This window comes from Lichenostomus cassidix, chromosome 26, assembly GCF_008360975.1.
Source record: "Lichenostomus cassidix isolate B80296 chromosome 26, HeHo_3.0, whole genome shotgun sequence".
In the NCBI taxonomy this organism is placed as follows: Eukaryota; Metazoa; Chordata; class Aves; order Passeriformes; family Meliphagidae; genus Lichenostomus; species Lichenostomus cassidix.
This window is the reverse complement of record NC_139506.1, coordinates 1964807-2033141: the sequence shown is the minus strand read 5'-3', so window position 1 is coordinate 2033141 and position 68335 is coordinate 1964807. Positions and strand designations below refer to the sequence as shown.

Below are 68335 nucleotides of genomic sequence, written 5' to 3'. Positions count from 1 at the left end.
CAAGTGCTGCAACATGGGCAGCAGAGAAAACCCATTTTGATACAAGACATTTAGTAAGCAAACGAAAACAAAAGTGTCAGTACAAATGTGCTGGTTTTTACTTATTTATTGTATTATATAAATATAATAATTATATTAATAAGGATATACTCCTCATCCTTGGATTTTTTTTAAAGAGCCATTCTAGAGTATTTTAGGTGTGAAGAACTTCATAGAAACTACAAAGAAAAATCATGAAAAGCCAAGCTGCCAAAATTCATTGAGGAGTAAAGCCCTTGCTGCAACATCTGACAGCTCATGCAGGGTCTCACTATCATCTGGCATGGCAAGAGAGAAGTTGTAAGAGATTAAAAATAGTAGGAATGAGTGGCTTTACTTCATCATTTGGCTTGCAATCGGTGAGGAAGGACCAGCAGTGAGTGAATCAGCTGGTGAACAATCCTCCCCTCTTCCTAAACCACAGCCTAACCATCACGACTGAAAAAAAACTCCAAACAACTCATTTTTAAGGTGACAACACTCCTTTAAGTCTCCAAAAACATTCCCATGTACAATTATTCTCAGAAATATGAGCAAGCAGGAAACACGCGTACACAGGGTGTGCCTGACCTAATTCCACAGCCCTCCACTTAGAACAAGATGGATTTCTAATGGAACTGCACGTCTTTCCACAATGGCTAAAGCCTGGCTTTAATTTCTGTCCTGGTTTAACCCCAGAGGGCAACTGAGTCCCAAACAGCTGCGTGCTCACTGCTCCCTGGTGGGATGGGGAGAGAACTGGAAGAGTAACTCGTGGGTTGAGATGCAGATATTTTAATAGGTAAAGGAAAAGAGAGGAGAAGGTTGTATGGAGACCTCACAAAACCTTCCAGGATCTGAAGGGGCTCCAAGGAAGCCAGAGAGGGACTCTTCATAAGGAAATGGAGTGACAGGACATAGGGAATGGCTTCCCACTGGCAGAGGGCAGGGAGAGATGGGACATTGGGAAGGAATTCCTCCCTGTGAGGGTGGGCAGGCCCTGGCACAGGGTGCCCAGAGAAGCTGTGGCTGCCCCTGGATCCCTGCATGTGTCCAAGGCCAGGTTGGACAGGGCTTGAAGCAGCCTGGGCTGGTGGAAGGTGTCCCTGCCATGGCAGGGGGTGGCACTGGGTGCATTTTAAGGTCCCTTCAAACCCAAGCCACTCTGGGATTCTATGACTCAATAAAAGCTGTACATGCAAGTAAAGCAAAAAAGGAATTTATTCCCCACCTTCCCTGGGCAGGAAGGTGTTCAGCCATGCCCAGGAAAGCAGGGCCACATGACTTAGGAAGAAAAACACCATCACTCCCAACATTCCCCCCTCTTCCTTCTTCCCCCAGCTCTATACACTGAGCATGATGCCTTAAGGTGTGGAATATCCATCCCTGGGTCAGCTGGCATGGCTGTGCACCCCCAGCTCATGAGTGGGGAGGGGCAGAAAAGGCTCCGTGTGAGCCCTGCTCAGCAATAACCTAAACACCCCTGTGTTATCAAACCTCTTTTTCCAGCAAAAATCCAAACCACAGCTCCCCATGAGCTACTAGGAAGAAAATTAACTCTGTATCAGCCAAAAGGAGCATAAATTCTTAAAAGATCTCCTTAGAATGTGCCAGAAGTTACTCTAAACGTAAAAGCAGAGAATTAGCAATGGTTGATTTCCTACTCTGGAGAGAAAAAGGGCAATCATGAGTTTAAGATAAATAAGGAGAAGTGTTTCCTGTACATAAGGATTAGGGAATCAGCGTAAGGTATAAACCACAGCAGAGAATGCAGCATGGAGATAACAGATCTCCCCTGGGCTGGGTAAGATTGGTTAAGTAAAAAAGCAGCCATCAAACTTGATATGAAAGATTATAATATTGGCAAGTAGGCAGCAATCCAACTTCTAATTTTCCTAATAACTATTTGCTTCTGATCATCAGATAGAGGCTTTCCCAGAGAGAGAGTGAAAAAGAGAAAAAACAAACCATTCTGCCTGTCTGCTCAGTTCAGCTGCAATAAAAATTCCCCAGTTGCAGGGAGACATTCCAGAGGGCTGTGCAGAGTGACAGTAACTCACCCAGCAGAAAGAAAGATAAAAAGTGAAATGTTCTCCTCTATTAAAAATTGAGACCAGAATCGATGGCTCATTCTGTAACTATGATGGACCTTAAAGTCCACTCAGTGCCACCCCCTGCTAGGGGCAGAGACACCTCCCACTATCCCAGGTTGCTCCAAGCCCTGTCCAGCCTGGCCTTGGACACTTGCAGGGATCCAGGGGCAGCCACAGCTTCTCTGGGCACCCTGTGCCAGGGCCTGCCCACCCTCACAGGGTTTCTTCTCAATATCCCATCTCTCCCTGCCCACCAGCAGTGGGAAGCCATTCCCCCTTGTCCCGTCACTCCATCCCTTGTCCCCAGTCCCTGTCCAGCTCTCCTGGAGCGCCTTTAGGCACTGGAAGGAGCTCTAAGGTCTCCCTGAAGCCTTCTCCTGTCCAGGCTGGACACCCCCAGCTCTCCCAGCCTGGCTCCCCAGGTCTCCCACAAGCAGGGAAATCTGTTTCCAGGCTGAGCCCCAGGCAGTGCCCTGTGCACCTGAACCAAGGGAGATGCTCAGGGCAAGGCTTGGCAGCTCTGGGGTTGTCACTCCTGGCCCCTGTAGATACACCTGGACACTGGAGAACACCATGGAAGTGCATTCACCTGGATTGCAGCAGAAAGAACATTTACCTGCAGCCTTCACATGCTTCTCACAAACCTCCTACTAATCCTCATTTCATTTTCCCAACACGAACACAAGCAGACAATAAAAGCTGATTTATAGGTTGAACCAGCACAGGCACATGACAAAAAGCTTTTCCCGTGTTATGAAATAACTCTATCAATATACAGAGGATTCATTTTCCATCTGGTTTCAAATGATGGATGGAAAATAATGTCCAGCAGGCCTGATGCAATGCAGGACAGCCTGAAAATGTTGGCAAGAGACAGCAAAGGAGGCTGATGAAATGCTTGATTGTTTCTCCCATTCTGTGCATAGAGCTGCACTGTTAGCAAAGTTGACTGACTTACTCATTTACTTGAGGCTTAACAAAAATCCACTGTTTCTCCAAATGCAATTCAAAACTACAGTTGGCAATATGGGTTGAAGGGTTTAACACTGCACTTGCACACCTTGATTTAAGACCCAGGGGTCAGCAGGTCCTTCTGTCACCACCAGTGCTCAGCTGATGCACTGAAATGACCCCCAGCAGTGCCCCACATTCACAGCAACTTTTCTTTTGCCAGTTGACAATCGCCAGGACTGATACATGCAGAAAAATGATGGAGATTTATTAACCTGGTGTAACCTATTCCAGACTTTCCCAAAATAGCAAGGTCACATTGTGGCAGCCTCATCAATGGGACAGATGAAGTGCATCCAGCAATGTCCCATCAAGGGAACAAAATTCTTCACCAAGGCAACAAGTTAATGCTTTTTTAATTTCCCTTCCTCTGAGGCTCACTGTATTTGTGTTAAAGAGCAAAACCAAGCAAACTATAAAGGGCATTTCCTCACACTACTGGCATAAGGACAGTCATCTGAAAAAAATATATTTGGTCCTCATAAAGAGCTTCTTACTACTACGGCACTGGCAACTTTGCCAATACTATCTGATTAAATTCAGCAATTCAAATAAAGCTGGTCATGCCTATACAGAATACATACCTCCTTCCTTAGCAGGAGGTTACAATGTGCAGATCTGATCAGGAAAAGGGGGAAAAAAAAACTCTGACAAAAGATGAGCTGTTGTAAACATAAGCAGGATATTTTTCTCTAGAGACAGGAGGAACAAATGTTCTCTGCTAAAATAGACAATACTGAGCTAAATAAAGTTTTAAGGCAGGTGACACCTATGAGTTACACTTTCTCTCCACCTGGGTTAAATTAAGCTACAAATACTTAGGTAAAAGCTTGCAACAGGAGTTAAGTGCTGCAGACAACAGTGTGGCTGTGTTCTCTGTTCTACCATTTTCTGCAAAACTACTTATAAAGCTTTCAGAAAATCCCACACACTTCAACAAAACATAAAAGCAAGAGCTGTCTTATCCCTTCAGATTTAAAAAAGCTTTTCTTTCTCAAGCTTTGTTCTAAGGCAGTTAAATCCAACTCGTTTCCAAATTCCCACCATTTCAATTCCCGAATTTATATTATGCCAAGTCCAGTTTTCCAATTATAACCTGCAGAAAACAGCGGAAAGACAAGAGCATTTCCGAGGGAGTTCTACCACAGAATCTATCCACCTGCAGCCACGAGAAGGTCTCAGCAGCACTGATCACTGCCATTTGCCGGTGGAACTCTGCAGCAAAGCCTCAGCCGAGCACCCTCCCTTACTTACTGCCGGCTCATCCGTGCTCAGCGCTCCCTGCGAGATCCCGGAATCCTTCTGGAGCACAGGGAAGCACCGAGGCACGGCAAAGCTCCGCGGTTTAAACTCCTGGAGCAGCGATGGTCACACCCCCAAAGCCGGGGCGGCTGATTCATGTAAATATTTCAGGTTAAAAGTCCCTCCAGCTGATTCATGGAAAGTTTGAATATAATCTGTGTTGTAACAGCTTGAAGTCTCCTGTTTTCAGTAAAAGCCTCCTGAATCTCTTTCTCTGCCCAGGTTCCTCAGTCAGACAGTTATTGCTAGAATTGTGTGGTAGAAAAGGCTCAGTTTTATTAAACCCTTGATGCCATTTGGTAAAACGCTCTCCTACACACATCCCTTAGGCAGGCAGGGAGGAATTAGCCACCAGCATTTTTGGTTACGTACATAACCATGTGCACAGAGACTCCCAAGTCCTGGGACTTGGGCTCAAACAAATTTACAGTAACTGAGTGTAAAATGAGTTATTCTGATACATCAATGCATTGCTAAAGAGCCCCAATAAGAACCACCACCTTCCGTCAGTGCTCAGGTGCCATGGCCAAGGCATTACATGTTTCTGACACCCACTGGCAGCTCAAATATTTAAATCAATCGATTCTATTTCCTACTGCTTTCCCCTAAGATGCGGCTGGATTGTTCAGAGACTGCTCCAAACACAATTTCACAAAGCAACAGAGTTAAATATATCACATATCATCACTAATATTTAATTTTTAATGCAAATAGAGTCTAAACAAGCAGGAAATTATTTTCCTCCTGACTCATGCCAGTGATAAAGCTCATGTGTCCTGACAAGTCTGAAAGTGTGACTGAAAGATGATATAAGAGAACTCTTACTTAAAAATAAATGAAACATTACAACATTAAAAAAATTTCCAAATTGTCACAAATTTACTAACTTTTGGATGCAAAAACTTGGGTTTAGGGACAAGATTTTTTTCTTTAATGCCCAATTATTTCATCTGTTTAGATACAGGTGCAATGAAAGATGTGAAGCCTGGTAAAGAGATTGGTGGAATATAAAGAACAACCTCTAATCACCAAGACAAGGTGTCCCACATCAGGTGAGGCTTGTGGCCATCATTAGGAGAAAGAATAAATTTATATATTTTTATATATAATTGATATAATTTTTATAGGTGGAATTTATGAATTAGCTTTTATAATTACCCTATTTGTTTTTAGCACAGCAACTGTCCACTGTGGTCTCTTGAGATGAGCATCGGAATTTTATCAGTGTGTTTTGAAATACACCAGTTTTAATTAATTTATTTTAAAATAACATTATAAACTAAATTAAAAATTTAAAAATCAACAGAGAGAATATCCAGCCTAACCCAAAATTCCTCTCCTCCTTTACAGGGCTTTTAGCTTGAGACAAAAACTTATCTGATGTTTCACCCACGGCAAAAGGCACCAACTTCCTGACTCTTATTTTAGAAAGGCTGCGAGCAGCTCAAAACTCCACCTTCCTTCTCTGGAAGGGATCCCAACAAGTAACTGCTCACTCATTCCCATCATCTGCTACAACTCTGCCTTAACAACTCCAACTGCCATTCATTTCTAACCAATTACATGGCAGCAGCTCAGAAAACTAACAATAGATGGCACATTTTTGAAAGTCGAATGCAGTTACAGGAGCTTTCAAAATCATAACAATGCAAAAAACCAAACCAAACGCCAAGAAACAAACCTGGGAAGCTGCAATGGAATGCATTAAGTTTGCAAGGAAATATTGCCACGCTGAGAAAGAGGTTCAGACTGCAGTTTGTGTCCAGTGTGGAGGGGCAGAGCCAGGCTTGGCAAAATTCAGGTGTCCTCAGCCAGCACTGGGGATCTTTCTTTCCCTGACTCTGGGATGATCCAGGCTGCCATGGGGTCTCTGCCAGGGGAGCTGTTTGCCATCCCCACCGGGCACTGCCTATCTCACCACAACAGCAAAGGCTGCTCAGATAAAGCCACAGCTGAATTCTCCTGTGGGAGGGCAGAGATGCTCCTTAGGAGTTGAGGCACAAAGGGAAGATTATCAGTGTTGTGCTCAGAAACAAGAGAGTCCTCCAAATCAGACACATGGTTTAACTCTCATTAAGATACAGACAATAAGAAAAAGCAAAACAAACATAAGGCTCCTTTCAGAGTGCAGCTGCATTAGTAACTGCAAGTAATACTGAGTAATCCGAAACCAAAATAAACACAGGAGTTTTATTTAGCACAATTACAGCTCTTCGGAAAACACCTCCTGATTTATTTTGAGGGAGGCAAGAGCAGGGGCTATAATTTCATCGAGGTGAGGCCAACCAGTAGCACTCAGTCAATTCGTGTCAGCAGAGAACCTGATACCTTATTTTCAAGAACTGAAAAACAGTTCATGATTTCAAACCAACCAAGGTTTACAAGGGGACATTGGCAAGACACCTCTTGCTTTGTTTGCATGCCTGGATAAATATTTTACATGTCAAGCATAGTTGTAACACTTTCTAAGAATATTCCATTACATTCTTTCTTCTATGACTAATAATTCTTCCACAAAAATATTTGGCTAGTGCTGTGTTACAGCAAAATTAGCCAGGAACTGGAGCCATATTTTGTGGGAGTAAAAAAGGGAAAATACCACTAAAAATATACAAAATTGAAAAAACAGAGAAGATGCCTATTTCAACACACATAATGAGGTGTTTGTGCTGAGGGAAGGTGCCCATTTGGGCACTGGATAAGGTCAGTCTTGAAAGGGAAAAGGTCTAAAATTGAAGTGTATTCCAGAACAGTCCAGCTTGTTTTTACCTTGAAAAGCAAGAACCCAACAATATTCTAGCCAAAACTGCAGCTGGTTTCATGTCTGTCTCAAAGATAACATGCAAAAGAAATGCCAGGACTTTAAAAAAAAGTATTTATTTCAAGGAAATGGTCTTCAAAGCCTCTCCTTGTGAGGAATATTTACTCTTCTGCTGAATAATCCTAGAGGTTCTCAAATAAACTAGCATATTCCAGCAGTAGAGCTTATGCATGATTTTAATAAATCCTTAACAAGAAGATAGGTTTTCCTGCAGAGTCTGCTAATTAAAGAGCCTATTAATGTCCAAAAAGCAGCTCTCTCTAACCCAAGGATTTCAACCCAGTCCTGATCAGACATGACCAAAACTGTGACACTTTAGAGCTCTTAACAAGACTGGATGAAATGAGGTGCTTTTGTCAGTCTCAAGGCACAAGACATCCCTTCTTGCTGCTAAACCTGGAGCACCTCTGCCATGAGCAGAAGGCCCAGCAGGGGAATGTTCCCTCCAGCCTCACGTGCTGAACATGGCCTGGGCAGCACGAGGGGCTGGAATGCTCCTTGTCAGAGCTCCAGCTGCTGCAGGGACAAGTAAAGCCTTTAAGTCTCCTGCCTCTCAATCTGGTTCACAGGAGGTTTTGTTTTGAGTTGTTATTTTTACTTCAGCTGTGACAGCCTTCTAATTAAAGATAGCACTAAGAGTCTGCAGAACACAGGGTGAGAGGCTGGAGAACACTCTATTTGCTGCATTAAGAATCATTTCATCTCTCAGAAATGCAGAAATTCCACTCTGCAAGTGGTGAAGTGGCATTTCTCATAGCTGTTCATAACACCTTTAAAATGCTCTTGGAATGACACAATGACAGCACAAAGTGAAGACACGTACAAGTGCCACAGCCATGGTGTATTAACCAATTTTCTGAAAACAATTGACAGTTTCAAAACCAACTTTTAAAAGGAGAGGCCCATGATCTTAGCAAAGAACATTTTGTAATAGGGACATTAGACAGACAGCACACCATTTAAATATAGCACAGCCCTAATGCACGAAGCTCTCCAGAGCTTTATAATTATCAATAAAGAAACCCAGTTTGCCCCTTGCTCGGCCAGCACAAGGTAACAGAAATCACTAGACTGGTTTCACTTCTCTATCTTGTGCAGTGCATTCCCAGCTGACCTTCTCTAACCCAGCTGTTTATCACTCTCCTTGGGCCTGACAGCACAACTGCACGTGAGCACAGCTCCTTGCATCAAATACACGCATTTTGGTCTTTCTGAGAGCCACCCTGTTCAGCCCTGCTAGGGGATTTCCATCCCCAGGACACTGGGAGCAGTGACAGATCTGTCACAGCAACCTTCCTACCCCACTCAGCACATCTGACCATGGCTTCACCCCGAGCCTGAGACGGGAAAGGGGAAGACCTGCTCCAGCCCCATTACTGGATGTGAAACAGGACAGAATGCTGGGAATGAGAAAGCTCCTCTCCCACGTGCCCAAGAAATGCTCCTGATCAATATTGTTCTCCATTAGTGCAGCATCCAGATTGATGGTTTCGACTGCACTCCAAGGGAGGTTTGAAATGGCTGTGCAGCACAGCTCAGTCTGGAGATCAGCAGCATTTACAGGAAAAATTGAAACCTGCCTAGTCCCAAATGACTCAAACATTAGCTAATTTACACATGTTTACAACAGATGTCAGCAAAGCCTGCATATGGGCAAAACCTAGTGGCCTATAGGTGCTTTATATAAAAGCTGTACCACTTCTCAAATATACCTGAATCCTCTGATTTGCATATGACTGAGTAATCTTATCATTTTTCATATTTGTAACTTGGTCAGTCTGAAAGGAGAAAGAAAAATTAGATCCTATGGAAAAGGGCTAGATTGTGCTGATATACACGAGAGAAACTCGATGGGATTTAAGAAATGAAACTGTGACAGCAAATAAAAATCTGAAATTTTAATAATCTCTATTCAATCTCTATTCCTTAGCTGGACTCCTTTCCCAACAGAGGCAGTAAAGTAGTTTTTTCCAACATCCATATCAGTATAAAGGCCTTTGCTATGTACACATCCATCTCCTGAGGCTGTATCAGTCCCTGACACCTGACTGAAGGGCTTCTCAACCAGCATTAGACTACAGGGAAGTCTGCAAGTGCCTGCTGGAACGTTTCTGTCAATGGATTAGGGAACTCATTCATAACCACCAACTGCCACAGCAGATAACATTCCAGACAGACGGAAGCTTTTCTGTGGGTAGAGATTATCTAACACAACAATTTTTAATCCACTTGCCCAGAGGAAGACGAAATGAGCTCACTTTCACAGAGGTTAAAGCTTCCTTATTCTGTTTTTCTCCCTTGTTTGTTCCAGTTATGTTGAACTAGCAGACGATACTGAGCACGTGAACTGAGGGACTTGGAAAATCCACTCAGCTCATCTCCAGTCCACCCAGAAACTCTGCTGCTGCTGCCATCAGTTTCTCTCTTCCTGCCTTTTCCCTATTCACATCCTTTGTGGACCTCTCACTCCAATTTGTCTGAGTTACCAGAATAACCTGAGTGAGAGCTGCAGTCATTCAGTTATAAAACAGACACCACTTAGAGAAAAATAACGTGAATGGTTATTAAACTGAGCAAATCACTCAAACTGGGGCAGATGCTTAATCCTGATGGTTTACAGGCCATCCAGTGGCATCATGTGCACTCACAGATCCGTTTCAGGAAATGTGACCAGCTGCTGTCCCAGCACAGTGAGCCACAGGGCTGGACTCCAATGGACCCAGCTATGCTTTCTAGACCAGGAATTGCATTTATTGAAAACCCTTCTTTATCAAACACTGCCTTGTTATTTACATCTGCCTGATCTGTTTTGCAAAGCTACGTAGCCAAAAGTTTGCATACAAGCCATGTGGCAGCAGCAATCATTAACTGTTACACACCACTTCTCACTGCTGTCACAAGGTTCAGTTCTCCTGTTTTTATGGCTGCCAAGCTCTGTTTCCTCCTGAAAACTTCCTGATTCCATAGACTAAACTCTGACACCCAGCAGAGGTCAGGGACGTAGCACTGGTTTATGGGAGCTGGTTGGGAAGTGCATCCATTTCCCAATTCTCGGAACAGACACTGTTGCCACTGAAAGCATGACTAACTAAAACTCTAATCTAGACTATTTGTCCACAAATTGCAGAGGCAGATCTGACACAGAGCTGTGCTCTCATTCCTCTGTCTTTTCATCATTTTCATCACCCCTTTTTTATTGCCTCTTTTGGCTATTTCTGTATTGAATCTCAGGTAGATTTTTATTCTCGCAGTAAATAGCTGAGTAATTCTCGAGTCACTCTGACAGTGGGATACATATGACTTGTTACATTTTATAGTTCACAAGGGTATTTCTATATTTGTGTGCTCAGTAGCAAAGCCAAAGCAATGACTGAACACTCCTGCTCCCAGGAGCGATCCATGGATTAACACCATTTTCAATAGCTGCACATAACACATTTGAGGTTGCTCTCAGGGCAAGAAGAAAAAAAAAAAAAATCCCAAATTGCAGAAGAAATTACTGAATGTTGAGCTTCAGCGACTGCAGCCCATGTTCAATGCTGCCTCCAAGACTAACAGCCATTGATTTTCCTTCTCAGTTTCAGGCCTATGCTTATGGACCAGCTGCCCTTCAAAAGTCCTTAGTCCTCTTTTGTGCTCCAAAACGTGGATCCAAAGCCTACAGGGGCCAGTCTAAAGGCTCTGCTGAGGCTGGAGGACACATTGTGACTACAAATTAGAACTGGAGCAAGACACAGGAGGAGAAATGGCCATGAAAGCTGATGGAATAACAGAGGGAAGGCAGGTCCCAGGATTTCAGCTACTCCAGCACCTGTAATTATTACCCTGTAACACTCCCAAAACACATCCCCTCCCCATTGCTTGGATTACACTCCCAGCTGCTCTCTGTAAGGAAGGACAGGGAGGCTGTTCAGTAAACAACTCACATGGTAAGGCCATCCAAAAGCCAGACACCCAAAATTGTACCAACCTTGGCAAAGATGGTCCAGCAGCACTACCCAACTGTCATGTTGGAATTGGAGGAGACATTAGGATCAGAAACCTGAAATCAGAGGGGCTTTCATCAGCAGCCTGGTCAGGTCTTCCCAAAAAACAGATACTGCAATCACATTGTTTCTACAAAAATGTTAATGTTACTAAGTTGGTAATTTCTAAACTTTATATTAGCTCTGGTTATGCTATTTATAAATAAGGCAAAGAAAAAGATGCTGATGGCTCCCCATTCTTTTACATTTCCCCCCACAGAAAAGGTGTTTATCATGCTGCTTGTCTTGATGTGGGTTAAATGAGCTAGTAATAAACCAATCCTCTGGCTAAATTCACTTTTTATTAAGAAACTAATTTAAAAATCTGGAGATCCTTTAGACAGCTCAAGTGACCTTTATCAGCAGGCACCAACTCAGCATTTTTCTTGTAAAGAAAGAGCTCATTATCCACACACTCCTCTGGGATCTCCAGGCAGAGAGAACACAGCACTTCCAGAGTCCACCCCAAGCTGAACCTTTAGAGAGACTCATTTTGCATTTATTAGGCAGGATTTGACTTTCTAGAAGGAAGAGGAGTTCCTGACAGTGGCTTTGGCAAGCAGAGGCAGCAAAGAGAGAGCACTCAGGGGCTATTTCAGGGAGCACTGCAAGGCTCCTTTCCCAGGTTATTTGGCTGCTGAGTTGGCCTCTCATCATGCAGCGACTTTCCTAACAGACTCTGCAACACTGTGATGCAATTATTAATCCAGTCCCACTCCTTGGCCAATGTCCCTTTGTGATCACAGCTTTTGGCAAAGGGGGACAAGTGCTGTTAACGACAGCACTGCAGCCTTACGGCAAATTCATTACCAAGGGGGAAATGTTATTTACTTTACACCCAAATTTTCTACTTATGGTTTCAGGTGTTTCAGTAGAATTAGTAGCAAGAGTTTTAAACAATTTTAAACTTTGATTCTCCTGACTGCACTGCTACACTGTGAACTGAACACTTGGCTGCCTGACACGGGCACATGGAATGAGTTCAAGATAAGGCCAAGTGACAAACACATCCTGGCATGGCTCAAACTTAGGGCTGAAAGTATCACTAATAAAGAGATGATGATTCTTACTTCTCATGACCTGTGCAGACAGATTGAGTCACCACACAAAAAATGTTACAATATCCTGAACTCCAAGCAAACGGTTATGAAACCTCTTGGCTTCTGAGAAGGCAAGACTGAACATGCCAAAACATGAAGGTACCTCAAAGAGACTGAGGTAAGATCAGATTGATGATCAAATCAGCTGAAGTAAGAGGGTTTCTCAATTCTGATGGTTAAAAATACTTTGGGGATGCAAATACATATTACTGGTGTGCAGAGCTCAGGTAAGGCCACCTCTGGAGCACAGGAAGACAAAGTATAACTTTGATTTCACACTGGACACATCCAACAAACCTGGGTGGATCTTAGATGATACATTTCTGTTAGCACAACCAGTGATGACGCTTCTGGAATTACTGTCTTATCTGCCACTCCAAGAAGTGTCTCAAAGCCTTTCCAGAAAGCAAACAACCTCAAGAACACCTAGAAAAACCCCACAATCACTTTCTCTGCCTGTAGGTACATGCAATCTACATCAAACAGCTCAAATTACTTTGCTACTTGGTTCTTACCACTGTTGAGAAGGACAGAAATAATCAGTTTGGTTCTTTCATCTACAACTGCTTCCAGCTGCCCCTGCAGCTTGACTGAGCTCCCTGAACTCTGCTCCCTTATACAGAGTAACTACAAAACAGAAAGCTCCCCAAAAATAAAATGATGTAATGAACTCCTACCACAAAGATCCTTCCTTTCAAGCCCAAATCAAACACAAAACTCATCCTTTAACTCTGGCAGCAGAAGACAGCATCAAAAAATATCAAAAAGCATTTCATGTGCTGCAAATAAGTCTGTCGAAACAAACACCAATAAATCAGCAAACATCTATTTTGATGACAGCAGAACTTACTTTAACCTGTCTTTAATTGCTTTAAGATAAGCTGAAGTAAGTCTAGACACAGTCTGCATAGGCTTCATTTGCTTTACATAAACTGCTGCATTTCAGCCATAAGATCAGAACATGGATGTTATTATGCAAAATAAAGACAAGGGTTGTACAGGCTGCTTTGCAGAAGAGCATTTGTTAGTGACGTAAACACAGAGTTATGTTATAAACAGTCTTTATTTTAGTAAAAAGTGACTGCTTCCCTAAACAGAATAAATAATAATAAAGGCACATGGAAATCCAGTCTGAAGAATAGTAACTCTCACAAGCAGCTTTGTCTACACACTAACCCACAGTTCCTGACCCCAATAATTCACTATTTTGATGCTCAGATCCCTGAAAACATTTCTGCGAACTGAGATATTTATAACCCTCAAATCCAGGTGACTGTGAGCAGCCTCACAGCCCCTGCACAGGGTAATCAAGGACACACCTCACAGGGAAAGAAAGCTGAGCCTTCCTGTTGATTCCCAGACAAAATTCCCTCCAATGTCACTTTGTGACTGCTGCTAATGCCAGCAGGAAGCATTGGGACCGAGGTGAGGACAAGGCTCTCACAGGGACCACAGCTGAACTTTCTGCCTTAAAGCCATAATCTACAGCTACAACAGGATTTGGGCTGCAGCAACCCTGGCAAAGCAATTCAAAACACTCTCCCTACGGAGGTTCTCCATTTCCTGGGTTTACAGAATCCCAAAATGGTCTGAGTGGGAAGGGACCTTAAAGCTCATCCAGTCCCACCCCTGCCATGGGCAGGGACACCTTCCACTATCCCAGGTTGCTCCAAGCCCTGCCCAGCCTGGCCTTGGACACTGCCAGGGATCCAGGGGCAGCCACAGCTCCTCTGGGCACCCTGTGCCAGGGCCTGCCCACCCTCACAGGAGAGAACTTTTACCTAATATCCAATCCAAATCTACAGTCAGTGTGTCACTCCAGGCTCTTGTAAAGAGATTCTCTCAGTCTTTCTGCAGGCTCCCTTCAGCTCCTGGAAGGCTGCAATTAGGTCACTCCAAAGCTTCTCTTTTCCAGCCTAAACTATTCCAATCCTCTCAGCCTTTCCTCCCAGCAGAGCTGCTCCATCCCTCTGATCATCTTGGTGGCCTCCTCTGGACTTGCTCCAGCAGCTCCATGTCCTTCCTGTGCTGGAGGCAGCTCTGCAGGTGGGGGTCTCACCTGAGCAGGGCAGAATCCCTTCCCCTGCTGCCCACACTGGGGGGTCAGCCCAGGGCTTGGGGAGGGCGTTCTGATTCCCATGGCCAGGGGATTTTGATCTTCTCATCCCTAAGTTCTTCTCCCCAGGGCTGCTTTCTATCTGCTCATCCCCAGCATGTATTGATATCAGGTGTTGCCCTGACCCAGACGCAGCTCCTTCATTTTGGTCTTATCAAATCTCATACCCAAAACTGTTTGCACTGTTATCACCCCTTCCCTGAAAAGCCTCAGCTCACTGAGATGGCAGCAGAGAGAGAGGCAGGATCAGAGCTGACACAAAAATGTGCAGAGCTGGGCTGAGGTCTCACCTACTCACCCATTTAGGGGAAAACCCCTTAAAAACTCCTGCTCCTTTCAAAGCACAGTGGGGCCAGAAAGGAAGGTAACCTCAGGCCTAAAAACACACTTAAGAATAACACTGCACCAGAACACGGGTAGGAGGGTGGTGTGTGACCCACCAGCACCCCGAGGGGAGGCTGGCTCCATTCTGGGGGTGGTAGGCACAGCAGCAGCCTCTCCACAGGACACTGGGCACAGTCCTGGCCTCACCCACAGCCCAGGAAGAGGTGAGCATGGCAGGGTCACAGGGATGCAGTGCTAACCCAGGGGTAACAGTCCCAGTCCCCTCCCAAACACAGAGTGCAGGAAGCACCCCAAGACCCCCTTTCCAAGTAAACCCTAAAAGGGTGGCAGCATCCCCATCCCCACAAATCCCCCCCTTAGTGCACACAAGGTGCTGTCCCCAAACACCCTCGGAGCAGCCCCCAAAGCTCGCCAGGCCCCTCCAAAGCACATTCACAACAACAGAGTCCCCTATGACCTCCCAGACACCCCTCAGCCCCCTCCAGCATATCCCCTGTGATCCCCAAACACCCCCTCAGCCCCACAGCCCCTGTGATCCCCAGACACCCCCAGCTCCACATCCATGTCCACTGACACCCTCTTCCAAGCCCCCTGTGACCCCCAAATACCCCTGGAGCTCCCTTCCAAAGCCCATTCACAAGAACGGAGCCCCCTGTGGCCCCCAGAGAGCCTCTCAGCCCCACAGCCCCCTCCTCCCCGTTCCCTGTGACCCCCGAGCCCTCCTCGGCCCCCACCCTCCTCTATACCCGCGGGGCTGGGAAGGCCCCCCCCATTCGACCCCTTTCCGGGACACACAGCGCACCGCGGGCGCCCCCAGGCCCACAACCACTCTCAAAGCATAGAGCGGGCTAAGAAGAGCCCTAGAAGCTCAGAGGTGACAGGCAAGAAGCCCCCAAAGCCCCGCAGGGTCCCCAGCCGCCCCCCCGCCCTCCGAGGCCTCACTCACCGCGTCCCCGCCGCGGCCGCTCCCTCAGGCGGGCGGTGGGCGGGGCCCCGCCGCCGAGCCCCGCCCACCGCCCACGCAGCCACGCGATTGGATACGTTCAGTGATTGGCTTCGGAAATTGGCCAATGACAAACGAGGGAGCGCGAGGGGGCGGAGCGCGCGGGGCTGGTGCCCTTCGGGGCGCGGAGCCCGCCCAGTGCAGCGCCGTGCCCTGCCGGTGCGCCCGAGAGAGCCTTTGGTCCCCAAAAGTGCCTCCCGGTCACCTCCCAGTCCAGCCCCGCATATCCCAGTCTACCCCAGGGTCCCCAGTGCTTCTCAGTGCCCTCCCAGTGCCCTCCCAGTGCCCTCCCAGTGCCCATTTTGTTCCTAAAAGTGCTCTTTCTGTCCCTCCCACTCCCACCCAATCCTGTCCTAGCGCCTCCCAGTCCATCCCAGTGCCCTAACAGTCCACTCCCAGTGCCCTTTTTGTCCGTGGAAGTGCCTCCCAGTCCTATCCAGCCCCTCCCAAATCCCATTCAGTCCCAAGTCTATTCCAGTCACTCCCAGCTCATCCCAGTCTCTCCCAGTGTATTCCAAGTCTATCCCACTTACTCCCAGTCCATCCCAGTGCCCCCCAGCAGTTCCCAGTCCCCTGCCAGTGTCCCTGTTGTTCCTAAAAGTGTCGGTTTTGTCCCTCCTAGTCCCTTCAAAGCCCATCCAATCCCCTCCCAGCCCCTTCCAGTCCATCCCAGTGCCTCCCAGTCCCTCCCAGTTACCGGCAGACCCCCGCGATGGGTGTGTTTCCACATCCCAAGGTGTGCGGGCGGCAGACGGGCACCCCACGGCTGTGCGCCCACCTCCCGCTGCTCCCGGTGCGCAGCCTCCCCCCTTGCCCCCGCTGCCCCGGCCCCGCCTGGTGGACAAAAAGGATCAATCCCGATATTGGAGCCGCTCCCGGCGTGTCCCGGGATCCCTCCGTCCTCCAGCCGCCGGGGCAGCGCTCAGCCCGCGGCGGGACGGGAGAAGAGGGGTTCGGTGCTGTGCCGGTACCGGGCGGAGCGGGACATCCCGGGAGGAGCGGGATAGCCTGGGTGGATCGGGATACCCCGGGAGAAGCAGGATAGCCTGGGTGGATCGGGATCCCTCGGGAGGACAGGGATCCCCCGGGCGGATCGAGATTCCCCGGGCGGAGCGGGACGAGCCGCGGGGTCACAGCCCCGGCAGGGGAGGGGAGGGGGGAACGGCGCTGCCCCGGGCGCTGCCCCCGAACCTCCGGCCTCCCGGGGCTCCGGCTCGTTTCGATTTCGTTTCTCGCAAGGATCGCTCCGCAGCGGCCGCGGGGACAGCACCGGAGCGCTCCGGACAGCGCGGCAGCGCCGGGCTCCGGCTACCAGCGGGGCGGGGAGCGGCTGCCTGCGGCCACCGGGAATGCAGGTAGGAGCCGCCCTGCCTCCCTCCCTTGTCCCCCCTCCCTTGTCATCCCTCCCTGCCTCCCTCCCTTGTCCTCCCTCCTCCCCCTTCCCCCGGGATTTGTCCCCCTCAATTAGGGCTGGAAATTCATGCCCTCGGGGGATGACCCCCCATCCCACCTCCAAACAGCCTCGCAAAGCCCGGAGCAGCTTTCTGCTCCCCCCGTTTGGTTCTGAGCAAAAAGATGCTCTCACACATCTGGGGGTTCCTATTCACCCCCACTTTTCTAATGCTCCCACTCAAACCCTGCCAAGGACAATATTTCCTCTTGAAGCAAAGAAAAGCCATCTCAGAAATGTCTGAAAGCAGCTCAGCAGGGATAAAAGCAAGAACATAAAATCAGTATAAAGTAATAAAAATTCTGAATGTATCTCAAGGCCTAGAAATCTTTAGGAGCAGGAAAAATACCAGATTTGTTCTGGTTTTACTGTAAATATCATTTGTGAGAGAGTCACACCAATGGGAAAAATTAAAGTAGCTTTTAGATAGTTCTAGACAAAATACACTGCTAATTTCTTTCACTTTTATTTTCCCCATAGCTTATTGCTTAGAGTGAATCTGAAAGACAGTTTGCATTGCTGCCAGGCCTGCTCAGAGTTTATTCTGGAGTCTCTCTGGTCTCATGCAGTGTCATGTAGCTGCCTGCTTTGCTAAATCCAACCCACAGACAGCCAGAGACCACCAAATTGTCCTTCTGCTGGAGAACCCCCTCCCCAGCCTGCTGCCTCCCTCCTGCTGTAACTCCCAGGGAAGCATTTTTCCCTGGAGTGATGCAGTGTATTGCTCCTGTTCTCCTGATTTTGGGAGCTTCAGCTTTGCATTTAAGTTTTGTCCAACTCCCATCTCCTCACCCCTGATTTTCAGAGGGCTTGGCTCCTCTGCCCCTGCCACAGTCGAGGGGTGGCTGCTCTAAATCACCTCCAAAAGCCTGCCTGAGCCTGAAGTGCTTGCAATGGGTAACTGCTTCAGAAAATGCCATTTGACAGCAAAATTGTTAATTTTCCAGTGAGTGAAGCTGAGAAATTGCTGGGATTCACATTAATAGACTTTTAAGGGGAAACATTATCTGCTTGGCTGCCAGTAATATTTCAAGACCTAGATGGAGCTGGAAGGATCTGAGCTCCCATCTGGCTCACATAGCCTGGCTAAGGGGGAAAAGTAATTCTTGAGGGGCTGGAAATCCATGGCCAGTGAGCAAGAGGAGTGGACATCTCCCTAAACTATGGTATGACCATTTCCATTTATGCCCAAATGATCACTGGGGATCAAGTGAGAGATACCTCTCTCTTCACGAGGTATTTTTAAAACAAGATCAAAGCACTGCAGCCAGCTTTATTTTCACAGCCCTAAAGAGCTGAAGTGCTCTCCTAAAACCTTGAGCATCCAACGAGGATCTGAGGATCCTGCAGGTACAGGGAGCCAGCTCAGGCACTCCAGGCTCTGCCAGTCTTGCCTCCTTCTTCTACTTCCCTGCATCCCATGGGGAGTGGGGATGGATAACCCCCATTCAGAGGCTGGATGACAGCAGGTTCCTCTGCTAAAGAGCTGGAGAAAGAGGGGAATCTCTGGCTGCTAATGCTGACTTGGGCAAGCAGAGACTCATCCTGGGGCTGGGATGAGGAAAAGTGTGAGGAAGATGTACGGAAGAGCTGCAGACATCACACTGCTATGAGGAACCGGTTAGGAAATACTGGAGCAGGTGGAGGAATCTCCAAAGCAAAGGCAGGACCAGAGCTGGGAATTTCCCCCCACTGATGTGTCTGATCTCTTCCCCAGGGCAAAGTGGCCATCAGTTCTTCCAGCCCCGCGGTGGCAGTGTTGTTACCTTCCCCATCCCAGACCAGCCACTCACCCATCAGCACTGAGGAGATCTTCAAGCTTCCAGGGAGGCTCAGTGAGTAGAGGTGGAGCAAATCAATGCTGCTCAAAAAGGAGGGATGGGATGTGGTGGGTACAGCCATGGTGTCCCAGCCAGGAGCCATTTCCTGCTGGCAGAGGGACAAGGTACATCACAGTTCGTTTTTACTCTTTGTGGTGTTTTTGACCTGTGAGTGCTTAATATAGAGGGAAAGTTTGGTGATGGAGAAGAAGCCCCATCATGCCTCTCAGCAGTTTTGAGGATGGAGACAGAGTTGTTTCAGAGGCTGCTCCTGGTTTCAGGAATCCAGCCCTCACTGTGGAGCAAGGATGATGTGATCCACTGGCTGAGATGGGCTGAGCAGGAATATTCCCTGCGGCCAACCGACGAGAGCAAGTTTGAGATGAACGGCAAAGCCCTGTGCATCCTCACCAAGGAGGACTTCAGACACCGAGCTCCGAGCTCAGGTGAGGCCTGGGGCAAGGGCTTTGTGAGCTTCATCCCAGCACAAGCTGTGCTCTGCTGGGAGAGGATCGATGGTCCCAGCAGACCAGGCTTTGTGCTGGAGATGAGGACAACTCCTCCTTCCCTTAGTCCATCTGGACTGCGAATATTTTGGGATGGGGAATAACCCCATACTCTGTAGTTCAGAGTCTCAGCGATGTCACCTGAGAGGGACTATTACCAAAGTCCCCTGAGCAGTTTTCTTCCCTGCAGGGGATGTGCTTTACGAAATACTCCAGTTCATTAAGACTCAGAGAAGAGCTCTGGTGTGCAGCCCCTTGCTGAGCTCACCCTTCAGGAAAGCCAGGAGCACAGAGGAAGGTATGATGGGAGAAAATGATCCTGGGAGAACCTGCCCACAGCTCCTGGGGGTTACACACACCTGGGGCTAGGAGCTCAGCCTGCTGAACACCACCTGAGAGAAGCAACCAGGCCTAACAAAGTCCAGGTCATCTGGGAAGTTTGTAGTCATGCAGCAGGTCTGAAGCAGTCCTGGGCAGCACCAGCGAGCCCATGGCAACCTGGCAAGGCTGTGACTTCCCTAAGAAGTCTATCTGCAGATTGAGATGTGGATCAGAGAGGGTGATCAGCCAGGCAGAGGTACAGGAGATTAGTCCTGCAACATAGCTGGGAAAGGGCTGAGGAGCTGGGGCTGAGCTCACACAGATCTTCTGGGCCAGTGGGTGGGGTGGAGAGAGGCCCCAGGTGAGGCTGGTGGGGGCCAGTGAGGCTTCTTGGTGCCCTCGGGGGGCCCAGGTAGGAGTTAGGGTGGGGTTGGGTTGGTGTCAGAGGCTGGATGTGCTTGGAGGTAGATCTGTGAGTGCCTTGCTGGGCTTTTCTGCTGGTTCATGTGTAAGTTAATTAACATATTAAGTCCCCACAGCAATTTCCCAGGGGATGCCTGTGCTCTGGGGCATTTTCCTGTTCCAGTTTTTCCTCTGCATCTGACCCTTACCCTACTTGGCATCTCCTCTAACCCTCCCAGACTTTCTGCTGCTCCTGCGTTAGGAAAACCCAGGCTTTCCTCAGCACCCTCCTCCTCTGCCTGGGCTGATCACCACCCTGGGCTGTCCCACCCCTCCTGCTCAGGGCTTTGCAAGGTCTGAGACCTTCCCTAATGTGCCAGAGGGTGTTTATTTGGGTTTTTTTGCAGGTACAGAGTGCAGTGCTGAGGCTGCCCCCTTTGTTTCCCCATTGCTGGGCTGTGCAGAACAGCCTCTGTTCCACAGTCACACACAGCCACTGAACCTCTCCCACCCCAGCTCCGAGAGTAGCTGCAGGCCAGGTGCCATCTGCTCTTTTCCTGCAACCCTGTCAGCCCCAGTGGATGGGAAAATTGCAGGTAATTATGAATTTATAGCCTTGCTCCTTGGGGAAATGGGATGGGGCTTTGTCCTGCCTGCCCATCTGTCTCCTTTCCCTTCATTCCATGTTTTTCCACCTCAGTTTCCCCACCTGAAAAACAAGATCTCGCAGTCAAAGTGCTGTGCCTGAGCTCTGGGCTCTTCTCACACTTACTGTCACTGCTAAATGTGCAATCCTGCTGCTCCCCCACCCTCACTGGGGCACCCTGGGGGCTCTGTGACCATGAATTCCCCCGTGTCAGACTGCAGGTTGCTGTGGGAATATGTGTACCAACTGCTGTCTGACAGCCGCTACCAGCCCTACATCAGGTGGGAGGACAAGGAAGCCAAAGTCTTCAGGGTTGTCAACCCAAATGGCCTTGCCCAGCTCTGGGGCAACCACAAGGTAAATGCAGTTGAGAGCAAATTTGTCATCCCTGAGAAGGAATTTGTCATCCCTGAGCTTCTGCATGTCCCCTTCATGACCTGTTCCCCAGAGCTGATGGCCCAGGGACCGGGAAGGGGGACAAGGTGGGTGCAGGGTTAGTGAGAGATGCCAGCCTGGGGGTTAAAGAGAGATTTTCTCACCCTGCAGAAAGCAAACCACGATGGCTGTGATGCCAGTCTGGGTTAGAGACCCACACTGCAGCCACCAATGTCCCCAGTGTGGCCCTGCTGCACACAGACCCCAAGCAGGGCTTGTCACTTGCTGTCACTCAACACCCCACACTGCTTTTCTCCTCCCAGAACCGCATGAACATGACCTATGAGAAGATGTCACGAGCGCTCAGACACTACTACAAACTCAACATCATCAAAAAGGAGCCAGGGCAGAAGCTGCTGTTCAGGTGAGGTGAAGCAGAACAGAGCAATGAGCTGCCTGGGACAGTATGGATGGGGCTTGGGAAGGTGATGAGCTCCAGATGTTTGCAGCTGCTTCATCCAGCAACATCCTTAAAACATTACAAAACCATTTTGCAGGTTTTTGAAGATTCCTGGGGAGGTTGTCCATGAGAAATCCAGCAAACTGGAGCAGCTGGAGAACGAGGACCATGAAGATTTGAAGGAAGACCCACTGGAGGTTTCACCATAGTAAATCTTTGGAGGTCTCACTTCAGTGCATCACAGAGAGACTTGTGCTCTGCTGGGAAGTGCTGGTGTCTCTTGCTTCTCCTGGACAAAAGGCCACAGAGCTGGCCTGGATTCCAAACCCTGCTGTGAGCCAAAGCTGGGACATCTCTGGTGCTTCATCAGCAAAACACACCCAGAAGTTGTCCCCCAGCCCCAAAGCATGGGTGAACGTGTGGGTTGGTCTTCTGCTGGTTTCTCCCCTGCCCTTAGGGAGGGAATGGGATATTTTTGCTCTGAAATTTTTGATGCTTGTCTTGAAGGTTCAAACCTGTGGGAAAGATCACTCTGTACAGTGAGATGTGCTGAGCAGAGCAGAGCATGAGCTCCAGGCTGAGCATCTGCTGCACTGATCTGGCAGCAAGGTCTGTCCCCAAGTGTGGATGTGCTGCCCTGAATCTGAGCCACTGCCCTGCCTTGAGCACAAACTGGAACTGCAGACATGCTGGAGTCTCCCTGTGATGTTGCTCCTGGGATTAGGGTTAGGAGTTGCTGAAATACCTGTCTGGATCAGGCCTGCCTGAAGCTCCAGGCTCCATGGCTGCCCTAAGCTGATGCTCACTTTAACTCCTTTCCCTCTAGGTAATGACTTTTGTAATTAGCTGATTAAATAATGTGAAAAGAAACAAAGCCAGTAATGAATGTGACCTCACTCATGGTTAGATATGTGGTTATTTGCTTTGAGTTTGAAGCAGGAATACCTGGAGTGAACAGAGTGTCTGTGTGTGTGTGAAAACAGAAAATACTCACTACTATTTTCACTTTGCTTTCCACAGAGGAAATAAAATTCTGTGACTGTGTAAGGCTGCACATCTCACTTCTTGCTGTTTGAAGGTCTGAAATTGGGAAAAATCCAAGTTTTCCTCATTTAAAACCAGCTCCTGTGAGCACCCAGATCTTGTCCCCAGGACCTTTTGGCAGCTCCTAAGCCAGAGGTCACCAGTCTGAGCTGCTCAGCAGCTGATGGGTGAGCACAGCACAGACTCATGCTTGCACCATGAGGTTTCCACCAAAATTGGTTAGTGCCAGCCTGAAACTACAGTTCCTTTGGCTGCAACTGGTCTTGCTCCTCCAAAAGTACTTTACAACTGCAGCCTGGAGATGCTGGTGGGCTGCAGCCACACCAGATGGTGGTGGGAGGGGTGGTGGCTAGCTGGCAAAGCTTCAGCAGTAAAACAGCTCCAGAAAACTGGCTGAGGAGAGTCACTTCCAGCAAAAATCACCAGCTCGTTGGCAAAACAGAGGTGCTTGAAAATTTGAGTGGTGGAGGAGAAGGAAATGAGAAGCTCTCGTGGGGCTAATGAGTGTAAGGTCAGAGCCTGGGGCACATCCTGGCCAGGAAGGGAGGCCACAGTCCCTGCTAGGGGAGGCTGGAGGTCACCCAGCACCCACCCCACACAAGGAAGGTGCAGTGAAGCACCCAGACCTTGTCCTTCCCTCCAAAGAGGGTACATTTTGTCCCAGGCAAGAGTCTAACAAGATAATTCCTGGGGTGAAATCTATCAAAATAAGTGCAAGTCCTGCCCAGCCCTGAGGAACAGCTTTGGTGGGACAGCAGATATCCTTCCTTGGCCACTGTCCCAGCCTGCTACTGCACTGGGATATGAGCCATGGGTGCATTTTGCCTGATCTCCTCTTTCCACTCCACTTTCTTGCTGTGGAGACAGCCTTGATGGCTCCTGAGGATCCCACTGCTCCTTCCACCCGTGTTTGTTTTGCTGGAGCTGGTGCCAGTTGGTGGCCCTGGTTCCTGTGCCGTGCTCAGGAGCACGCAAGGTGACCTCTCTTTACCTGCTTTTACTGGGATGACTAAAGATCACTCTGGGCTTGGCTGGGGATTTCCTCTCCTGCCTGGGCAGCTGCCAAAAGCCCTCAGCCCTATTTTGTGCCACCCTGAGCAGCTCCGGAGGGGTCTTGGAGGGTGACAATCCAAGGGCACCTTTGCAAGGATGGGCTGGATTGAGGAGCTTTTTCCATGCTCCTAGGAGCTTTGCTGTTCCTCCTGGAGCAGCAGGTTTCTTTCCCTGCAATAAACAGAGCAGGAGAGCTGTAAACCTGCTGTTTTCCCAGAACAGGGACCCATCCCTGTCAGTAAACAACAGAGAAACTGCCACCTGTGCTGGGGACTTTGGTGTGGGGCTGTGGGCAGGGACAGCCCAGGGCTGGCTTGTGGCATGGCTAGAGTTCAGGGGCTGGGAAACACAGGCAGGTGCCTCATGTGGGCTTTCCCAAAGCTTTCCAGGTGTTTCATTCCCTGGAGAACATCAGCCACCCTTCAGCAGCCCCACATCCAGTGGTGTTTGGGGCACATTGTTCATCCGCTGGGGAAAGTAGTTAAACCACATCAGGGCTGGAGGAAAAGAGGGTTTGCTTTGGGGGCTGCTGGCCACCACTCTCTTGGATCTGAGGATCTGCACAACTGGGCTGAGAGGTTTCCACCAAGGCCCTGTGTTGGCTGTGCCTCATCCCAGCTGGGGCTGGTGCAGGGAGCAGTGGCTGCCCTCAACACCCCTGTCATGGTTTAAATTCTCCCCTCAACTCCCCTGTCATGGTTTAAATTCTCCCCTCCTCACCCCTGACATGGTTCAGGGTCTCTCCTCCTCACCCCTGTCATGGTTCAGGCTCTCCCCTCAACACCCCCACCACGGATCAGATCTGGAACTGCTGTATTTCTGTGCCCAGGTTATTGGCTCGTAGCTGGTTGTTGCCTCGAAGAGACCTTTGAGGTCCACATAAAACACAGTGACCTCCTACACCAGGCCGTGTTGGCTGTGGCTTTGGCTGGCCAAGCCCAGAAGATCTCCAAGGGCAGTGATTCCCAATCCCTCTAGACACCCACCTGACATTGTCCCACCTTCCTGCAGAGGAGAGTTTTCCTGATGTCCAATTCTCACCCCAGAAATTTGGGTGCTTTCACCCCTGCTTTCTTCTGAGCCCGTTGTCACCCTCTGCACCTAGAGCTCCATGTGGGGAATGCCTCTCCCTTGGGTTGTTTTCCATCTTCTGAAGCAATTTCCTGCACTGAAGCTGGTTATCCCCTGCTGTGTCCCCACGGGTTTAGTTCTGCTTTTCCCTCCCGTATCACTGGCCTGAAGACACCACCCCCAGCCTTGTGTGCTCCCTCCCCACGACCACATTTCCTGCCAGCTTCCTCATTCTCTCCCAACACTGATAAGAAAAGTGGATGAAAACATTGGATCCAGATCTCTGATAATGGGCTGTTGGTCATCTCAGTCTCTTGCATCTTTTTCTTGTGCCTGTCTCCCATTAGGTTTGAATATGTCCCAAATCCCAGGAGGGATCTGAGCTTTCAGGTCAAGATTTTCCCTGGAATTTGGCTCTCCCATCTGCAGGCTATGTCTGGAAATGCTGCTGCAAAGAGGCCAAACACCAGTGCTGATTCCCAGCTCATCATGAGGAGCTCTGTGAGCAGGGATGGGGTTTGGACTCAGCCTTGGGGAATCACCAGCAGCAAGATCTCCAACCTGGAGATGGCCAAACTGACCCCCATGGCCTGATTGGATGTGGCTTTTCACTTAATCGATGTTGCAGAGGAAAAAAACAACAAAATCGATTGTGAAACTCCTCCTCAGCCCCTGGAATCGACTTGCTTATGGAAGGATGTGGACGAGAGCTGGGGAGCAGCCTGGAGCTCCTCTCTGAGGGTTTAGTTATTGATCAGTAGATGGGGATGCTGAAAAACGAGCCAGGTAATTCCTGATCAATACCAGACTCTGATTCAGCCATGTGGGCTCAGGAGAAATGCAGGGATGTGGTCTGGATCTCTCCCAGTCATAGGAAATTGCGGCACAGAGAGTTTATAGAAACAGAAATAAAACAATCCTGCAGCGTTCTGATAGCAAGCTGAACTCTGCATCAGGAAAAGACCATTTTTATCCAGGAGACACCTTGGCTGCACATCACCCCAGCTGCACACAGACTATGCGGCGCTGCCGGGGTGGAAATCTTCCCGAGGGGTTTTCCAAAAGGGGATTTTCCAAAGCCTGCGTGGCTGCAGCTGCCGCCCGGCAAAAGCATCGGCGGCCAGCTCCATCCCTGCGAGCTGCAGTGCGGAATTCTGCCATCAGATGGCAAAGCGGAGATGGGGAATAGCGGGAAGCACCTGCCGGAGGATGCCACAGCAGCGGGAGGGGCACGGGGTGGCCTAACGGAGCTTTGGGGTCACATTTGCTCTGCCCGGGGGTGGTTTGTAGGCGTTGGTCTGCCTGGTGGGAGGTTGTCCATCCCTGGGTGAGGCTGAGTGGGAATCCTTCAGAATCCACGGGGGTGGGAAGGATTCAGGGTGTGAGTTCATGTGTTAAGGTGGGAGCTGTCTGAAGCTCCCCAGGCTGTCTGAAGGACCCCAGGGTGGATTTCAAGGGTGTTTCAGCCGCAGTGCCCTGTCCCAGAGTGTCTGTAGTCCCACAATAGCCGCCGGGGAGCTCCCAGGATGTGAGCAGAGCACTCTGCTTCCTGCACCGAAACCCCGCTCGTCCCACAAAACTGTGACTTCCCCTCACAAAAACAACCCAGATGAGCCCAGCTAGGGCATCACACCCAGCAAAAAACAACAAACCGAGCCAAACCCAAAGCCAAACAGCTGCAGGAGATAGCTGGTCTCAAAGGGCAGTGCTTACACCGGGTGACAGGTGATTCCAGGTTGTTTTGCTGCTACTTGTCATAAGGAAGTCGTTTTCTCCTCCAGTGAAACTCACGCCCGCTGCTCTCCACCACGAGGGCGGTGATAGCGAGGATCCCAGGCGGAAGTGTTGGCTGCTCTCCCACCTGAATGGCTGCTAAAAATAGGACTGAACTCAGCCACCAGCTTGGGTATAAAAAGGCACCTCCCAGGAGAGCCTGAGATCCCACAGCGCCCACGGCCAAGGAGCTGGTCTTGATCTGTGTCCAAAGGAGAAGAAATACTGATGGAAAGGTAAAAAACAAACCAGCAAATGAATAATGTGGTGGAATCAATCGAAGTAGGATGGGGTCATGGCTTCGCCGGGATGAAATTTAGTGGAATTATTGATTATTGAGTGGTTGGCGGGCTTTGGTGTTGGCTTGGATGAAGGAAACTTGCCTTTCTCATCCCAAAAGCAGGGTGGGTGTGCTGTGTTTTGGGGTGATGCTCTTGGAGCCTGAACAGAGGGTGATTCCCAACTCCAGGGTGCTCTGTACAAGTTGTGCGGCCCAGATTTTGCTGCTGGTTCCCCATGTGCTGTTCACTGGAGGAGAAAGCCTGGTTTGGGTATAGTTCTCTGAAGGGTGAAATTGGTTTCAGAGGTAAAACCAGAACAAGGCACCATCAAGACTCTGGTTTCCCGATAGCAGAGTCTTTGGTTGAATTTTGCTCATAAAGGTAGAGAAAAAGGGTGATGGGAAAGGCAAGGATTGGTGCTCTGAGCTCCACTCTCAGCCCTGTGCTGGCAGGAGATCATGAAAAGGCTGTATCATTGTGAGGTGATCGAGGGTTTTTCCAAGAGCCCACATTCCCTGGCCTCTCCAGGGGCTGGGATGACTTATAGCAGCCAATACTTTAAGGAAATACCCTAAATTCTGCATTGTGTGGCTCACTGGGTGCTCCTGGGGTGTTGTTTTCCATCAGAGTGTAGGACCATATAGCCATGGGGTGGTGGGATGGTGTCTGGGTGATGTCCTTCCTGATCCAACCCCCTGGCTGATGGCCAGGCTCCCCTCTGGGACATTCCCAGCCCATCTCTCCCCTCCCCACGGTTTCGGTTCCTTTATCAAAGACTCTGTGGCTGTAAAACCCCACGTGGACTGTCTGCATCAGGAGCGCTCAGATAACAACCATAAAACCAACAGATCATTAACCAGGAACACAAACAGCCACAGCACCCCTGGGTGCCAGAATGGGAGAGGTTTCCATCAGGCCCAACCTGAAAGTGCAGTGACCTGGAGAAGGCAAAAACCAGGCTGAAAATACTGTTTTTTTCCACAGCAACACCCAGGCTCTGGCTGGGGAAATGCCTCGGTGGGATGTGGGGAGGCAGCCCTCGGGCAAGATCCTCTCACTGGACAGGCGAGAGGCGAAGAAAGTGCTGGAGATTTATGTCAAGCGCTCTCTGAGCTGCCATGAAAACTCACTGGCGGCCAAAAAACACCTCCAGGAGAAAAATGGAAGGCGAGGGAGGAAAACAGATGGGCTACAGCGGTCAGAAAGTGATTTCTGCACATACTCAGGTGCCAAAACCAGCCCCAGGAAGGAGCAGGAGGAGAGACTCAAAGCACCAGACCTGGAAGAGGCTTTGGATGATGACAGCAAAGCTTCCCAGGAGGTGCCTAAAGAGGAGATGAAGCCCAAGAGGAAAAGCACAAAAAACTCTTCCCAGGGCAAAACACAACACTCGGGTTCAAAACCAACCTGGCTGAAAAGCTTCTTGAATCTCTTCTTCAAGAAGAGCCCTGAGGAGCAGAAGGAAAACGCAGGGCAAAAAGCAAAGGAGAAAGATTGCAAAGCTCCTCAGGGCTCCAAACCAGAAGGAGCCAAAAAACACAGAGTAGACTCCAGCACGTCCCCACCGTCGGGCAGAGCCCTGAAGAAGAAACCCAGCCTCAAGAAGGTTTTCTCGCTGAAGAAGCACGGCGAGGAGGAGCGCGGAGAGCCGGGATCAGGGGCGAGGAGCAAGCGCCCCAGCTGCCTTCCCCTGCGGCATGTCCTGACCCCAGCCCAGCCAGGTGGGACCCAACACCCCACCCCAACCCTGACCCACCTCTGCTGGCCTTCTCTGGGGAGAGCCATCATGTTTAGGGTTGGTTTCTAACCCCTCCCAGGGCTTCCTGGCGCTTGGGATAGGTTTTGGAGAATCCAATCCCAACCTGCTGCCCCAGGAAGGGCTGTCCTCCCCGTGCTTGGAGCACAGCCACCCCAAGCCAGCTGTTGGCAGAATCACCCAAGCACAAGGTTTTCCTCCTCTGGCAACCAAGGGTCACGGTGGTTTAGTCTAAACCTGCATCTGAGACCTGCGATTAGATCCTAAGCCACTCTAGGGCCATCGCTAAGCTGCTTGAGGTTTGCCGTGGGGACAGGTGAGGGCAGCTGGCGTGGCAGAGCCCGCGGGTGACCAGCCCGGCCCTTCCCGTGACAAAACACTGCCGAGGGCATTGCCGACGAGCTTTGGAGGATTTGGGGCAGGTTAGGGAGCGCAGCTGCTTCCTTCACCCTCGGAATGCGCTAATCCGGGCAGGGCGCTGGCACTGCATGCGGTGACAGCTCTGCGCTGCGGGTCGGTCTGGCAGCAGCCATCCTCACCCCGGATGTGTGCTGTGTCCCGGCAGGGGCGGAGCGGCCGGAGGGATACTACGCTGAGGTGTCGGAGGAGATCGGGCTGATCGTGCAGGGCAGCGAGAGCCGCGGGGACAGAGCAGGAGAGCGTGGGGAATCCCCACAGCCCCCCGGCACTGATGGCGTTGGTGAGTGTTGGCCTTGGGAACAAATCTGTGCAGGAACCAGCCCTGCTCAGCCCTGATCTACAGGGTGTTGGGAACCCAACAGTTGGGCGAAGACTTCGAGATTTTCACCACCAGGGTTTGAAATTCAGAGAACCCCAGAATGGGTTTGGATTGGAAAAGACTTTAAAGAACATCTCATTCCAGCCCCCCTGCTATGGGCAAGGACACCTTCCACTAGACCACACAAAAGACAAAATTCAGAGGCAGATTCAAAGGCATTCAAAATTTTTGCTGGCTGAGGGTAACGAGGGTAACAAGGCATTTGGCAATAGGCTGAAATGGGTTTTGGAAGGATGGAGGTGGATAAACATTGCTCAGGGAATTTTTCCTGGGGGCTAAGCAGAGCATCTGGGTGTGTGAGGCTCGGACAATGGGCTGGAGATAACGTGGTGTCTCTCTCTCCAGATGAAGCCATTAGGAGAATCGTTGCCTTGCTCCGGAGTGCAGGAGATGAGCTGGACAGGCAGGTGAGAGCTGTGGGCAGCTGCACGGGCTGAGGGAATCTGGGCCAAGCTCTGCACTGCTGTCAAATAAATACAACAACATCATTTCCCCGGGGCAGGAAAACACTCCATAAAATCAAGGAAATGGCAACTTTTAATTCCTTTCCTGGGTGTGATCATGGCTGTCTGTCTGTCCTCCCCCAGCTACAGTCCTGGTGTGGAGTGAATGCATCACCACGAGGGTGACACACAGAATCACTCCCTCACAACAAATATTATACACAAGTATTATATCCAACAAGCATTATACTCAACAAGTATTCTCTTGTCTCCCACCAGGTGAGGGAGGATGCTCGGCTGCAGCTCTTCTTCAGGGACATGTCCTACAGCTCCTTCAAGAGCCTGGCAGATGCCTATGTGCAGGGGGAGCTGACGGCCAGCAGGGCTGATGTCAACCCCCAGGAGATCCAGTTTGCCTACACAGTCCATCTGACAGCCACGGTGGCAGGGATCTGCAGCCAGGCGGTGAACAGGATCATGGGCTTCGGCACGCGCTACCTGGACGATTCCTTTGCACCCTACGGCAAAATTCTGCAGGTGAGGAGCAGGATGAGCCTGGGCCTGAGCTCCCAGTGAGTTTGGGCAAGTGGCCAGGGAAGCTGTGGCTGCCCCAGCCCTGGAAGTGTTCCAGGTTGGACAGGGCTTGGAGCAACCTGGGGTGGTGGAAGGTGCTCCTGCACACAGCATGGGGTGGAACTGGAGGAGCTTGAAAGGTTCCTTCCAATCCCAAGCATTCTGTGATTCTAAGAATGTTTTGTTTTGTCTCAGCAGAAGAGAGAAAAGCTCATGACAGACCACTGTGACAGCCCAGACTGACATCAGCTGCTCTGCAGGGCCTCTGGTCCCTGGGAAGCCAAGGAGGAAGATTTAGCGGTGGGAGGAGAATCTCTGATGGTGACCTGGATGTGGGGTTAACATCTGAGCTGTAGATGGAAAATCTTTTAAGGAAAACCCCCACGAGAGTGCCAGCAGTGTGAAATGCTTAAACCCCACCTGGCTGGGGGCGAAGAGTCTGTAAATCAATCAGAGCCCAAATTTCAACCTGAATTTGTATTTACCTCCAGCCAAGTGCTTGTGTTGAACCTCAGGGGTTGTTGCTTTTTGTGTACATGTATTTATTTACCTGCTTTTCTAATTTTCTATTTGTGAATGTAAAGCATAATTTTTCTAGTTTCTGCTACCAGCCAAGAATCCAGGGAACAAACCCTAAAACTCAAATAAATCGGTGCCTAAATGCCAGCCAGGCTTGTCTGCTGGGTGTTGTGTTGTAGATGGAATAATGTTTGCTTCGCTCCAGCTGCTGTGGGATGCTCCTTTTCCAGCCAAATTCCAAGGGAATGGCACAAAGGACTCTCAGAGCAGATCCACGGTGCTGTCCTGCCATTTTTACAATTTATAGGCATTCCCTTTCCAGCAGAAGGAGATTTACTGTCCAGAGCAGCTTGATCTCACACCAAGAACAGAGTAAAGCTCATTCCTGAGCAGTGCAGGCTCTGTAACTCCCTCGAGGACTGAGGAGATTTACAGCTGCTGGGGTCTCACCTAGGAGCTCTAAGAAGATGTGAAATGTCAAAGCGATTTAAACCCTAATCACTGGGAATGGTTCCAGCTAATCTTCGCCCAGACCCCTAAGTAGGGCCATGGATTAAGGCAGCTCGGGGCTGGTGGGTGGGGCTGCCAGGGCTCGGTGTGGTGACACCAGCAGGAGCACCTCCCCTGCAAGGTTGGACCTGGCCTGGGGTGAAGGAGATGCAGTTTTGGGGTTTGCAGTGTGCAGGAGGGATGTCCTGGTGGGTTGGAGGTGATGGTGGTGGCAAACAAATGTGTGGGTCTGTGTCAGTGCCATGGGGGGTGACAGTCCCCTGTGGGCCACTGGTGACAGTGCCAGTCTGCCCAGCACCTCCTCTCTGGGAGGATCTGACCTGCTCGGTCCTTGTAAAACCCTAACTAAAAGAAGAGGGGGAAGCAGAGCCCTCACAGGACAGAAGCAGCCCTTCCCCACCCAGATCCATGTCCCCAAAGCCTTCAGGGACTCGTTTGACAGACACAGGGTTGAGCCCCTGGCTGCTGAGGGAGGGGGGATACCTTGCAGGGTCTCCATCTCATTTAGCCCGGGCTAATTAGGAGCGTGAAAAGCATCAAATCCCACTCCTGGCTCCTGCCAACAACAAGTGCAGCGTCAGCACCACGATTCTTTTTGGCTGGGAACCAACCTGGGAAGCTTTGTGGGAGAAACTGAAACCGCCCTGGTGCGTTTGCAACAGTCCCGACATTCCCGTTCCCTGCCTGGAGCCAGAGGGACTGAGCTGGGCTGGGAGCAGGGCAGGGAGAGCTGGAGCTGGGGATGTGCTGGGGATGTGCTGGGATGTGCTGGGATGTGCTAGGATGTGCTGGGATGTTTTGGGGATGTGTTGGGATGTGCTGGGATGTGCTGGGATGTGTTGGGATGTGCTGAGGATGTGCTGGGATGTTCTGGGGATGTGCTGGGATGTTCTGGGGATGTGCTGGGATGTACTGGAGATGTGTTGGGATGTGCTGAGGATGTGCTGGGATGTGCTGGGATATGCTGGGATGTGTTGGGATGTGTTGGGATGTGTTGGGATGTGCTAGGATGTACTGGGGATGTACTGGGATGTACTGGGGATGTGCTGGGATGTGTTGGGATGTGCTGGGATGTGCTGGGATGTGCTGGGATGTGCTGGGATGTGCTGGGATGTGTTGGGATGTGTTGGGATGTGTTGGGATGTGCTGGGATGTGCTGGGATGTGCTGGGATGTGTTGGGGATGTGTTGGGATGTGCTGGGATGTGCTGGGATGTGCTGGGATGTGCTGGGATGTGTTGGGATGGACTGGGATGTGCTGGGATGTGTTGGGATGTGTTGGGATGTGCTGGGATGTGCTGGGATGTGCTGGGATGTGCTGGGATGTGCTGGGATGTGCTGGGATGGACTGGGATGTGCTGGGATGTGTTGGGATGTGCTGGGGGTGTGCTGGGATGTGCTGGGATATGCTGGGATGTGCTGGGGATGTGTTGGGATGTGTTGGGATGTGCTGGGATGTGCTGGGATGTGGCCAGAGGATCACAGGATGCCCCAGCTTGTTTTGCATCTGAGCTCCTGCGGCGCCAGGGATGGGTTGGGATTTGCATGGAGCACAAAAGGGCTCTGTCTCCTCACTGGCTGCCCAGAGGGAAGTCAGATAACCTCTATCCCAGAGGATATCATCTCCCATCAGCACGTGGGATGCACCTGCCAGGTGAAACACCGGAGAGGAAAACTGGTGACTCCCATTCCCTTCTCCTGTGCTATTCCAACAGCTGAACCCAGTACTTTTCTCCTCCTCCTCCTCCTCCCTTTTCCCAGCCATTGGGGCAGCAGTGCTGGGGGAAAAAGAAGTCAAACCTGCCCAGCTCCTTCTCCCAAAAAACCCAACCCAGAGCAGGAGCCTCTTGTGCAGGGGAGCTGCCCCAGCTGGGTGCTGTGGGATGATGTTGGGAGAAGCCACAGCTGCCTCTGTTTTTAGCAGTTTTTAGCACCATCCCAGGGCTGGTGGCCTCTGGAGCCCAGGTCCCTTCCAGGGAGTGATTCCAGCACCTTGCATTAATCTCCAGGTTATAAAATTGGGACCTGATTGCCTGTGGCCACTGAAGATATTAAGAAGGTTTTAAAGAAGGCCGAGTTATTAGTCCTGGGGGTTTGAGCCATTTCCAGCTCTGGGCATTACCTTCATCCTTCCCTAAACACCCTGTTGTGGCTTCCCACGGCGAAGACAATCGCCTCGCACGACAATCCCTGGCTCACAGACACTGCCATCTGGGCTCTGCTCTGCCCGGGCAAAACACAGCCCTGCACAGCCCCCAGCCCACCCAGGGCTCCGTGTTTGCCTGGGGCTTCCTCCCCACACCATCCCAGGCTGCTGCCAGGATCCTGCCTCTCCAAAGTCGTCACTAATCCTGCTTTGGAGAGCCTGGGGGGGGGGGGAGGGCAGCTTAGCAAATCAGCCCGCCACTTAATGAGCCAATTAATGCAAAATTTGCTGTCGCTAAGAGGATGATGACAGGGTTTCATCTCACGGGAGCATGGAGCTGAGCCAGGCAGGATGATGCCTCCTGGATGCTGTCCCAGGCCGTGGCGTTGGCAGCAGGTGAGGCTGCAGGGGGATGTGACACCTCAGCCCTCCTGGAGAAGCCCCTGTGGGACACTGCAGCACAGAGCTGTGTGTGGACAGAGGAGAGCTCCCCTGGCCTGGGGTGAAGGAGATGCAGTTCTGGGGTTTGCAGTGTGCAGAGGGATGTCCTGGTGGGTTGGAGGTGATGGTGGTGGCAAACAAATGTATGGGTCTGTGTCAGTGCCATGGGGGTGACAGTCCCCTGTGGGCCACTGGTGACAGCCCTGGTCTGCCCAGCACATCCTCTCTGGGAGGACCTGACCTTCTCAGTCCTTGTAAAACCCTAAGTAAAAGAAAATGGGGAAGCAGAGTCCTCACAGGACAGAAGCAGCCCTTCCCTGCCCAGATCCATGTCCCCAAAGCCTTGGGATCCCACAGACCATTCATTCCTTTCCCAAACCTCAGCAGTCAGGTCTGGGCACAGCTGAGGAGGTGCAAGGGCTGAGTGAAGCAGGAGCATCCTACACTGATTTATGCAGAGCCTGCTGGGCTCTCCGGGGCCTGAGGTGAACAATAGGAACAATTAATGCACAGGGAATAAGGCAACAGCTTGTTCCAGCCTGCAAACCCTCGTGCACTTCTGATTCTTTTGCATGTCTGGACCAGTCACAGCAAGAGGTGATCCTTTTGTCCTTCATGAACTTGCCAGTGCTGGAGAAAAGTCCTTCCAATGGAGGGATTTTCTTTCCCAGGGGCTGGAGGAGCTAATGGCATGAATCACTGATCAGAGCTCTGATCTCTCCAGGTGACTGGGGGAGAGCTGGCATGTGTGGGAGACTCACCCAGCGAGGAGATAATGTGAAACATCAGACACTGGAAAGACAAGAAGTTAGAGGCTCCAGTAAGGCTGTGGATCTAAAAGCCCTAACTCAGGCAGTTGCTCACCTCCAGGATAATCCCAATAATTATTCAATATATCTTGGAGCTGGCCACTTGCCCCTGTGTGTCCTGATGTCCAGGGAGCACCAGAGACCACCCCTGGCCGTGCTGTGACATTTCCCTGGGGGGTTCCAGGCAGCTCCTGGTGACACTTCACCCCAGGGACATTTTGCACATCAGCATGGGGGACTTTGCTCCCAGGACATAATTCCTGTCAGGGGGACACAGCGATGGCTGGAGAAAGCAGGGAAAAAAGTGTGAAAATTTGGGGTGAAAGAGCATTGCAAAGGTGGTGTAGGATGCTGGGACCATCCTGTGTTTCCCTGCAGTGTCCTGGCCAGGCTGGTGCATGGGACAGGGAAGGACAGCCTGTTCCTCACCCACATGCCCACATTGTGGGATATATCAGCCCAAATCCTAACCCACAGAATGTTTCCTCTCAGCATGCAGCTCTAGGGATTTGGACAACAGAAACGACACAATATTTACCAGTATTTAATAAATACATCTGTTAAAATGGCAATTTTTATTCTGCATTTTGGCAGCAGCATTAGATCATTAAGGCTGAAAAGACAAGAAATCCACTGCATTTCTCCCTGGTTTTTTAACTATGCCCCAGGCAATGCAGACAGTCCAAAAGCAGTTTGATTTTGGTTCAATAACCACAGTTTTGGGGAACATGGTGCTGCTGTAGGGCCTTACTGAGGGGGGAGAGAGAAACAAATCCAACTCTTTGGTTTTTTCACCTGCAAACAACATCCAACAGTCACTCGAGGGCAAAACCCTTTCAACAGGGAGCAAAAATAGGGAATATTTCCAAACCTAACCCAGCGAAACGCCCTGCATCCACCCCTTGTGTAACACCCTCTGGCTTTAAGTGTCTTATACAAGCCTTTACTCACTCAGTACTGAGCTGTGCCTAAGCTGGGATTGATGGAGAATCCTATTTAGGAAAACACCCTTTGATGAAGAAAGCACGAAGCAAAGAGGAATTTTTGCACGGATGTTTCCAAGTGTGACAGGCACAGTGACACCAGGACCATCTCCAGGAGGGCACCTGGGGCACTGCAGACACCTTGGCATGAGAGGGGAGCCCTGATTCAGCCCTGAGCATCCGAGCTGGCTGTGGTTGAGGATTATGTGAGCTGCTTCGATCAGGGGAAAATTTCTGTTTTTAGCACAGGCGGCAATTAAAATAGCTCGCGAATCTCAACGCCTCGGGGAGCTGTCATAAAAGGAGGCAGAAAATCCATCTTCTGGACTCCTCTGCAGCCAGAGATGAGCCTGGAGGGAGCAGAGGAGAGCAGAGCCTGAGCTTCAACTGGTGGAAAAGGACAACCAGAGACCTCAAGCCGGATACAGTGCTTTGGTCCCGAGATGGCTGTGGAGGATCTCCGGGCTTCCAGCACCCCCTTCTCTCTCTCCTTCTCGGGCAGTGGCTTCCTGGCCCTGTACCAGGTTGGGGTGGTGCAGTCCCTGCTGGAATTGGCTCCTGATCTCCTCAAGTCTGCCTGCAAGGTCTATGGCTCCTCGGCTGGCTCGCTCATCGCCGCTGCCGTCGTGTGCGGCGTCGGCCTCGGTAAGAAAACCACAGCCTCGAGTCCTTACAGCAGAATTTTCTTCCATAAAACCAGGGGCTTTTGCTCCATAGACAAGGGGGTTTTGCTCCAGAAAGCCAGGGTGATGCCTTGGGGAGCTGCTGGGGCCGTGGGGCTGGTCTGGTGGAGCTCTCCTCGCTCACTACAGACAGCCCAGGTGTTGGCAGGTTTGCAGCCGTTGCGGTGCAGTTTTGGGTGGTGTAAGCTGAAAAAGCCGGTTCTTACAGCCTGAGTGTTCCCTGGCTAGGCTGGTGGGCAGATCCTGCAGGGGAAAATCTGGGTTTACCTGTATTCTGCTGGCTCCTTTCCCTGCTGCTGCTGGAGGAACAGACCTGCTGCCCTGGTGCTCTGAGGTCAGGGGGTGCTGAGGTGGCTGTGCAGCTGTTGGGTTGGATTTGCCCATGTAAAGCCTCCTTTTCCCTATGGATCAGGTTCCTTGGGATCCTGAGCTAGGAGTGGCTGTCACACAGGTGTCTGTAGAGCTGACAGCCTTGTTTGCATGTCACTTTGGGTTATCCCACTCACCCTTCCCAGAGCAAGGGAAGATGTGGATTCCCATTCCAGCTGCACCTTTCCCTGTGGCCAAAGCTTCTCAGCAGGTCATTCCTGCAGGAACAGCAGTCCTGCTCCAACCCTGGGCTGGGATTTCTCTGGCTCCTGCTAAAGAGGTTTTCCTCTGACCCTCTTTCAACAACAGTGTGGGAACAGGCCCCTCCAGCAAGAAGATCCTCCATGTGTAGAATTAATTCAGAGCAGTTAATCCACTTTTAATAATCACATCCTCCCATATTTCTAATTAGTGCCAATGTGTAAACAAGTGTACACAAGACTTAAGGCTCTGAAGGCTGATCCAAGTTGTGCTCCAAGCAATGGGGACATTTAGGAGGAGCAGAGGGTTTTAGGGACCAAATAATGATGGAGGAAGCCGGGAGGGAACACACAGTTCCTGAACCTCTGGTGGATGCTGGAACTGTTCTGCTGCAGCTAAAAATAATTCAAAACATTGGCAAATATGTTTAGACAAGGCAGAAAGGAACATTCCTGCCCACGTGGGGATGAACTCCTCCACAAATAAGCAAGGGCCCCAAAATTTTTGATTCCTCCTGTTGCTGTGCTGGGTGGAGCTGGGGCTGTTCAGAAGTAAAAATAGATTTGGTAACTGCTTGTGCTGTGGCCACCAGTCCTGACCTGGGCATCTGCTTCCCTGGGTGAAGGCACCATCCATTTAGAGGTGCTGAGATGATCTTGTGCCCAAAGTATCTTCCCCAGAGGAAGAAAAGACATTTTGGATAGCGATGACTCGGGCTGGGTTTCTAACAAGGAAAATGCAAGTGGCACAAACTCTGTCATATCCATGCTGGGGATGATTGGGGTGAAAAGAAGGTGAGCAATGTGTTTGGGGTGGCTGCAGGCAGATTCTCATCCCCTGCCCCGGGCTGGGTGAGGAGCCCTGAGCTCCTCAGAACTCAGAAGTGACCTCTGAGGTGACCTGACCCCCCCGGTCAGCTGGTGGGGACATGCTTGTCACCAAGCTGGCACAGGCAGGGACAGTGCCATTGCTGCTCATCCCTCCCTCTCAAAGCCACGTCCAGAGCTAGGCTCGGCTCTCACCTCCTACCCGGCAGCTTGGGGACAGTTTTTCCATGTCTCCCCCATTTCCAGGACCCAGAGCAGCCAGACAGTGCCCTGGGCTGCCCCACCTCCCCGGGACATGTCCTGCTCTCTCAGCATCCCCGCAGAGCCCGAGTCACCCCGGGCGGCGTTAATCTTCGCCCTGCACGGCCTCACCATCCGTTCAAACACTCCTAACCCCTCCTAATGCCCGAGGTGCCTCGGGACACAGCGCCTAATCCGTCTGTCTGTCCGCACGATGCCGTGAGATGGCACGGAAACCTCTGCCCTGCAGAGCCTTGGTGCTGAGCCAGCCTCTGCAGGGCCGTGCCAGGGTCCCAGCGAGCCCAGGGGTGCAGGGAGAGCTCTTGGCAGCCCTGCAGAAGCTTTTCCCCCCTTGGAAAAGCTTTCACTGCAAGAATTTAGCCCCCCAGGAGGGACATTCCCCGAGGCGAGCTCCCCATGGCAGCAAAGGGACAAATTCCCTCCATGGGATCAGGCTGCCCAAGTGGCTTGCTGCACTCCTCTTCCTCCTCATCACCTTTAAAACCAGGAGTGTCCTGAGCCCACAGCCGGGGCTCTGCTCCTTTAATCCAGCTCCTGGGATGTGCAGACACATGCCATGGCTAACAGCAGCCCCGGAGGTGGCCAGGGGAGCTCAGGCGAGCCGGGAATCCCAGCAATGTGGAGCCAGGACACGCGGCCAGCAGGAAAGCCCTGAGCAGAGGAGGTGCTCCTTGTCCTCCCTGGGAAGCTTGGGGCTGCCCACGTGGAGAACCTGAGGTGGAGGGCAGGAATGTGATGTGCAGGTCACATTGTCATGGATAGCTCAGCGTCTGTCCCCTTTCCTGGGTCTCTCTGGAGCCTTTCCCTAATCCCTACCAGGAACACCCTAAGGACTTACCAGTGGTGCAGACAGGGATTTCTCCAGTGGGGTCACACTGCCATACGATGTCCTTTGAGGACATTATAGGGGTGATGTCCCCCCTTCTGCCCTGCCAAAATGTCCCCTCTGTAGCAGCAGTGTCACCCTGGGGTCACACAGAGGCGCTGCAAGCAGCCTTATTTGTGAGGAGTGTTAAAAACAGGATTAAAAATATAACCATTAGAGCAGCAGGGATATTGATATTCTCTCCATCTGCCTCTGTTCCAGACGACCTAAAGGAGTTTTTCTTTGCACTGGCAACAGAAGTCAGGAAAACCATCCTGGGCCCTCTGTCTCCCAAGTGCAGCTTGCTGGCCAAACTCAAGACTGTCCTGCAGAGGATGCTGCCAGAGGATTCCTACCTGCTGGCCTCGGGCAGGCTGCACATCTCACTCACCAGGGTGGTTGATGGCCAGAACGTCATGGCCTCGGAGTTCAGCTCCAAGGAGGAGCTCATTCAGGTACAGAGACCTTCCCCTGGTGCTGTAGGAAGGTCACTGACAGCCTGGGGTGGAGGTACCTAAGTGTTGGTGGTTTTAACTGCACTTTGCTACCCAAGGTGGGGAGAGTGTCAGGAGGCTCTGTGTGGTCCCACCACAATGGGCTCCACGAGCTTGGAGGGAGGGAGGAACATGCGAGCTCCAGGGTCAGATGGAAGAAAAAATACTAAAATAGCAGCAGGTTTGTTTCCAGCCTCATCCAGCTGATGCTGGGGCTCTAATAATGACTCTTTGCAAAGAGCCCTGTCAGTGCTGATGTCACCTCTCAGTCCCTCTGGCAGTGATTTTCCTCGTTGCCTTAGCACTTTCCCAGGAAGAAAGAGCAGGACAAAGCTGCTGCCAAACAACAAGCAGCTCATTAACCAATAAATTATCTGCTGGGGGGAGAATCGCTAACAGAGCTGACTGGGTCTCTTGTCCCAGGCAGACAGGAGAGGATGGCAACTCCATGGAATGTTGGAGTTCACCCCATGGTGTCTCCTCTAGGCAATCCAGGAGCTTGGGGTGTTTGTTCATTGCCAGCTGGTAAGATTGGTGGGAAAAGGTTGCAAATGCCCCAGTGGCTTTACCTCTGACAAATCCCAGCAGGGTGAGGATGCCTTGTGAGGGTGTCTTGGTTTTGTCCAAAACCCCACAAAGATGGAAATTGGCCCCAAAGCTTCACCAAAGGGCAGTGCCAGACAGTGATGTGTAGATTTACAACTATGAATTCTGGCAGCTATAAAATTACAAAATGCAGTGTGGTGCCCTGCTCCAGAGAAGAGTTTTCCACTTTAATGAAATGAGATGTTGTCCTGTTGCTGAAGCCTTTCTTGCCACAGTCTCCAGCAAAGCCCACATGGCACTGACAGCCTGGCTCCAGACTTGGCCAAGGCTGAATTTTCAGGTGCCAAGTCCACAGCTTTTGTCCAGAAGAACTTTGACAGGAATATTGACTTCTGCAATACCTCTCCTCCCCAGGCTCTCCTCTGCAGCTGCTTTCTTCCTATTTACTGTGGATTCATCCCTCCATCCTACCGAGGAGTGGTGAGTGACATTTTCACTAAAACACATTCTCCCAGCAGGGTTTGAACTTCACACACCCCCAGGCAGGGAGGGATGGGTGTATCCAGGCTTTTTCTTTAGTTGATGGAGGATGACAAAGCCCTGCAACTTGTTCTTCACCCCATCCTAAGATGACAGCTGGGTGGAATTGCCATCTGGAGAGTCCTCTCCTGCTTTGCCCATGGACAGAGAGTGGGTGAGCAGATCCTGCAGATGTCTGAGTGACACCCACAGTGGGACCTTGAGACACAACCCAGTTATCCCGGGCAGGGCCTGTCTGCAGTGCAGGTTCATCCCTCAGCTCAGGTGCTGACTTGCACGGCTCAGATACTGAGAGCTCGTGGGAGGATCCTCCCCCAGCCCTGTGCATTTCTGTGCTCTGGGCTTGTCTGAGGGAAGGAGGAGCTCAGCAGTGTTCTCCAGTGCATTCACTTCCAGGACTGGGGCAGCCCCAGCTTCTCTGGGCTCCCTGTGCCAGAGCCTCCCCACCCTCATGGGGAGGGATTTATTCCCAATATCCCATCTCTCCCTGCCCTCTGGTGGTGGGAAGCCATTCCCCCTTGTCCTGTCACTCCATCCCTTTTCCAAAGTCCCTCTCCAGGTCTCCTGTAGCCCCTTTAGGCACTGGAAGGAGCTCTAAGGTCCCTGGAAGTGTCCAAGGCCAGGTTGGATGGGGTTTGGAGCAGCCTGAGATAGTGGAAGGTGTCCCTGCCATGGCAGGGGGTGGCATTGGATAAGCTTTAGTGTTCCTTCCCCCCCAACCCATCCCGGAGTCTGTGATTGCTGTGAGGTCCCTCTGCACTGTTACTCCATGAACATTTAATTCCACCAAATGCAATGTCTAATTCCACTGGGTGGTAAATCCAGATTCCTTTTGGAATACAGCAATTGACATTTTCCTTGCCCAGTGAGCAATCCCTCAGGGATCTGCAGGGAATTAGTAAACGTTGGGGGCTCACTGCTCAAGCTCAAGACTTGAAAGTTGTACAACACTGTGCATTTAGTGATGTCTGAATTGGCTCTTGACTGCCAAAAATTGTTGTACAAAGCTTTGTGAATGAAAATAATCATATTTCCAGTTTCGTAACTGCTGTGGATTACAGCATCTGGTCGAGGAGCAGGCAGGGCAGGGGAAGGAGCAGGCAAAGGCATACAGAGCATGGGTGGGAAGAGATGCTGTTGGAGGTGGGAAGGGAGGACAAAGTGGCAGGAGTGTCACCAGGAGTGTTCCCAGCTCAGGGACACTGCCAAGGTCCCCAGAGCAAACCCTCCCTGTGCTCTCCCGCAGCGCTACGTGGACGGAGGTTTCACTGGGCTGCAGCCCGTGTCCAGCCTGGAGGAGCCCGTGATCACCGTGTCCCCGTTCACCGGAGAGCTGGACATCTGTCCCCGCGACTGCCCTGCCATCTTCTTCTGCTTCCAGATCTTCAACGGCAGCATCCAGATCTCCATAGAGAACCTGTGCAGGATCAGCTATGCTCTCTTCCCGCCCAGCACCATGGTGAGCCCACCAGGGCTTCTCCCAGCTTGCTTTTGGTTAAAATATTCATGCTGCTCCTGCCTTCTCAAGATTTAAGGTTCTCAATCAATCTCCACCATTAATTAATGGGATTTCAAAGGGTGGGGACATCACCCACTGCTTTTGCAGTATGTTTTTTGGGGGGACATGGCTGATGGGTGGCCATGTCTGGGTGGAGATGCTGGTGGCCATGGCCTGGGCTGGGGTCCACAACCTGCAAGGGACCAGATGAAACCAGATGGTCCCTAAGGTCCCTTCCAACCCAAACCACTCTGGGTTTCTCTGACCAGTGCTTTGGTTGGAAACCACCCAGGGCTTGCTGCCTTCCCAAATGGGCCATCCTAACCCTCCACAGTCAAACAGCTTAGGGTAAATCCTGCAGTGCTGGGATTTGGGCTCTTTAGTGACCTCAGGTGTTTTTCCTTGCAGGTCTTGAATGACATTTTCTCCCAGGGCTACCAGGACACTGCCCTTTTCCTGTACAGGAACAGTAAGTGTCACCCCAGGACCCCAGGGACACCTCCAGGTGTGACACACACACACATCCTCCCTTTCTCTCTGTGTCTCCCAGATGCCTTTGGCTTTAACTACTTCGATGGCAATTTCCGCTTCGGCAGCACCTGCGGGAAGAACGACTCTGGGCAGTCCAACGGGACACACCCTGGGCTGTACAGGAGGGTCCCTCAGTGCCTGAGCCCTTACTTCCTGCCAGGTGAGAATCTTGGGGTGATCAGCTTGGGTTCAGGGCTGCTGCAGCCTTCAAGAGGAGCAGTGTTATGTTTAAGACATTATTGAGTTATTTGTTACAGTAAATATTTCTGTCAGGAGGAGATTTTGTAGGAGTGGCTCAAGCTGGAGTCTGGCCTGGGTTTTGGTATCTACCTGAGCTGGACAAGAGGAATTATTGCATTTATTGCATTGTTTCTAATTCCTGATCTTTCTTTCCTGCTGTGCTGTCGTTCTGGGGTGCAGGCCTGTGGAAGAAGGAGCAGGTGAATGGACTGCAGGACCCTCTGGCAAAGGTGCTGCTGCAGCCCTACAGGCTCCCAGCTTTGTTCAGGAAAGGGTAAGAACATCCCAACAGAGGCACCAGGGAACGACACACAAAGCAGGTGTTGTGCCCTCAGCAGTGGTGGGGCAGCTGAAGGGAAACACAGAGGGATTTGGTGTTCCCTGAAGGCAAAATCCAAGGGAGGCTGGGAATGGGAACACCAGAGGATCACCTGGTTATGGAAAAGAGAATTACAATGAGCATTTACCATGAACACTCTCCCCTCCTGGTGCCTTTATCCATCATTAAACTCAGCCTGTTTGCTTTTGCAGGGTGAAGAAGGTGTGGGGAATGCTGGAAGGTGTCAGCTCCCTGGTCCATCGATTCCACAAGCTCCTCCAAACCTTGGCACCTGGTCTGCCTAAGAAAGCTGTGGACAGGAGGTGAGGGGCTGGGGGATGCTGACCCTGGGTGGAGGGAGAACAGGGAAATCTCACCTGTGGGTCACTGATGCTGAGTGTGGCCAAAAGCTCCGGATCTGGAGGAGCTCACATTAAAAGCAGCTATTTTCCCCCATTAATGATTTGATATCCCAAAGGGGCTACAAGCCAGCTCAGTGCCAGTCTTCCCTACTGCAATACATTCGTGTTCCAGATATTTATCTGCCGGGCTCTGTCCTGGCAGGACACCAGGCACATCCACCAAGATCCTGAGAGGTGCTCTGGCACTGAGCTCTCAAGGATTTAAGGCACTGAACTTGTCACACCAACAGTTTTTAATCCATATCTCCCCAAAACCTGCTTGTGAGCCCCTGCCTGTGCAGCTGCCCAAGAGATCACAGTGATTTCACCCTGCAAACTCCTCAGCTGGGAGAAAACCCTTTGGGGTCAAACATTCCTGGGGCAGCTTGTCCCTGTCAGTCCATCGACCCTGACTCAGCTGTCACCTTGTCCCCACAGGTAACAAGGATTGTCCTGGATGGGCCCTGGGGGTCTCCAGCACCACCTCAGGATGCAGTGGGCACCACCAGCACACACCAGCACGGCTGCTGGCTCTCGAGAGAATTTTTGGGGAGTGTTTTTTTCTTCAGTACACAGCTGGTTCTGTCTCCAGTGCTGCCACTGCAGTGCCCCTGCTCAGGCTGGACCTGCTTTTCCATGATGGCCAAGGCAAGGAAAGCTCCAGTGCTGCTCCTGGGACTCACCCAGGCTGCTGCAGGGGCCACTGGGCAGCTTCACCTGCAGCTCTCACAGCCCAGCACTTCCCCTGCCCACTCCACCTCCTCCCCACCAGCAGCATCCCTTCCCTGCTTTAATGCAGATCACAGGGTGGGCATTTGCCAGGAAATGCCACATTTAAAGTGTTTTTCTCATGTTCAAAAACTTTCAGAGAGATTCCTCAAAGACAGAGGGAGAAGGAGAGAGAGAGAGAATCACTTAGGGAGCATCACAATGGGCAGGAACCAATTTTTGTCCAGTTCCCTGAAGTGTTTTTACCCATTATCAATTCTTGAGCTTCACACCCCACCCCATAGCCCTGCTTCTCCTGCCTGTGGAGGTGGGAGTGCATTTGGATCCCCCTGGAACTTGCAGCTGTGGAGAAGGATGGAAAACCCTAAAGATTAACTTCCCCCTACCTCAGAGTCCTGCAGGCTGCATCTCCTGACATTTCCCAAATAAATGAGTTCTCCTGCAATTGTCTGTCAGTCAGGGCCACACACAGAGCCCAACCCAGGCAAACACACCCTGTGTCACTGCTCTGTACATGGAATTAACTGGCAGCACTCTTAATTTCCCCAAATCCATGCTGCACATCAGAGGCTGAAGGATTGGCTTTGCCCCAGCTGTGTCTCGCTGGTTCCCGACAGGCAACAAATGGATCCCAACAGCTCCAGCTGTTTATTGGAGTAAATAGCCTGTTTAATTGCACAGAGGGAAATGGAACAGAGGGAAGCTTCATCCAAAGGGCCCTGGAGACTGCAGGGATGGATGTGGGGAGTAGCTGAAGGCAGCTTTGATGTAGCCAGACTCAGAGTTAGCTGTGAGTGCTCTGTGGAAGATCAATATCCTGTGCTCTGCCATCTCTGGTTGAAATCAGCGACCTGGGAATATTTTCTCTGGAATGAGTTTGCTAAATGAAAGCTGGATGGTTATTTCATAGAATCACAGAATGGTTTGGGTTAAAGATTATCTTGTTCCAACCCCTGCCATGTGCAGGGACACCTTCCACCGTCCCAGGTTGCTCCAAGCCCCATCCAGCCTAGCCTTGAACACTTCCAGGGATCCAGGGGCAGCCACAGCCTCTCTGGGCACCCTGTGCCAGGGCCTGCTCACCCTCACAGGGGAAAATTTCTTCCCAATGTCCTGTCAAAGCCTGCCCCCTGGCAGTGGGAAGACACTCCAGCTTGTCCTGTCCTTCCAGTTCCTGATGAACAATCCCTCCTCCAGCCTCCAGTTCCCTGTAGCCTCTTCAGACCCTGGAAGGTGTTCAGGTCTCCACACAACCTTCTCTTCTCCAGGCTGAACAGCCCCAGCTCTCTCAGCCTGTCTCTATTGGGAAGGTGCTGCAGTCCCTTTATCTTTCTGGCCCATTTTGATGGATCCCATTTGCATTGGATCCTCTCTGCTCCTGTCTTCATCCACCCTGGAAGGATTTATGTCTTTCAACCACAGCAGCCAAAGCCAGGCTGCTCAAATCCAGCTGTTCCTGCCACAGGGCAAAGCTGAAGGCTCAGAGACACCCAGCCCTCCCCAGGCTGGGACAATCAAACCATTATTTGCTTTTGTACTTCTGCTCCCTCCCACTTATCCAACAGCTCCTTCTCCAGGCTCCTGCAAGCACCACGCCCACCTCCAGGCAGGATTTTACCATTTCAGTCAGCCTGAGGCAGTTACCTTACTGAAATGGGGATTAAAATCCCCTTGAGAAAATTCTCATCTAGGAATTGGACTTCCAAATCCATTAAATGCATTTGCAAACCTCAGCCACAAGCAGGAGCACAGTTTGAACTGCCCAAGGTATCCCACCTGCCCTGTGTGGTGCTTGATCATGAAAAATGAGTAAAACTTTGAGAACTTTAACAAAAAAAACAACCTGCAAGGAACCCCCAAACGAAAATGTCTCAGCACAGAACCCTCCTGCTCCAACCCTGCAGGAATGAGTAAGAAATAAGTATTTAATGACTCAATATTCAAATCAGCTGGGTTTTGCTTTATTAATCCCTCATCATTTCAAGCAAGCAGAGCTGTGCTGTCTCCTCCTGGGGACATGAGCTTGGAGCTAATGGCAACAGGAGGCTTTGCCAGAGGCAATGGATAGAGGCAAAGTTTGGCATTGATTGGAATCACCAATTTTTGTGATTCACACCAGGAGTTTGTTTCACCCCAAGGAAGCGAAGTGGGATGCAGATGGGACAGAACCAGCCTGAAATGCCTCCTGTAGGGATGGGCCATGGGGATCATCAGGGTCTGTGCCCTGCCTGTGCTGTGACATCGCTGTCACAGCCCATGTGCTCCTCAGGACAGGTCAGGCTGGCATCCAGGCTGGGCTCCAAGCTGCTCATTGTCTCTTTAAAACATAAACTGGGGCCAAAGGCAGCTGCAGGTCAAAAATGCTCTTCAGTGGCTGGCCTGGCCCTAAAGAGAATAAAACCATGTTGGTCAGTCTGACAGACACCTCTGACAGCTCCTGTGGGACAAACTGGGTTCCAGTGCCTGGTCAGAGCTGCTTCCCTTCCTCCTGTTGTCCAAAGGGCAGCAGGATTTGGAATCCTCAAAATCCCACCCTTGTACTCCTGTCCTGCTGCTGGTCTCCTTCTGCTTTGAACTCAGCGGAAATGTGAAGCCTGAGGTGGGAGGGATGAGAATTTGGAGAAAACCCAAGCCAGAAGGAGCTCCCTCTGGAGCTAAATCCCAGTGCAGGTCTAGAGGAAGAGTCCTTGAGTCTGATCCATGCAAGTGAGCCCAGCAAAGCCAAGCACTGCCCAGCCCTGCCTGTGGCTTGTCTATGCCAGACTCTGCTTCTAGCCTGGGTACCAAGGAAGTGCAATTTCTTGAGCAATTGTCCTGCTGGGCACATGGGTAAGAGGCAAATCCTTGTGGATAACCTGCTCATCCAGCCTGAGTCTCATGGGATTGCAGGCTCCAGACACCTGTCCTTTGGAAATAGCACTTGTTCAAAATATCAGGTACAAGCTGTTCACAAGTTTATCCCCCTGCTGCTTTGGTAGGAAATGATACTCTCATCAGTGATACTCTAGTTTTGCACAGATAAACAGTGAAATAGCCTTTTTCTGGCCTTGATCAGCAGGGCTTTTCATTCCCAGAACTGGACAAATCTGATGTGCTTCTCCTCTGGAGGCTGAGAGCCTGGACTCACTCCTTGGTTACTCTCTGGCCTAACAAATGAGCCTTGATGCCTTCCACAGGAGGAATTTTTCACCTGAAGCTGGTGAAAAACGCTGCAGCCCAGCTGCAAACCAGAGACAGAGATTCCTGACAGCTCAGAGCTGCCCAACATCCAAATAAACCTCAATCCTGCTCTGCTGCTTCCAAAAGCTCCATGTAGCTCAGACTGACGGAGCCTTTAAGAAAACAACCAGGGAAGCGACTTGTACAGCCTAGCATTGTGTCTTGCATTTCTTAGTGGGTCTAGAGTTGGTTTGTTTTCAAAGGAAAACATCTTCCTTGCTTCCATTTCATGTTTTCCAAGCTTTTGTTTTTAGACCTGGAATGGTAACAGTTTTGTTCTTTCCCCTTTATATTCCTCATTTGATGTGGGTCTCCTAGATATAGCAGAACAACATTTGGGTCTTTTTTTCACTTTTAATTTAATCTGCGTGGCTACATTTTAATTAATCATCATGTTGAAAAAGCTATGTAATTTTTCCTAAGCTGATAATTTCTGAAATGTTGAAAGACTCGGAAAGAAAAAGAAAATAAAGAGTAAAATTGAAAGAAACATTGAATTTCCTCAGATGTTTCTTTGTATTTTTTAGTAACAACAAAGTGGAAACTGAGATGCTGAAAATTCATTGGTTTTCCATGCAAAACTAAAATGGCAGAGGGCATTATTTTGCACAGGATTGTAGAAAACTACAGGCTTTGGATTTCAACCTGCCTTGTGTTGCTTAAAAATGATGCAGGTAGAGGTTTACCTGCAGCTCTAATATGCTTTCCTCGCACCAAGTATTTTTGTGGCTGCAGCCAGAGCTCCTAAGGAGAAGTTGGGATTTGACTGGCACAGCAATCCTGAACCCTTGAGACACCCCTGGGGAAGGGATGGGTGGGCAGAAGCTGTTGTTACCTCACAAGGTGAGTAAACCCATGGCTTTCTCCATGGAAAGATCTCCTTCTCCACAGAGCCCTGCTGACCCAGCCCCAAATGAAATCCTCAATCCTCATCCAAACCCAGCTCCTTGTGAGGCCTCACTAGTAACCCTGACCTGAGAGGGAATTTCCTCCCATTGCTGATGTTCTCACCTGCCTGGGAGCATCTTTGGGCACTGACAGCCCTGGGCAAGTGTCACTGGAACAGCGATGGGGTAAAGGAGGTGCTGGTTCTTTACCTTCATAGGGCTGGAGAAGGAGGTGTGGGGCTTCCTACTCCTCTTCATCCACTGCCTGGCTCATCCCTGCATTCTCTTGGGTGTCATTTTCCTGGTCCATGGCTCTGCAGCGAAGAGCTCTCAGCTGTGGCCTCAGGTGCAGGATCTCCTCACCTTTCAGATGTGGCTCATTGCCAAAGGAAAGTGTGAAACCCTCGAAGTAATTCACCTGGAAGTCTCCTGGTGGGGAGAGAATGCAGATCTCACTGCTTGTTGCTCAGCTTCCAGGTCTGCAGCAGAGTGAGGGATGACTGGATTGACTGGAAAACAGGGATGCTGAGGACCCCAGGGCTCAGGGATCACCAACCATTGCTGCTTTGTGCAGCAGGGGGTTATCAAACACCACACAGGAGGTCCTGTGCTCCCTGGCAAAAAGCTCTGCCATGCCCAGTGTGGCAGAGAAAAGGGCAGTGTGGCTCCAGAGGGAGCTTCAGGAGAGACCAGGACTCAAGTAACCAGTGATAGTTAGGAATAGTGACAGGAATGCAGGAATACAGTGCCAGCAGGACAGGCATTTCTCTGCCCCAGTCACTCTGGGACAGCATCTCTTACCTTGTGTCAAGGTAAGGGAAGCACCCAACCTATTTCCTCATTCCCAGTCACTTACTCAGCCTCTTCAGGAAGGAGACTGCATCCTCATAGCCCCGGACATAAAAACGGTCCAAGACCTGCGGGGAAGGTGGCAGTCAGGGCAGCTGGGCAGCTGCAGGGAGCTCATGGCTCTGGGGACCTGCAGGAGCAGCTCACTTGACGGGTGGGAAACTGAAAGATGTGCTGGAGGCGGCAGATGTTCATTTTGGAGATCTGCAGGGTGGAGTCAGAGAGCTGGAAGGTGAGGAAGGCAGCTGGGCCATCCTTGGGGCAGATGTCGTACTCGCCGGCGAAGGAGGAGATGGTGATGGTGGTTCTGGACACGAAATCAGCTCTCCACATGGCCAGCTCCCCATCCACATACCTCTAGGAGAGACAACAGGGAGCCCTGAGCCTTGCCCTGGGCACAGAGAGCAGTGCTGGTCACACAGGCAAAGATTTGGGGTTTGCTCCCCACCCAGGCTCCAGAGATCTTCCCACCCACTGCTCAGTGCTCTCCAGGTCCATGCCCAACCTCCTCCCTCCCAGCCCAAAAATTACTGTAATGAAACTGGGAGGAAAGTGCAGCAGAAGGGAGTTGAGGCAACCCCAGGGACAGGGGGAGGATGGATAATTTTGTGAGCAGCTCAGTTCTGTCTGCAGCGAGGTCAGATTTTGGGGGGCTGTTCTTTCCTCTGCAGTCACAGCCTCGAGCTGCTTTGGTGGCAAACACAGGTACAGATATTTAATGTCACCACTGGAGAGAGGACAGAGCCTGGAGGGACCCTGAGCTGGGACAGGCAGACTACAAGGCTACTCACCACCCCACGGTACTTTGGAGGGGAAAATCCAAAATAAAAGGGGATGAAGCAGCTGCACATGATGGCCTGTGGGTGAGATGGGAAGGACAGAGGTGAGTGAAGAGCCATGGAAACTGTTGCCTTTGGGAGTGGTGGCTCAGCTGGGAATGCCAAAACAGGGTTCCCCAGATGGGTTATTGGGCACCAGACCATGTCTGATAGCCACAGCCAGGGCAGAGAAGTAGGAAGAGAACAGGGAAAATGCCTCAATTTGCTCCCTGCATGCTCAGGATAACTCAGCCAGCCACCAAAAGGGCTGGCTTTTTAAAATTATTTCAGTTTATCTGGATTCAGAGGGTGGCAAGGACAGAAATCATGCCATGGACTACCATGGACCAGAGCCTGTTAGGATAAGACAAAGGGTGGTGGTTTTTAACTAAAAGGGGGAGATATAGATATTGGGAAGAAATTTTTTATGATGAGGGTGGAGAGGCATTGGCACAGGGTGCCCAGAGAAGCTGTGGATGCCCCTGGATCCCTGGAAGTGTCCAAGGCCAGGGCTTGAGAGCAACCTGGGACAGTGGCATGGATCCACCCCATGGCAAGGGTGGGACTGGATGGGCTTTGAGGTCCCTTCCAACCCAACCCATTCTGGGATTTTGTGCTGTGGCACATGGCCAGGCAGCAAATCTCCTCCCTCGTGGCTGTGGCTGCTCCCACCTGGATCAGCTCCTCCTTGGAGTCAAACTCAGACACTGTCACACTCCTCCAGTCGTGCAGGCGAGTGACAACGACGTGCAGCTTTCCAGACACCAACTCGTGGGCATTCGGGGGCAGGAATTTGTGTAAGGCTTCCCTTAGCAGTCTGAGCATCCTTCCTCCAGGGACCAGACCCCAGAGGGAGGTTTTCACTCTGTCGAGGACATATGCCCTGATCTCATCTGAAGCAAAGCAAAGCAAACAAAGCAATCATTCTGCATCCCTCATATTGTTATTTATGTGCAATTATATGTTATTTATGTATTTTCCGAGCTGCAGCTCCACTTGGGAAAGGAGTATTTTACCCTGCTGCTAAATGCTGATATAGAGCCATGGTTTTCATTAGGACCCAAATTTTCCAAGGACTTTCAATACTGCAGGAAGTAGAAGTATTTTGTTTTCTTTTCCCCATTTCTCTCCATTTTCTCCACAAGGCATCTTAAAAATTTTTGAAGATATGGGAGAAAATTAACAGGAAGCCTTTGTATAACATTTCTTCCTGTTAGCTCTGCATCTGTGCTCTGCTAATGTGTTTTCTTTTCCCTCTTTGTTTTAGGAATCTACTGACAATCCCAAATGCCTTGCTGGGGAGAGCACCTCTGTTTCTTTTATTAGATATACTTGCTATTAATTCAAGTTAATAAGATGCCTAAAATGACTAATAAAATAAATGACTATATCTACTCTGTTTTCTCTGTGCTGCTTAATTTACCCATGTTTTCCACTATTCAACAAGCCAATAAAGGAAAAACCTGAGGAATTGACAACTGATAATGAAACAAAAATCTTTTGCAACTCCAAAACTCCCAGGTATTCCATCCCTTTAGACACAGAATGAACAGAAGTGTGTAGTGCTTACCCAAATCACATCCACACAGTCCAACTGTAGATATGACTGATCCTGAAGATGAGCCATAGATCCTGTGTGCAGATTTCATTATGTCAGGAGACAAGTCCTGAAAAGCAGCTAACACTCCAGCTTCATATATAATCATGAAACTGCAGCCTCTGATCATTATAGAGTAAGGTCTTCCCTGTTCTCCACTTATTTTCAACATCTCTGCTAACTCCAAGCACTCCAAGCACAAGAAAGCAGCTGCCCAACAGCTTCAATGGGTTTTCCAGAGCCAGGCAACCCTCAGCTGTGGTTCCCTTTCCAGCCACACTCTCACTGTCTTATATCCCTCTGTCTGCCATAAATCTCTGAGCCAAACGTCCAGTGAAACAGCAGCAGTGGGCAGAAGTGGATGGTTTGATGTCTTAATGCTCATTAAAATCAGATTACTGCATTGCAGGGTGTCTGGGCAGCCCCAGGCGATGGGGACAGCCACATGTCACAGGGATGGGCTGGGGGAGCATCACAGTGGGGCCAAAACTGAGTCCTTGGGAGGGAAAAGCTCCTTCCCCAAGTGGTAACTGCTTCACTGATCCCCTGGGGTTCCAGCACAAAATTCCAGCCTCTTGGGCAGTAGGAATCAGCAAATACCCCCTGGTACAAAAGTGTCTTGCAAAACTCTCTTGCCCCATTTGTAATTGGTTGCCAAACCCCATGGCAAGGAGTGGAGAAGGTGGCTGGATTACCAGAGAAGTCACAAGAGAATTTAGAGAAGGTGATTGGGTTACTAAAGAAGTCACAACCCAGGTTGTTTTCCTTGTTTCACAATTTCAGGGCCTGAGTTCACTTAAAAAAAGGCTAAAAATGCAGAGTCCAGGTAACAAATTGTGACTTCACCTGCCTCTTACATGGCTGAGGTTTCAGTAGAGCAACAGGTTGATAAAGAAGGAAAGAGAGGGGGAAAAGTCTGACAAACTCAGTGATTTATTGATTATCCACCAAGAAATGCAAAGCCTTCTTAGCTTGGCAGCATTGGGAAGTTGCTCCTGGGAAAAGCAACACAGAGCTGGGTGAGACAGAGGCAAGTGGCCAAAAAAACCAATGATAGCTTGGAGAGAGCTCATCTGATATACGTGGAAATCTACCCAGTATTTGCAGGTAAAATGCTTCCAAACCCACCCAGAAGATGTTTCTCTCCCTCTTGCTGTGTGCTGGGGCAGGGCTGGAGGGATTTGGATGTGATCTGTGTGAGGGGATTGCAAAACAGCCCTGGGGATGGCAGAGCAGTGCTGGACATGCTGGGGCTGACAGGGCTGTGGGTTTCCCTAACCCCAAACCATCAGCCTAGTGTTAATCCAACCCCAAATCCCCAAATCCCCTCGGGAGCAGTGTCTGTCACCCCCAGGAGCCAAGGCACTGAGCTCCTTGCACACACCTTGCCGAGCAGCAAAATCAAACTGAAGACTCAAGACAAGAGGAATAAATACATTCCCTGCCTAATCAAGAGGACAAATGCATGGGAAATAATTTTTCATCTACACTTCAGTGTAAGGAACCCCTAAGAATTAACTGCAATAAGAGTCAACTTCAGCAGCAGCTTCTGATGCAGGAGGAAAATGGCATTTGGAGCCCCTGGGTGAGGCACAGAAAGCTCTTGAGCTTAAGGGAAACCTTGATGCTCAGCTCCATGATTTGGGGAGAAAACCAGAGCCAGCCCTGCAGAAGCACCATCATTCCCAGTGCCTCAAGCTGTGGGCTCCAGCCCTCCTGCCCTGAGCCAGCAGCACAAGAAGGAGCTGGAAATGTGACACATTATTGCACTGCTTTCCAAACACAGCTGGACAGCTCTGGCCCTCCAATCCCAAACCAAACCCATGGATCACGCCACAGAGGCCATGTTTTACTCTTAATTGCACCCCTGTAATATTTGTATAGTTTGTAAATCCATCTGTTTCACCTTCTTACCCAATCTTGCAGCACCAAGAAGTAAATAGTGTTTATCGTGGAAAAGCAGAGGGAAGCCAAGACTCCACGTCTCCCTGGCTTTCAAAGCCTTGGACTGTCCCTGGTGTCTTTCAAAAGGAGCAAGGAGTTAGAAAAAACTTAGTTGGGTGGGGTTGGTGTCAGAGTGAGCTCTGCAGGACTCCAAAAAGGTGGGGCTTGGAAAGGAGAAGGGCAGGTGGAGTGAGTAGGAGTGACCCAGGTGGCACAAGCAGGGATTGGGAAATGCTGCTGTGGAAATGCAGAAGTGTTTCTCAGCCCCTCTCTGTCCCAGGATGGGACACAGGCTGTGTGTGTCCCTGAGTTTTAAATTTGTTGTTTCACCTGGCCAAACACCCTTGTGCCCTTCAGCATTCCACCAGGGTCAGAAATGACTGTGAGCAGAGGGACCCTGCCCAGCTGTCCCTCATTTCTTCATCCCAGCTTTGGGGACAAAGCCAAGCTTGCCCTTGGGCAAACAGGCCCTCCAGGTTGGGCCACTTTGCAGCTCCATTAGCCAAATGAGGGAAGGAATCAATGTGCCTAACAGCACAGGGCAGTAGCCCAAATAGGATATTCCTCCTGGGGGATTAAAGGGAACCAGGAGCCACCTCAGCTGCTCGGCCAGCACACAGTAGGAACAGGCTGGCACATGCCAGGAGCTTCTCACCTCCCTAAGGTGGAATATTTTAGCATCCAGCTGACACCAAACCATTTCCCTCCCAGATCTGCTGCCATGCCAAAGCTGTGACCTCAGGGCTGCCCTGTTCAGGGTGTTCCTAACCCACAGACATTTCAGTGCAAGTCCTTTCAAGAGAAAGACTTTGAGGAATTCGTTGCTGTGGCACAGTGAATCACCCCAGAACTGACATGGCAGACTTCAAGCACTGGCACAGAGCTCGATGAGCAGTGAGGAGCTGCAGCATCACCAGCTGGGAGCACTGCATGTGCTGCTGCCCTCACAGATGCATTGCATGGCCAGAAATATCATCTCCTGCACCTGAGAAAAAGAGGAAAAGCCACATCCTGAATGTTTTTTTCACGCAGCCACAGCTTCATTCCCCTCAGAGAATGTCTGGCTGCTCTAAATGCACCTTGGATGGGTGGAGCTCAGGGCAAAGGCATCGGTCAGGAGGGGCTGAGCTCATTCAAGCTGCACACAGAGCCCTCTCTCAAAATTTCCTGCTCCAGCCATGCTTGTAGAAGTGCCCAAAACCATCTAAAAGCCCCAGGACAATTGAAAAGATCCCTGCAGGAGCAGGAAGAATGTGAAACGCTGGCACTGCTGATGCAAAAGGCACTTGGAAATAAGGCTGCTGGCTGCAAGGTGTTGACATAGACAGCTGGTGGATGCCAGGAGCACAAAGCTCCTGGGAGAGTTCCAGAATGGGCAGAATATCCCTCTCAGAGTCAGCAGAGATTACCTTAGGCTGTCTCCTTTTCACAATTCCTGGAACAAAAGGGTGTTTTGGCTTCACATTTCCATCAGCAGGACTATCCCAACACCAAAGGATTCACCAACCCTGCTTCCCCAGCCTATCCTCAGTGCCTCCTGCTCCCATGGATGATTGGAAACAACCTCTGATGCTGCAGGGTCCAAAGGAGGGAATCTGACCATTCCCTCCAGCTACAGCAGGGGAAAAAAAGGATTGAGTGGGAGAAAGACACCACTGCAGAAAGCCAAAATAGCAGCTCTATTTTGGGTGGAAATCTTCTCGTGTAAGAGTCCAATCTTAGCAAAAATCAGTTTGTGTTTTTCTCTCACCTTCATGGGAGCAGAATTTTATAATTCGTCCCTAAGCAGTCCGTGATTAATCAAGGAGTTTCCATGGCACCTCCCCAGTTTAGTGCACTGGGACAGGAGCAGAATGAAGGAGTGGCTCTGGCAGTGGTCTGGACTTGTCCATGCTGGGGCCTTGTTCACCTGTGTGCTCACCTGTGTGCTCCCCTGGGCCCTCACCTGAGCCCTCACCTGAGCCCTCACCTGCCTCTTTCTGCTCAATGTTCCATCACATCCCTGCTGCCTCCTCAGCAGGGAGGGCTGCCATGGCCCAGGAGCACATTCCCATCCCAGCCCTTCTCCCAGAACACTGATTTTAGTGGAGCTGACAACAGGATCAATGTTTTTGTCACTCATGGCACTGACAACCTTTATTCCAAGAAGGAAAGAAAAGAGTGGGAATGATCCACCCTGGACCTCACCTCACTAATAGGCATTTCTGTGGCTTTGGAAGCTCCTAGAAATGCCCCAACATATTAATTTTTCCTTCTACCAGGAGTGTGGCACATGAACCTCCAGTTTATCCTATGTTTAGCATTAATGAGAGAAACCTTTTCCCTGTTCCTGTGACAAACACCTCATCCAGGCACATGGGGTGACATCACTGCTGGGGCAGCTGACTGAGCTGCCCTGATGGTGATGAAACGGTGACTTCAGCACAGTGACATCACCACGGTGACATCACCACAGTGACATCACCACAGTGACATCACCAAGCCCTGGAGCAGCACCTGGTGCTCCCAGCCAAGCCAGGGCTCTGCAGGACAGACCTTCCTGCTCAGCTGCACCCCTGGGGCAGAGAGCACAAGGAGATGTTTGAGCAGATCACCTCTGGTTGGAAAGAGTTTGGGCAGGCACAGCTTAATTTCAGCCTATGAGAGATTCCTTAGCCTATATGGACCCTTAGGATCAGCCTGTCACACCAGTAAGACATTTCAGTAGTAGATCACAGAATCCCAGAATGGTTTGGGTTGGAAGAAACTTTAAAGCTTATTCAGTTCCACCCCTGCCACGGGCAGGATCACCTTCCACTATCCCAGGTTGCTCCAAGCCTGTCCAACCTGGCCTTGAAATAAATACACAGCAGAGCCAAGCAGGAGCCCTGCAGGATGCAGGCACAGCTGGGATTGCTGGGTTACTTGGGAAAAAGGAAAAAGCTCATCTGAGCAGATTTACACCCAAGTGACAACCTGGGAGTCTCTGGTGACAGGGTTGCTGCCCAGCAGCAGGAGGACAATGCTCTTACAGAATCACAGAATTATGGAATGGTTTGGGCTGGAAAGGACCTTAAACCTCATCTCATTCCACCCCTGCCATAGCAGGGACACCTTCCACTATTGCAGTTTGCTCCAAGCCCTGTCCAACCTGGCACTGAACTAATTACACATCAGAGCCAAACTGGATGCAGACACAGCTGGGAATGCTCAGAACTCCAGCTTGGCTGGAGCACTTGGGTTACTTGGGGAGACTTATGAAAACTCAGCTTGAGAGAGCTCAGAAGGAGGTTGGGCAGTTCAGCTCTCCAGCTCAGAACACTGTGAGCTGGGAGTTCAAACCAGGGCACTCAAGATATGGTTTAGCTGAGGAGGAGTGCGAGGTTTCAAGGAAAAATAAAGGTCTCCTTCATTGCAGAAGGAATTAATAAGCCTGAGTGGATGTGCACATGTGTCTCAGAGCCCCCCAAACCCTTGGCAGGAGGTACAGTCTCATGAAATGCAGCTGCTTGTGATGAGAGGCACCAGCTGCTGCTCTGGGAAGAGATGGAAACTGATGTCAACAGAAGATTTGAAAATATCCAAAATATTTTAGCAGTAATAGCTTCAAAAACTTAAATTGTAAAAAAAAAAAGAAAAAAAAAAAAAAGAGAGAGACCCAGAATATTTTTTCCTGTTCTGGGAATACAGTCAGTCTGACTGTCTTAGGGCACAAGAGGGAGCATCAGTTTGGGGATATCTGTGCTGTTGAGTCCTTTCCCATTTCAGAGCAGCTTTAGCACCCAAAGGATTCCAAGCTCACGGAGACTGGGCAGAAGCAAGACTAAAGCACTTGTGTAATGGGGAAATCTGAGATCCGATTTCCAGTCTTTAAACACTCTGTCCTTAAATCCAGCCCTGAGCCCTGGGCAAGCAGATGGTTTGACCTTCCTCCTGTCTCCCTGGTCAGAGTGGGTTGGGCTGACGTGGCTCAGTGTCTGTCTGCCAGCCGAGCAGGGTGGCTGTGCCATCTGCCAAGTGGCTCTGGACGCTCTGGATCCAACTGCCAGCTCTGGGAGTGGATCCTGCATGGACACAAGGAGCTCCCTGGCAGCACCTGAGGGGTTCAGAGCCCAGGTGCTGAAATGCAGCTCTGGGAAGGAGCGAGGCTCAGTGTGGTGTTGTGCTGTTGGATCCAATCACAGTGCAGAATAAAGCTGTGTTTAAGGAGCAGTCCTGCCATGGCTGTGACAATGGCAGACCAAATGGGGTTTGTTTGGCCCTGTCCCTGGCATTTAGAAGGCAGCAGGCTGTGCAGCCGGTGCTTTGTACGTCATGCTGCCCGAGTGAAGGAATGGGTGGGACCAGTCACCGTCTGTGTGAGAGTGTCACATGCCTGGGCGAGATGAAAGGGACCCCAGGGAGCCCTTGGCATCTGTCACTGGCACTGCTGAGACGGAGCAGAGCACAGGATGCTGTGTGGGGTTTGACCTGGGCAGCTTTTGCAGCCAGAGCGTGGGGGTGAATCTGCCGGTCCCTAACAGGGCTGGAGGGTTTTGAGTCACAACCCCTGCTGTCCCTCAGTTCTGCTGCTTTGGGGGCAGCACTGCAGGTTTTAGGCACATGGATTTATAGAGGTACCTGGCTGGCTGGGCTGTGCTGGTCTAAGCTGTCCTGCTGTCCCTGGAAAGGAGATGACTTGTTGCTCAGATGGCAGGGATCAGATGGAGGGGCTGTGCTTGGAGGGCACCGCGCACAGCAAGGCACAACTCCCCCTTCTGTCCCTGCTCTGTCTCAGTGTCTGAGTGACTCACGTCCCGTCTGTCCCTCCGCGGAGCCAAAGGGGAGATAGGGGATTGCAATGGAAATTTGGGCTGTGCTGGTCCAGCCCACGCTGGCACCAAATGTGGAGCAGAGCCAAAGGTTCTGCTCCTCCTGGACAAATAACTGTTGTCTGTGGTGGGCAGGAGCACTTTGAGCCTCAGGCTGCTTACTGCATCCCTGTCCTTTCCCTGCCATGTTCCCTGGGATAAACCACCAGATTCCAGTGTCCCATGGAGGTAATTCCCAAAACAAGGCCAGGAAAAGCAGAGGGAGGGATGAACCCTGAAACAGGAGCTGTTGGGAGGAAGAACCTGTGGAGATGCTCAGCCTTTTAGAATCCATAGATGGTTGAGCCTTTATTCCCACAGGATCCTGGGGAGGTGCTGAGCTGGATGGAGAGAGCAGGAGCTTCATCTCTGCCAAATAAGAGCACAAGGGGGAATCTCCTGGCTCAGGGCTTTACAAAGTGCCTGATTGCAGCTCAAACAGGGTTGAGCCCAGCTGTGGCAGAAGTGGGAGCAATGCACTTCTTTGGGAGAGCTGATGGTCCTTAAAACCCTTTTCCACACTCAGCAAATCCTTAGTGCCGTGAGCTGGGGACAGTCACCATCTCTTCACGCCTCTGCCTGGGAAACGAGGGAATGTGGCTCGGCAGAGCTGTGGATTTCTGCAGAGCTGTGGATTTCTGCAGAGCTGTGGATTTCTGCAGAGCTGCAGCCATGGATTTCTGCGGAGCTTCACAAGAGGGCAGAAAACAGCTGCGGAAGAGCCAGCGGCTCCGGGAGCCTGACAGTGACTTTGTGATGGAAAATTCTTAGGGACGCTCGGCTCTGCTCGGAGGCAGGAGCGAGTTGTGGGTTTGCCAGCAGAGCTGCGTAAACACGGAGCAGAGAGCAGAGCCGAGAGCAGCAGCTTTGCTGAGAGCACCCTGTGTGAGCAGCTCTGTGTTTTGTACTAGCAGCCACAGCCTCCCCATCCCTCTGTCTGCTGGGGACAGCAAAGGGGATTTATTCCAGATACAAGTGTGGGGAGAGTGGGCAGGAGGAATGAAGCTATGGGATGGTGTTCACTCAGGGCTGTGGGAGGTTGGGGAAGGGTGGCTGGATGGGGTTATTCCCTTGCTCAGCTAAAGTTCAGCCCCTCTTGTCCCAAAGGCGCTGCTCCTCCTGTTTCCCAAGCAGGATTTGGGGTTTACCCCTGGAAATTGCTGTGATGGAGGCAGAAAGGAGCTCATCCTGGGACATGCAAACCACCAGCCATGCACGGTGGTGTCCAGGGAGACCCAAAACCCAGAGTGTGCCTTGCTTAGACCTGGTCTGGGGAAAACCCTGCCATGGCCAGGTCAGAGCAACCAGCCACTGCCCTGGGGAGCTCCGTGTTTGCCAGCTCTGGGGAATCCTGAGAGGGATTTGTATGTGTGAAATTAAAGTCATCACCCGTGTGAGCAGAGCTTAACCCCAGCTCCTCCAGCTCCTTATCCAGGGGGGTTGGAGATGTTTCACACATCTGGCAGCACAGGCAGGAGCAGCCAGCAGGCCCAGCCTGTCCTTTTCCACAGCTGAGCCCCAGGCAGCCCTTCTCCCAGCTTGGAGAGTCGAGTGAGTGTCTTTGTATCTTGACAAGGAGAAGGAAGCTGGAAGTGCTCATTTTTCCCCTTTCCTCCAAGGTCATTGAACCCTGGGCTCTGACTGCTCAGTACCAAGTTTCTCCAGGGCTGGGACAGATGTTGGATGTTGTTTTCCTTTCCCCCACTTGTAACAGAGGGAGGACAGATAGCCTCGGGCTCTGGATATTTTTTCTCTCCTCCACTGATTTGTCTGGAGGAGCAGAGCCCAGCAGTCCTGACTCTCACCCTCCCCAGTGAACACCCAGCCCCTCTCCGTGGGAGCAGATGGAGAGCCAGGGAGCAGATGGATGGAGCTTATGGTGTAACCCCACAGACCCCCCGGGATGCTCCAGCTTGCAAACCAGCACAACAGGGAGCAGGGCAAGGATGGATCAACACACCAAGAATTCATCTTACACCACCTGAGCGCTGGGAAGAGCCTGGGGAAACACAGCAGCTGTCTAGACTCCGACTTGAGCTAAACATCCTGCAAAACGAAATTTTATCTCTTAAAAACCCTCACCTGTGAGGTGGGATTTGCCTGGGGTGTCCTGGCAGCCAAGCTGACTCCCAGGGAAGTGCAAAGTCCCCACCAGTTTTCCCTCGTGGGGACTCTGACCTGGAGGTGGGACTTGCTCATGTGGATCTGTGTGAAGGAAATCAGTGCCAAAGCCTTTAAAATAATTTCCAAGCCAGTTTCGCTTTGCATTTTTTTAAAAGGAGCTAAAAATAAAGCTTTAGTTGTAAAGCAAAATAAAAACACTGCCATCTTTCATTGCAGTCATTATACAGTAGCTGGCATTCTTTAGACAAAGCTTAAAATAACCATGAACATACCAGTGAAAATAAATGGGTGAGTCATGTTTGTTAACGCGGGATTAGAACTATTGCTCTTGGCTCTCCTCCTGAGCAGCATCGCCTGCTCTCTCAAGCAGATACAAGGTTTTGGCTGGGCTGGTGAAAGAAAATTGGTGATCCATCAATTCTAGGTCATCCTGAGAGGGACCTGTGTAAGGTGGTTTTCAGCCAGGGATTATTTGTTGTTGATTTGTCAACCTCTGGCACTGCGGTGTCACAAATATTGTGTGCTGTGAGCTGATGGTTGGAATTGGGTTTATACATCACTCTTGTGCTGTGTAAGCCTGGTTTTGAGGGGTTAAATCTCAGAATGGTTTGGGTTGGAAAGGATCTTAGGACTCCAGATCCAGTGCCACCCCTGCCATGGGCAGGGACACCTTCCACTGTCCCAGGTTGCTCTAACCCTGTCCAGCCTGGCCTTGGACACTGCCAGGGATCCAGGGGCAGCCACAGCTTCTCTGGGCACCCTGTGAATAAAGAATTTCTTCCTAATACCTAATCTATCCTGGCCCTCTCAGTTTAAAACCATTGCCCCTTGTCCTGTCACTATCTGTCCATATAAAAATTCACTCTCCCTCCTTTTTGTAAGCCCTCTCAAGGTTCTGGAAGGCCACAATGAGATCTCCCCAAAGCCATCTTTTCTCCTTACTGAACAAAAAATGAGGAAACTCACTCGAATATTCATCTCCAGAGGTGCTGTGAGCTGGGCTGGCTCCTGCATTTCTCTGCTCCCCTTTTTTGACTCTCCTCCCTGGGGATGGAGTTGAGACAGGAGGAGGGTGGTACCAGCATGGCAATTCCAGAAACTGCTCGTGGGCTGCAGGCTGTGTGTGCTCCATCAGCTTTTTGACTACAAACACCCCAAATTTCCCCTTTGGAAGGACAACTTGTGCTGATATTTTGCTCTCTGCCTCTTGCCTGCAGCTGGGCACAGAGAGAGGCCACCAAGGTGTTGTTAAAATCCCATCTCAACCATTCTGGGGCTGCTGGAGAGGGTGGAGCAGCAGTGGCAGGCGAGAGCAGTGTCCCTGGGGATGTGCTGGTGGGCATGGCCAGCCAGCTCGAGCTCTAAGTCCATTCCTTGTGGCCAAAGCATGGCGGTTTGAACCAGCAGGACAAGGCTTTCCTGGAAAACCACAGCTGTCCCTGTGCATTGCTCTCGTGGAGGTTTTGGGGTGATTTTAGGAGACTCTGTGTGGAGCAGCTGCATCTCCATGGCTGAAGGCCTTTGTCAGCCCAGCTCTGCTGAGTGTGGCTCTGGCAGGAGTTCCCTTTGCAGCTGCCTGGAGGTGACTGTCCCAGCAGGAGGGACAGCTCTGTGCTCACACGTGTCTGCCCTGCTGCTGGGCTTCACAGCCAGCCCAGGAGCACGAGCAGGGGTGACAGTGATTGGAGCCAGGCATGTGGCACTTGGGAGGCGAGAGATGGCGGTGACAGCTGGCCTTTTGTGACAAGACAGGTCCAGACAGTCACCAAGGACTCCAGGAGAGACAGGGGAGCTCATGTGGAAGATGCAGAGTGAGGATTGAAGCGAGCAACTGGTCAAGCAGCTTTCTGAAGGAGCTGTGGTGAGATGTGGAGTCTCAGCTGAACCAGAGAGAGAATCATGGAACCACTGAATCCCAGGATGGTTTGGGTTGGAAGGGACCTCAAAGATCATCCAGTCCCACCCCTGCCATGTGCAAGGACACCTTCCACTATCCCAGGTTGCTCCAAGCCCTGTCCAACCTGGCCCTGGACACTTGCAGGGATCCAGGGGCAGCCACAGCTTCTCTGGGCACCCTGTGTCTCCCCAGCCTCACAGGGAGGAATTTCTTTCTAACATCTAATCTAGATCTACTTTCTTTCAGTTTGAAGCCTTTCCCTCTTGGTCTGTCACCACATGTCCTCGTAAAATGTTTCTCTCCATCTTTCTTGTAGACTCCCTACAAGGAAATAACCCTGTAATCCACATAACCCGTCTGCATTCAGCTCTGGTGCTCTGGGTCCACCCCAGGATCCCTCCCTGGGAAGGTCTGGAGTGGTGCAAGGTGGAGCTTAGGTCTGCCTTGAGTGATTTGCAGCTGGACTTCATCATCATCCTCCTCCTCTACTCATCCATCCCTGGCCTGGCAAAATGGGAATCCTATATATCCCTGTAATCTTTGTATTTTCTGGTATCAGCCTTCTTCCACAGGGGATTTCCGTGTCTTCCTCTTTTCATTTCTTTAAATATCTTAGTCCAAATATAGACCAGCAAGAGGGATTGCTTATATTTCTAATTAAGGAAAAACCCCAACCCACCAGGGCTGGGTGGCACTGCCTGGCACAGCACGATTTTATCTCTAGTGTGATGCTCTTCCTTACTTATTGTGGCTCTGGATCCTTGGCTCATGTTTTTCAGGGCAGACACAAGCTGGGAACTCCCACCTTGGGAGGAAAAACAGGAAAAAAAAAAAAGACTGAAAAATACTCAGTGAGCGCTGGTGCATGTAGCTGACAGAAAGCATTAGTGTTGAGTTCCTCAGACAGGGCTTGGCTTCATTAGACAAGTTAGTAGTGATGTATATTAATTGAGGAGGAACACATTTTTGTTATTTATGAGGGAGAAAAATGCATTTCCCTATGAATATTCAATGAAGCATCCCCTTCCCCCCGTTCAATTTTTCCTGCTTGTTTCAGCCAAGTTCAAATGAGCTCCTGGGCAGAAGGAGCCAAACTCACTGCTGTGCCATCTGAAAAAACAGCCCTGGCTTGTCACCTCCCCTGTCTCAGGGGCTTCACACTTCCCTCGGTGGCTCTTAACTCTTTGATTTTTATTTCTGCCTCTGTGGAAAGTGTCAGAGCTCCCAGTCTGGTGTGAGAATTCCCCCATCCTGCTCCTGATGCTGCCTCCACATGGTGCTCAGGCACTGTGAGACTGTCCAAAATCTCTTCATTCCTGCCAAGACTGAAAATCAGTTTGAAATCCCATTGCCAGCCTGGGTTTCTGTATCAGCTGGAGCAGGATTGTGACATTGAAGCCAACAAAAAAGTGGGTCGAGATGCTTTCTACAGGAAGAGGTTCAGCTGGCCCTGGGTGAACCCCAGATCTGCTGCTCTCCTCAATGCCAGGAGAAACTGGAAACCAGAAGTCCCTAAATAATTTTGAGCAGAAATGCCTCGAGAAACAATTCCTCTCTTCCTTCCTCCAGACTTTGATCTTTATCCCTTTGGATTTCTGGCGGTGGGTGGAGGAAGCCGCAAGAAATGTCAGGGTAATCCCGCTTGGCTGGAGGCACAGCTGGGCATTTTGGGATGACTGTGGCCTTTTCTAACATCCCCTGGCAAAGCAGAGGAGGAGGAGGAGAACTCCTTGCTTTCCTTCAGCCCCTGGCAGCCTGGCCTCTGCCACCCAACATCCACAGCTGCCTGGCACTCAGGGGGCATCAGGCTGCTGATCCAAGTGGGATCAGACCCTTGGCATGGCTCCTTGCTCTGTTTGCCTTTGGCTCCCAAAGGAAAAGGAAGGAGCCAGGGGCTGTTGGCTGTCCCAGCCAGCAGGGCTGCTCTCCTGCTTCCGTGACAATGCCTTAATTGCCTGCCTGGCCAGTGGCTCTGCTGGCTGCTGCTGCCTGAGCTTGCTGGGGCTCTTTTGGTCTTCTTCCTCTTGGAAATGAAAAATAAATATCTGCCAAGAGCCCCTGTGCTTTCCCCCATCCCTCCCAGTGAGAAATGGGGTGTATCAGATTTGTGCTCAGAGAGCAGGGGAACCACTCAATCCCTGCACTCTGCTGTGCACAGCTCGGGGGAGCAGAGGACACAAATTCCCTCTTTGCCAGCAGTGAGAGTTGATGTGTTCCATCCTGCAGGATCCTCATCTCCTCTTGCTTAACCCCACAGAGCAAACAGGGCTTTGCAGGAATCAGCATCTTGCAGAAGAGTGATGCCAAATGGAGTTTTGCCTTTTTTCTTTTATATATTTTTATATTCTTTACACATATATTTGTAGCTCTGTAGCTTGTCATAGTATTCATAACTTTTTACCTACTCTATTAGACAGAAAGACAAAATAAATTCCCCAGCAGCTCCAAGCTGAGGGTCCAAGGTTAGATTCTCTGGGAAGCCAAGGTTGAAACCAGCTCTCCAAGACACATTTCATAAACAAAGTGGGGGGCAGAATTCCAGAGGGGGGAATTCAGAACGGGTTGAACTGAGGGAGAATTACCTCAACACTTATGTCTCTAGTTGGGAATTATTGTCAGAAATGCTAATTTGCTAAACATTTAAAAATTGTACATATGTTATGGTATGTGTGCATCCTCAGTGTTTTCTACCTGGCGAGTTGTGCACCTGAGGATCCTGATAAAGGTAACCCTTTTTTATCACCTGACTGTCTGGCTCATGATTTTAGGACCAGAAAAGGGGCATCAAGAGGAATTTGGACTCTGCTGGGCAGCTCTCGCTGCACTGAGCAGCACTGGAACAGCACTGGAGCAGCAGCAAAGCAGCATGGAGCAGCACTGGAGCAGCACTGGAGCAGCTCTGAAGCAGCAATGAACAGCAATGGAGCAGCAATGAGCAGCACTGGAGCAGCACTGGGGCAGCACTGAGCTCCATGATTGCATCCCCCGTTGCTGCTGCAGTGGTCCAGAGCCAGCTCTGTCTCTCCAGCCCTGCCGAGCAGCTCCAGCCCTGCACTGCTGCCTTGGGTGACTGTCACACAGCAGGCAGGGTTATCACGGGTGACAGCCTTGTCGCCGCTCTGAGAAATCACACACCAGCGCTGCAGACAATAAACAGCCCGGCTCTCTATTTAGCGTGGGGTGTTTCAATACAGAGAACGGTGCTGCTGGTCAAAGCCCTGCCTCGGGAGAGCCTCCTGCATCCGGCAGCTCTCCTCCCCGCAGGTTTCCCCGCAGCCCGGAGGCTCGCTGGGGCTGGCGGGTGGCTGTGCCCAGCGCCGTGCGGAGGTGGCACAGCCCTGCTTTGCCCGCAGGCAGCTCTGATGAGCTTTGGCAGCCCAGAAGAGCAGCCTCGACTCCTTGCCAAGCATTTCTCTTTCTGCTTCACGTGGTTTGGCTGGATGGTAACCCCCGAGGTGGGGGCAGACTGAGAGCCCTGTCAGAGACAGGGCGTGTGGGGACAGTCTGGGTGTCTCATCAGGGCTGTTCCCCGTTTGTAGCTGCACTAAGGTTGAATTTGGCCCTCCAGAGGGGAATTTCTTTCCCCTGTCCCCCTTCTCAAGTGGTGAAAATGATTGCCATCTCCTCCTGCCATGGGGTTTGGGGTCAGATTCCCATGAAGTGTAGAAGTTCCTGCAATCTGGGGGAAGCAGTGATGCTGCTTTGGCTGATCTGAGCTCAGAGCTTCTCTGTTGCAAAGACTTCTTCAGGGTTTGCAAAGCCAGGCAGTGTCTGAGGCACAGGAGGGCTGTGAGGTGAAAGGCTGAGATCACACCCAAACCCCACAAAACCCACCAGCACTTTTCCTGCAGACTCTGGGCAAGCAATACCTTTCTGACCCATTTATAGCTGAGTTTAACAGTGAAAGCCACCAGCCAGGAAGCAGAGGTTGGACCCCAGCCTGAGGGTGTTGAAATTCATCTCTGTCAAGGATGGAGAAACTTGCTGGAAGAACCTCACTTATAGCAGCATCCATCCCAAGCAGATGAGGTGCTTTTCCAGGCAGTTCTTTCCTGCAGTGGCCCTATAGACTTCTGTAGGGAATGCTTGTGTAGCTGTCACTAAAAGGTTGATAAATGTGAGTATATAAGAGGATAGAAGCCCTCAACTCCTGGACTTGGATGAATCTGGAGGCTGAACCATGAATTTGAGGATAAATCCTGTATATTCAGCCTAGAGAAGAAAAGGCTTTAGGGTGACCTAATGGTGGCCTTTCAGTACCTGAAGGGAGTCTACAAGGAGCATGGAAAGACTATTTACAGAGGTCTGGAGTGACAGCACAGTGGGGAGTGGCTTCACACTGACAGAGAGTTAGTTCAGATTGGATATTAGGAAAAAATTCTTCCCTGTGAGGGTGGGGAGGCCCTGGCACAGGGTGCCCAGAGAAGCTGTGGCTGCCCCTGGATCCCTGGCAGTGTCCAAGGCCAGGCTGGACAGGGCTTGGAGCAACCTGGGATAGTAGAAGGTGTCCCTGCCCATGGCAGGAGGTGGAGCAGGATGATCCTTAAGGTCCCTTCCAACCCAAACCATCCCACAATTCCATGACACTTGTCACCCCAGGGATTCCTCCAGCCTTCCCAGAGCTGACCATGGGCTGTGACAGTGGCTGTGCAGGGTGTGGCTCCATTCCACACCCCACTGGAGTGACCTTCTCATGTGCCTCTTGATGTGTGACATCGATGATGTGGGGACAACAAAGTCCCCAGCAGGAGGAGACACGTTATGGTGTCAAAGCTTAAATGCCAACCTGCCTGGTGCTCCTGGACCTGTCACCACTGTCTGTGGGACACGGGGAGCCTCCTCCTCCCTCCACATCCTGCAGCGAGCACAGGAAAGGGTTTCACGTGGGAAATAGAGCAGAAGGAATGGAGCAGAGCATGTGTTCCTTCTAAAGATAGCAGGCTGGGGTTTGCATCAAGGCTCCTGCCATGCTCAGCATCCACAGCAGCTCCATCCCTTCCCGACAGGTCCCCCAGCTGCTGGAAGGATGCCAGAGCTGGAGTTCCAGGGACTTCCCCACCCTGCTGCAGGGGACTAGAAAACCAGAAAACATACAGACAGAGTGTGGAACTGGGGGCTCAGGTGCTCGTGGCACTGCAGGTGTGGTTTGGGGCTCTGCAGATGCTGCTGTGCAGCGAGGTGAGGCTGCTCAGCCATACCTGAGCCCAGCTGGGTCCCCCAGTGACACAGCTCCGTGTCCCCTGGATCCTCTGCCAGCAGGGAGCAGCAGCCCAGCCCTGCTCTATGGCCTTGACGTTGGCTCCACGTGTCACTTGAATCACCTCCAAGGCTACCACAGTCCGTCCCCACGGTGCTCTTTTGGGAATTGCTTGATTTGCTGTGTTTTCTCTCCACCCTGGGTATCGCTGTCAGGCTGGGATTCCCCACACCAGGGAACCCCATGGAGGCTGCAGGCACTGCTGGGCTCCGGGAGCAGATGTAGGATCTGGGCCCAGGATTGCTCTGGGATTGTTCAGCACATTAAATCCAACCGTGCTTGCTCGCCTGGAGCTTCTCCATCTGGCGTGCTCAGCCCCAGCTCACCAGGCTGCTGCTGCTCAGAAGGGACGTGGAGAAGGGGATGGGAGAGCTGTTCCTGCTCAGAGTAAATCTC

The 68335-nt window shown here is 50.9% G+C and overlaps 5 protein-coding genes across 11 annotated transcripts in view; 3 read left to right on the top strand and 2 right to left on the bottom strand.

Annotated features, from left to right (window-relative positions):
• The window catches only part of KCTD20 (potassium channel tetramerization domain containing 20), a 27977-nt gene extending 12108 nt beyond the window's left edge, over nt 1–15869 (bottom strand). For 4 of the 6 annotated variants that reach the window (XM_085082891.1, XM_085082895.1, XM_085082892.1 and 1 more), the window contains exon 1: nt 4377–4514. In XM_085082891.1, coding sequence (XP_084939017.1) covers nt 4377–4387 — 11 coding nt within the window. In that variant the 5' untranslated portion in view covers nt 4388–4514. Of the gene's footprint in view, nt 1–4376; nt 4515–11215; nt 11288–14151; nt 15129–15777 lie in introns of those variants that run through there. The other 2 variants (XM_085082893.1, XM_085082894.1) reach the window with 2 other exon arrangements.
• A 329-nt stretch (nt 15870–16198) lies between these two features.
• Nucleotides 16199–22369, top strand: ETV7 (ETS variant transcription factor 7). The gene is made up of 8 exons (XM_085082899.1): nt 16199–17189; nt 19002–19119; nt 19386–19550; nt 19801–19908; nt 20741–20929; nt 21194–21336; nt 21678–21778; nt 21912–22369. Exons 1-8 carry the CDS (start codon nt 17184–17186, stop codon nt 22021–22023), a joined length of 942 nt encoding a protein of 313 aa, XP_084939025.1. The 5' UTR covers nt 16199–17183; the 3' UTR covers nt 22024–22369.
• Nucleotides 22370–26800: 4431 nt separating this feature from the next.
• Nucleotides 26801–31273, top strand: BNIP5 (BCL2 interacting protein 5). The gene is made up of 6 exons (XM_085082955.1): nt 26801–26991; nt 28021–28757; nt 29358–29492; nt 29937–29998; nt 30314–30571; nt 30806–31273. Exons 1-6 carry the CDS (start codon nt 26984–26986, stop codon nt 30848–30850), a joined length of 1245 nt encoding a protein of 414 aa, XP_084939081.1. The 5' UTR covers nt 26801–26983; the 3' UTR covers nt 30851–31273.
• A 4715-nt stretch (nt 31274–35988) lies between these two features.
• On the top strand, nt 35989–44963 carry PNPLA1 (patatin like domain 1, omega-hydroxyceramide transacylase). 2 transcript variants are annotated; one of them, XM_085082924.1, is made up of 9 exons: nt 35989–36659; nt 39443–39675; nt 40675–40740; nt 42047–42259; nt 42707–42767; nt 42849–42989; nt 43250–43343; nt 43601–43711; nt 44228–44963. In XM_085082924.1, exons 1-9 carry the CDS (start codon nt 36458–36460, stop codon nt 44229–44231), a joined length of 1125 nt encoding a protein of 374 aa, XP_084939050.1. In that variant the 5' UTR covers nt 35989–36457; the 3' UTR covers nt 44232–44963. The 2 variants fall into 2 exon arrangements, with proteins under 2 accessions (XP_084939050.1, XP_084939051.1); XM_085082925.1 differs by lacking the exon at nt 44228–44963 and having other exon boundaries at nt 43601–43715.
• A 1815-nt stretch (nt 44964–46778) lies between these two features.
• Nucleotides 46779–53870, bottom strand: LOC146426905 (omega-hydroxyceramide transacylase-like). The gene is made up of 8 exons (XM_085082926.1): nt 53803–53870; nt 51862–51923; nt 50964–51184; nt 50265–50330; nt 49621–49830; nt 49481–49541; nt 48835–49053; nt 46779–46903 (listed from the first exon to the last, which is right to left on the bottom strand). The coding sequence occupies exons 3-7, from the start codon at nt 51114–51116 to the stop codon at nt 48869–48871; spliced, it is 675 nt and encodes a 224-aa protein (XP_084939052.1). The 5' UTR covers nt 51117–51184; nt 51862–51923; nt 53803–53870; the 3' UTR covers nt 46779–46903; nt 48835–48868.
• Nucleotides 53871–68335: the final 14465 nt, after the last annotated feature.

Coding starts and splice junctions, on each gene's coding strand:
- ETV7 (XM_085082899.1), top strand. Junction 19,909..20,740: donor AGCCAGGAGCACAGAGGAAG/GTATGATGGGAG, acceptor GTTTTTTTGCAG/GTACAGAGTGCAGTGCTGAG. Junction 21,779..21,911: donor GGGCAGAAGCTGCTGTTCAG/GTGAGGTGAAGC, acceptor ACCATTTTGCAG/GTTTTTGAAGATTCCTGGGG.
- BNIP5 (XM_085082955.1), top strand. Junction 29,493..29,936: donor CCCCGGCACTGATGGCGTTG/GTGAGTGTTGGC, acceptor CTCTCTCTCCAG/ATGAAGCCATTAGGAGAATC. Junction 30,572..30,805: donor CCTACGGCAAAATTCTGCAG/GTGAGGAGCAGG, acceptor TTGTCTCAGCAG/AAGAGAGAAAAGCTCATGAC.
- PNPLA1 (XM_085082924.1), top strand. CDS start 36,458: ATGGCTGTGGAGGATCTCCGGGCTTCCAGCACCCCCTTCTCTCTCTCC. Junction 42,990..43,249: donor GAGCCCTTACTTCCTGCCAG/GTGAGAATCTTG, acceptor TCTGGGGTGCAG/GCCTGTGGAAGAAGGAGCAG. Junction 43,344..43,600: donor CCAGCTTTGTTCAGGAAAGG/GTAAGAACATCC, acceptor TTGCTTTTGCAG/GGTGAAGAAGGTGTGGGGAA.
- LOC146426905 (XM_085082926.1), bottom strand. CDS start 51,116: ATGCTCAGACTGCTAAGGGAAGCCTTACACAAATTCCTGCCCCCGAAT. Junction 49,831..50,264: donor CTCCAAAGTACCGTGGGGTG/GTGAGTAGCCTT, acceptor TGTCTCTCCTAG/AGGTATGTGGATGGGGAGCT. Junction 49,542..49,620: donor TTCAGTTTCCCACCCGTCAA/GTGAGCTGCTCC, acceptor CCTTCCCCGCAG/GTCTTGGACCGTTTTTATGT.